At 44.0% G+C, this 60,948-nt stretch overlaps 1 protein-coding gene across 1 annotated transcript; it reads right to left on the bottom strand.

Annotated features, from left to right (window-relative positions):
- Positions 1-7,404: 7,404 nt before the first annotated feature.
- BEND4 (BEN domain containing 4) lies at positions 7,405-40,628 on the bottom strand. The gene is given in 6 exon segments (XM_043438881.1): positions 7,405-11,645; positions 15,234-15,474; positions 18,500-18,591; positions 31,859-31,972; positions 31,975-32,424; positions 39,995-40,628. Coding segments are annotated over 6 exon segments (1,599 nt in total). The 5' UTR covers positions 40,479-40,628; the 3' UTR covers positions 7,405-11,427.
- Positions 40,629-60,948: the final 20,320 nt, after the last annotated feature.

Genomic DNA, 60,948 nt, shown 5'->3' with positions numbered 1-60,948 from the left:
CTCTGGACAAGTTCCTCATTTTTCCTTATCGCCAGATTCAATTTGAATTATTGAAGTTTAGTTAATTTAAAAGTTGTATTAGTTTCCACTGTACAGCAAAGCAAGTCAGTTGCACATATACATATATCCACGCTTTTTTAGATTCTTTCCCGTACGGGGTGTTGGAGTATTGAGGCGCGTTCCCTGTGGTCTACAGTAGGTCCTTGCTGGTTCTTTTTTAGATTCTTTTCCCGTACAGGGCGTTGGGGTATTGAGGCGCGTTCCCTGTGGTCTGCAGTAGGTCCTTGCTGGTTTTCTATTTTATGTACTGGGTGTGTTTATGTCCATCTCAGCCTCCCAATTTACCCCTCCCTCCCTTCTTCTCCCTGATAACCGTGAGTTTGCTTTCTACACCTGTGACTCTATTTCTGTTTTGTAAATAAGTTCATCTGTAACCACTTTTTTTTTTTTTAGATTTCATATATAAAAGGTATCATATGATATTTGTCTTTCTCCGTCATCCACCAGATTCTTATCCTCATTGCAGACAAAGAGGGGAGAGAATCCTGGCAGGGAAGTGACCACAAGGGTTGAGAAGACAGATTCCAGACAGGTAAGTTGGGACAAGTAGTCTGAATTGTTTTTGTTAGTGTTGGGGAGGGGTGGATGGGGTAGGTGGCAGAAAGAGGTGCCTTTCTGGGGATTAGCTTTTGAAGGTGACAATATATATTCTGGGAAGCATTTTAATATACTTATCCTCCATACTTCCTCTATTTCCAGGTAAAAATAGCTCATAATAATAAAGCACTGTTACAATAAACTTTCAAAGATGAATGCAAAGATGAGAATAGAAAATGATGGCCAGAGGTGGTGGTTGAGAATAAGCAGACTGGAAAATGTGAGCTAAGGGAAGCTGCAGCTGGGCTATAACTTAACATTGGGCTTCCTGGCGGCCAAGGGGAAAAAGGGAAGAACCAACAAGAAAGGTGGACAAGTAGCTGTAAAAACTTTTGTGGTTCCAGGGCCCTAGAGTTTTGATATTCATGCAGGCAGTGCTAGCAAACAGCCACATGAACTTGAACAGGTTACTAGAATGTTCTGGGCCTCACTTTTCTACAAGTGATAGTAATTGCCTGCTGAATTAGACAGTATCTAAATTTGTTTTATTCATAACTTCTCAATTATTAATGACACTTCAAAGAAATGTCTTCCTTTATGCATTTCATCAGGGTTACTCACTTCTTCATTAAACATATGTTTATAGTTCACAGTAGATTCATGAGATTTTCCTCATTAAGCATCCTTAAAGAGAAATGTGACAGAATAATCTAACCTTTACTAATTTTAAAGCTAACATATATTTCACATGTCACGTGCCTAGTTTTTACTTTGACATTCTTCTGCAGTCACAGAAAAAAAAAAAAATACCCAAAATTACTTAAGAAATGAAAGGGTAATTATTTAGTACAATGTGTTAGTAGAAAACATAACAAGTCACAATCAAACACAATTATTATGTTTTAAAAATTGAATTGAAAATGCTTCTGCGTTGCCAGGAAGGAGAAAGCAATCATTGTCATTGGGACCAAGAAAGAGACAGACTAGAACACATTTCCCTACCCCAGTTCCTCACATCTTGCCAGGGCCTGCGTTTCTTTCTAGAATCTCGCAGATACTGAAGAATGTTTTAAATCTCACTTACTGCTGGGAAGTGGACCTTAGCCTTTAAAAACGGCCTATATTTACACATTTTCTGGTCTCTCTGTGTGTGTCCAACCACACAGTTTATTGTTCACGATATTTCATTAGTGATATTCTTATATATACTGTGCCTTGACAAATTTTTAGTTTCTAGTAGTAAAGAAGTTAAAAAAAAAAAAATCAAAACTAATCTGGTCCATGACATTTTTTTTTTTTGGCCATGTCATGCAACTTGTAGGATCTTGGTTTCCTGACCAAGGCTCGAACTCAGACCTTTGACAGTCAAAGCCTGGAATCATAACCACTGTGGTCCATAACATTTTTGTTAGGTGAGAATGAAAGTTGTATTTCAAGCCCACGTTTTAACCTAATTGATTAAAATTTGACAATGGATCAGAACAAGTTCAAGAGAGTCTATTTTGATGTTTCTCACTCTACCTTACCTATTGTGATCAATCATCTATTCACTCATTTATTTATAGAAGCAAACATGTGTTTTAAACATCAGGATCAGTGAATACAGAGGACTACTGATACAGGCATTAAGACTGCGTCTCTACGGATCTTCAGGACTGAATCAGAAACAAGACTCACCTGGGACCCAGGAATTGCACCAATATTCATTGGGGCATTTTTTGTTTTTAGGATTTTGAGCAGTTTTCTCAGGCCATATGAACAGGTGAATTATAACTTGATCAAAGCTGGGTAGACTTAAGAGGTAGTTGCGGGCTTCCCACGTGGCCCAGCTGGTAAAGAATCTGCTTGCAATGTGGGAGACCTGGGTTCGGTCCTTGGGTTGGGAAGATCCCCTGGAGAAGGGAAAGGCAACCCACTCCAGCATTCTGGGCTGGAGAATTCCATGGACCGCATGGTCCACGTGGTCGCAGAGTCAGACACGACTGAGTGACTTCCATGCCAGTTTTATCAGCGTTATTGTTGCAATTCTTTTTTCAGCCTCGAAGGTCTTCAGAGACCAGTTTTACTGGCATGGGTGAGGCCTGGGCTCCTCACCTGGAGCTGGATGCCTGGATGAGCATCTTGCCTTCAGCACGCCACCACCACCAGCTGCGACCCTGGGTCCATGTCGCTAAGCATTAGTTCCCTCATCTGCTGAACAAGGGATCCTATCGAGTTTTCCTCACAGGCCGTAAGAAGATGCACCGCGACAATGGTAGCAGAGCATTAAACTACTGGCTTGAGATGTTAACTCTTCAAATTATTAAGAACTAAAATGTCATTTCTGTAAAGAAGTCAACTCTCAGGATTTCAGTGAAGGGGGCCCAAACAGACCCTCTGGATTCTCCAACTCGTCCCTTATCAGCTGTGACTCACTTCTTCCCTTGACCCCGTCTCCACCTTTGCTCTGAGTCCCGGGGGGCTGACCTGTAAGGGCTTCCGTTCCGCTGCCCTTTGCTTTCCAGGCGCTTTGGGCCACAGGCGCGCCAGGAGACAGAGAGAGGGAGGTGAGCGTGCTGACTCTCCTGGCTCCTTCCTGCAGGCTTTGCGGAGTCCAGCCGTATCTCCTCTCATGGAGACCACATTTCCTAGCAGGGACTCCTGATTCCAGGGCCCCCACTGCTCACCTCTTCAGGCTGACGGCACCCTGCCGACGCAAGGTCTAGATACCACTCCCCACTGTAGTTTCAGGCTAACCTGCTCACGCCCTTGGACTGTGTTCTTATCAAATTCTTCTCAAATCGACTGTGCCCTCTATTTCCTGACAGACTGGCTGAAACACCAGGTCTGTATCACTAAGATGGTGTCTTATGTGAGGCCTGAAAGACAGCTTTAAGTGGAGCGGGGAATTACAAGAAAGAGAATGAATCAACCAGGGTTTGGGAGCACATCAAATTATACATGAATAATTCCCTGAACTGTGCTGGGAGCCAACACACGAGACCCTACCCACGACAAGGCCATGACGGAGAAAACCTGACGGGCAAGGCGGATCAAGTTTTCAGGGGTTTCGAAAAGGCCAGCTCACTGAGATCCCACCCATGACAAGGTCACGAGGAGAAAGCCTGAAGGCAAGGCAGATCAGGTTTTCAGGGATTCCGAAAGGCTGCCCCTGGCGCTCACCTTAAAGATGATATGTCTTTCTGATGCCTGCCTCAATAGACTACTCCCTAATTTCTGTGACACAGGCAGAAGGCCTTCCCCGATCTCTTCCCAAATAAGAATCAATTTAAAACTTTAATCAATGTTTCCCAGGTGGTGGTATTTTATGAGATTATCCAGGGTGAAAGGAGTGTTTTAATTTAAACTCCTTTGCTGGTAGTTTGTTAGCCAAATGCATTTATGCCCTTGGTATTAATATGCATGACTGCTCATAATACCCTAATCATAAAACAGCATAAAGAACCTGATCATATAAAGGCCCTAATAGACATAGAGCCTTTTTGGGGGGTGAAGGAGTCCTATTAGAAAACGTAAGAAAATTTATTCTAAAGGTGGTGATTGGGTTAACATTTGCTTGCTGTGTTTTTGCTCTTAATGTGCTAAGGTTGTGTTATAGAAACCATTGTTAATATAGTTAAAGATCTAGAGAAATAAGAGCTTAGCCCTACTGTGGTAACAATGAAATGGTTGTTAATTGTCAGCCAGGAGTGCTAGGCAGAAGCTGCCTCACCAAAGTCGCAGAGTCAGTGTGGGGTAAACTTCTTAGATAAACCCAACTGACAACTTCTGCAGAAGGATTAGTTTTTATGTTAACAAGGTTATACTCTACTCTGTACTGTTGCCCTATGAGACTGCTACCTTTCGGTTAAGGTCACCATAGAAATGGAAAATAGGTCTACATTCACCTGACCTGCATAAAATGTTAATAGCCCCAAGGCCAGAAGATCATGCGCTAAGAATTACTATAGAATTAGAAAGCAAAAAACATCCTGCTTTTCCTAAAACACAAAATGATGTAATACTAATCCTGTGTAATCATGAGTAAGCATCTTGTACCTTGAAAACGTTCTGAGAAAGGGTATAAAACCTGTTGTCAAAAACTAAAACACAGACTTGGCCCTATCAAGGCTGGTCTCACATGTCTTCTCTCTCTCGCCGACGCCGTTCACCCTGAGGGTACCCCCTGGATCCTGCCGAGACTGGACCCCGACAGAACTGGCATGTACTTTGGCTGAGATGTTCAGATTGAATTATCTTTGTATGACAGAGACAGACATGTATTTTCTCTTTTTATGACTGATGCAGTTTTTAAAAAATATATTGGGAGAACGAGTTGCTCAGTGGAACTTGGAATTTTCTCGTAATAGGTGTTGGTCCTTTTTCTCCTAATAAGTTACTTAGCCATCAGCTAAGTATTATTCCATTCTTGGGACACAGTACCTGATATGGTGCCAGGCGATCAGGCTCTCAGTAAATATATTGCATGAACGTATAATCAACTTAAAAGGGTTCATCCATGTAGTATGTATTTCATTCCTTTTTGATAACTGAACATCCCATTTTGTAGATGTATCACATTCTATTTGTCCATTTATCACCTGATGGATGTCAACTGACTTCACTTTTCGGTATCGTAAAGAAAGCTCTTATGAATATTTATGTACACGCTTTTGTGTAGACATATGTTTTCAATTCTCTTGGGTATATATGGAATTGATGTGGAATTGATGGGTCAAACTACGTTTAACTTTTTAAGGAACTGCCAAATTGTTTTTCAAAGTGACTAACACCATTTTACATTCTTACCAGCAGTGTATGGGTATTTCATCTTTCCATACCCCATCTGATACATTATCACATTACCTTTTCCACTGCAATTTCACTGTGGTTTAGTTTGCATTTTCCTAAATGACAAGTGGTGTTAACCATCTTTTCACGTGCTTACTGGCCATTTGTATGTATCTTCACTGGAGATATGTATATTCAGAACCCTTGCCCACTTTTAAGTAGGTTATTTGTGCTTTAATTAACTAGGTTGTCTTTATTATTGAGTTGTAAAAGATCTATATATTCTGGCTACAACTCTTTTATCAGATGTATAATTTGCAAGTATTTCCTATCATTCTGTGGGCTTTTTGTTGCTTTTGGAAACATAAGTTTTTAACTGATGAAGAAGTACAATTTATCTTTATCAGTTATACTTTCCAGTGTCATATTTAAAAAAACTATTGTTTAACCCAAGATTTACTCCTGTTTTCTTCCAAGAGTTTTGTAGTTTTAGCTCTTCCATTTATTTTGAATTACCTTTTGCACATGGTATAAAAGTGTGGGTCCAACTTCTTTCTTTTGGATGTGGATATCCTAGTGACTCAGAATAATTTGTCAAAAAGGCTATTCTTTCCTTATTATCTTAGCACCCTTGTTAAAAATCAACTGACCACAAATGTAAGCATTGTTTGCATTTCTATGAGAACTTTAGGATAAGGTTGTCAATTTCTGCAGAGGTCACCTGAGATTTGGTTAGGAATTGCAATGGACTCGTAGATCAATCTGGGAAGTATTGCCATCTTAACAACATTGATTCCTCCACTTCATTATCATGGAGTATCTATCTTCCCAGTTATTTAGTAGAACTTTTAAAATTTCTTCCACTAATGTATTGTAGTCTGCCGAGTACAAGTCTGGCACTTAGTTTTTAAAATTTATTCCTAAGGGTTTGTTTCTGATATGATTGAAAATAAAATTGTTTTTAAGTTTCAGAGTGTTGCTAGTGTGCAGAGTTGATTTTCATATACTGATCTTGTTTCCTGCAACCTTGCTGAATTTGTTCCTAACATTTGTTTGATTTGTAGCTTTTACTGTGTGACCTGCTACAAAATATTAAAAACCCAAGTTACTTAATCCTGTTTCAATGCTTTAGAATAGTAAAATAATTTAAATTTCATTTTAATTGATATCCCAATTCAAACTCAAATTATTTGGACTAAATTTCTTTTGCATCCCAAACTACTGTTTAGGACACTCACCTTGTAGTGCAAAAATAAAATTTTCCCTAAATGAAAAAATGTATTAGTTTTTACTTGGTCTAACTTATGAATGATACAGTCTCACTGCTCAATAATATTTGAGATGTCAGATTTATTTTATGTAATAACTAGTGGGAAGCCACCATGCCACCTCATTTAGCCACACTACTTTGCTTTTGGCTCAGATGGTAAAGCGTCTGCCTACAACGTGGGAGACCCGGGTTCGATCCCTGGGTCAGGAAGATCCCCTGGAGAAGGCAATGGCAACCCACTCCAGTACTCTTGCCTGGAGAATCCCATGGACGGAGGAGCCCGTCAGAGTCCACGGGGTCGTGAAGAGTCGGACACGACTGAGCGACTTCCCTTTTCATTTAGCTTTTGTAAGGAGGTCACTGTTCATAAACAATCAACATCTGTTCACTGTTAAAAGGTCAAGAGAAACTGTAGCGTTCCTCCTCTCCTTGAATGATGGAGCTATAGGAGCATGTATGTTTAAAGTGTGAATGTACAAAATGCTGGACAGAAACTTTGGATCACGTGTCACTTTTACTTCATCACTGGTTGTCCCTTTCATTCAACAGATCAAACGGATTTTTTGGATGAGTTCTGGTCAGTTCCCTGACATAACTATCTTTTACATGGGTATTACGCATGTAACATTTTCTTGGCATTCTGAGTCAAGCAGAAAAGCTCTAGTGTCAAGGCAAAAAAAAAAAAAAAAAGTTTTGTTAAAGAAAAAAATACCCAGAAAAGCGTCTTGAATAAACTGGAGAAAGATGCAAAAAGCAAGCTAAAACACTTAACAGAAACTTAACATTTATTGTGCAATTTTATCTCCAACAGAACATGTGGCATTCTAGAGGTATATGAGGTAATAAAATCAATACTCCAATTAGAACACCTGAAATAACTGGCTCTAGTAACAAATGTTTCTTATAATTAAAAATATTGAATGTTTAAAAAACTCTTGTAACATTTTAAGTTCCTAAAAGAAATGTGCCTAACACTTAAAAAACAACTTACTCTTCTATATAAATTGTTCACAAAAAATCTTGCTATCCTGTGTTACACTATGCATTGATAGTTTTATTAACGTATCTCTAGTGGGTATTAACTCTACACAGTACAATCAAATAGAAATTATTCATAGAGAATCAACGAGACTTCAACAATAAAAATATCAGGATCAATGGATTTGTCACAGTTTCTGCACACGTGTTCTTCATAGAAAAGAGAGTAAAGGCAAGTTGGCCCCAGTGTCAGGCTGCTACAGAAGTTCCAGAGAGGACACACACGCAAAGGCAATGCTTAATGGGGCGGGGTCGGACCGGAGCAGCCACCGCCAAGGTTTCAGGACCCCTCTCGTGGCCTGGCATGCCCTGTTCCCTAGACACAAAGCCAGGCTCTGATGGCCGAGGCAAGCTCTTGAAATTTAAAACACAGCCAGAGGTGTTAACAGCCACAACTACAGGAGAGTATCAACAGATTACTGTATTTTCCTACAAAATCTTCACGACAATTCTCACAGTGACATCATGGTTAAAACCCTCTCTTCCAAACCAGACTCATCAGATCTAAGGCTACGAATACAACAAACGTGAAAAGTGAATGAATGCTGGCTGACCGATGTCCAGTGCCACGTCTACCATCTATCTGTTCCCAAAGAACATCTCTTCAGTGAGTTCAAAGTTTTGCTTTTATATCCCTGCATTTTTGGACTGGGAACCTTATGATGGAAATGTGAACAAATTAAGTCATTTTAGTCACTACTTTGATTAAACAGATCTATCCCAAAGTGTTGATGGGTTTTGAGAACTGGAGAAAACGCAACGAGTCATTCCACTTTCTAAACCCAAAGATGTCCCCTTGCTAGCTGAGTAATAAGCTCAATAAAATGGGGTAACAAGAACAGCCGAGGGGGTGCCTGTGAGGATTAAAATGAGAGGAGGCATAAAGTGCTTAGCAATACACCTGGCACACAGGGCCTCTGAACTGGAACCTACAGCTATTGCCAGTGGTTCTGAGTGGGCCTGAATAGCTTCCCAACGCAGGGAAGACCCACCAGGCTACTTGTGCTGGGGCAATTCTGACCACGAGCACGCTTTTGAGTAAGCCATCTTGGCAGATGTGTTTTTTCCTGTAATCTGGGGAACTGTGATTCAGTGAAAGCCTAGTGCTTGTATTGCCAGTTGTGGACAGTCATGAGGAAATTTAATCTGGTTCTTTTACCACAAAGATACGGTAGTTTAGGGCTATCAGTAAGCCATACTGACCAAGCTGGTGATTAGATCAGTGAAGTCCTCTGAATGTTCTTTGCAACTGAATACACCATGGAGGGTAAAAGTGGTCTCTCACAGGTAAATATGCTCATTACAGTTTTGAATTTTAATAAGGACTCAAGTACTGGTGAGTTATTACCTTTGCACTTCATGTTGTCCAACATTAAACTCTTCACTGTCCTCTAACCACTGGCTGATAATTCAAGTAACTGCAGAGGGCCCTCGGCTGGGTGGCATTTTCCTACATTATTTCAAGTGAAGTGGTTATTTTTATCCAGTACTTACATGACTGAAAGAAGCCATCACTATGTTTACAAAAATATATCATAATGATACATACTGCTGTTTAGAGACATTTACACTAGCGTTCTGACTCAAGCATCCTATTTGACATGTTTTGCCAAGCAGTTTTGGCAAGTGTCACCACATTAAACACACACCAGCAAGACTTGCACCATATGTTGAAAATCACTATTACATTTTTAAAAACTGGTATAGAAGAGCTGTCAAAAATCACAAGCATCTGTATGGTGAAATGACATAGCACTGATTGAGCAAGGTTTAAATCTTTTCTAAAATGAAGCTATCCAAGAATGAGACTTTCTTAAAATGAATGAAATCTAAGAAAAACTAAGGAGGTAGTCTGTGGCATTAGGGTCAGGTTCCGGAGTACGTGTTGAATGACAGAATTCAAATGAGGGCAAGATTCATTCATTTTTCTGAAAACTGCACCTTTCCTACTCGATACTCCATCTGTTTTCTGGTCACACCAGGAGGTCAAGCCATTAAAAGTGCCAGGAAAATGCAGACATCATGAACTTGCAGATTCCCAAGTTTGTACTGTTGTCGAGACTTGGGGGAAAAAATCTGCCGTTACAAGAATTTACTGGACTTAACCATCCTATTGCTATCTGACACGTGGAGAAGCTGGGTCAAGTAATATATTAATATATCACCTTATAATTCTGATGAAGGCCAATGTGCTTATGACTGACAAGAGACTACACAGTCGATGTTTATGACTAAATGAAGGGCTAAGAAAGATCCAGAATATAAAATCACCCACGTGCTCTACAGCTGTGAAGTAGCCACATATATAACATCTCTCAATTTCCCTATCAAAAGAGATGATGACTTTTTTTTTTTTAACAAATGCTCTAATGTTATCCTCTCCATTCCCAGTGAAGCCTAAAACAGCAGCAGCCTTTAATAAAAGCTGCCCACTTAGCCCTAAGCTTTATGAAGAATACAGTTATCTGGACTAGGGTGATAAAGGAGGCCGCCCCTCCTACCCACGCTTGAAGCAGAAACAGATTCTATCATCTCTAGAGCATCTGCTGACACGAAACAGTTCCAAACATGACTACAAACTTGAGCTCAACAAAATAAACTGGGGAAAGTAGGCGGGAAAGGCCAGTGCTAACTCAGCCAAGGCCAGAGACTCAGGGGAACATGAGGGAAGCAAGTACAACCACCGGGTGAGACATCCCATCGGTGACAACGAGAAAGAAGATTTATGCGAACTCTGAAGGCCACTCAGCACAAACAGAGCCTCGGTCCCAGGGAACGGCAAGCCCGCGGCATGGCTGTCCGAATGGCCTTGAAGCTGTGTGTGCGCAGTTCCGGAACAAGTTCCGGGAACACCGTCAGCCTCACCGTTTGCTTGGTCCTCAGCGTGCCCAACGACTAGCTGGCTGAGATTCTCGTTGTTCAGCCCATCACTTTGGCATTGTGTCAACAGAGCCTGGTTTAAGGCTGTGGAAATTGTGCATCTATGAACCTACAACATCGAGCGCTTGAAAATGGTTTGGGATCTTTGGATGTTTCTTGATTGACACAGTGAAAACTTTTACTGTTTGTCAAACTCCAGAGATCATATAGTGCCTTCCTTATCAACACAGTAGAAATTGTATTTTTTGGTAAAAAGTAACAGAAACAGCTAGCTTCCAAGTCGTCGTTGTCTAGAGGTGACCTCTGATCTCTGGTTTCTGTTTGAGAAACAGGTTCTGTCAATGCAGACACAACATACAATGACACCTATCCTGCGCATTTGCTGAGAAGTAAATTCAAGTCTTTGGAAAAACATAAAGACAACTTATCTGAACTAAAACGAGAACGCCTCTTCCCTGTCCCTCGGGACAACGCTGTGTCTCCACCTTCTCCCATGAGCGCCAGACTGGTCTCCACGGGGACCAGCCCTGCTCGTGAAGCAGAGCTCACCGGAAGGGGTCAGACAGGCGACCAAGAATCCACCTATCTTTTTCCCACCTTCACCATCTAACTAGTCATCATTTGAAATCAAGTGTAGGTTTCTCTTTGTATAATATAGTATTCTGAAAATCTCTGCAGGCTTCATACACTTTCCAAACAACCCAAAAATGGGCTTGTATTGGGAACTGTTTGGCAGTAGGTCAAGAGACTTAAGGTTTAGGATGTGTAAAGTCTGACAGAGTGACATGCTTTGGATTCTAAAGTGATGGTAACAGAACATTCACCATTGGAACTCGAGAGGACCAGCTGCTCGTGTGGAAAGATTTTGTCCACTAGTCACCAGATCCATCCTGGGAATTTTTATTGAAGACTTCATCCTGGGAAGGCTGGTGATCGATCCCTTCATAAAAGGAGCCTCCGTTGTGCAGGAAAGTGCCCACGGCTCGCCCCTGCCGGGCGTGACCCACAGCATCGCTGAATACCTTGTTTATCTGCTCCTCTGAGGGCATCCACCAGTCGGGGTTGGAGGTACAGTGCATCCTAATGAATTCTGTGGGAATATACACAACAGTAAAAAAAACAAAAAAAAAAGAGAGAGAGAAACAGCTGGTTTTTGCAGTGGATGGCAGAAAGGATGCTTAAACTTTAAACAGCAGCTCTATAAGGAAAGCTTTACGGGACATCAGATGTAGTGCCATGATGACATCACTTATTAGACTTTAAAACTTACACCATCTACATTTTCTACTCATGTGCAAAAATAAAAATTATGTGGGTGATCCCTCTAAGACATGTTTGCTATGAAAGGTCAACCTGATCTGTGAGGCATGGTCTGCACCATGCTAGGTTCAAAACCCTGTTGTTACATGCCCACACTTTTAGAATGCTAACTCTTTCCAGAAGCACAGCGAGTATCATGAGCATGGGATTCTTTAACCAGCTACTAATCTGCAGATTAAGAGCAAGAAAATAAAATCTCAGTAAGAACCTGCGTAAGTTTTGGTTCAGAAGAGATTTCCACGTTATTACAGACTGTATTTCTATAATTGTGATATCTATACCTCTACTGACAAATATTTTTTAGATGAATTTTCCTCTAAATATTTAATTTCACCAGATAGCAATTAGGAAGAGATAGTGTATAAAGAGTAGCTAAGACTCCAATGAAACAATCTCAGCCTCCCTCCAGCTGAGTTCAAATCAATCTTTCCTGTTTTCTCAGAGAGTCAGGGGACATGCAGAGTTCCCAAACAGCTATTTCACTGACAACATGGGCATCTGAAAACTGAAGTGAGCATTCTGGAAAAAGTCCTAAGTTAAACTGTGTGTGTGTGTGTGTGTGTGTGTTTTTTTTTTGCACGGCTGATGGAAAGTTCAGGGTGACTGCTGTTTACACACCATTTCTTCTCCAGCACTGTTCCCCCTCTAAGACCATGGTTCTGGTCATAGGATTGGATTTGTCTGAGATTTATTTACGGAACCCTGATCCTATTTGCCCTTAGAAGCTGATGCTTTAAGAACTTGGACCAGAAAGATCTCATGAACTGAACTGTGTCTATCTTAGCAGATAAACAGGGGCATTCCCTTCAATTTCATGCCTGAGGTGAGAGACTCATTCATCTCGTCCAAGTCCCAGCTCCGGGGGCCTTCCCTGGGATGAGAACTGTGTTTATTCAGCATCTCATCCTGCAAAACTGTCAGGAGCCAGATGGCTGATGGTGGGGTGCAAGCCTAGGCAACACCGAAGGACGCCCACATCCTCAAACCCAGGTTACGGTCACCACAATGCTGAACAGAGAGAAAGCAAGTGGGACCACTAGGCCTCACGTGTCTAGATCTCTCCCTATTACCTTCCTTGTGTCTAGATCTCTCCCTATTACCTTCCTTGTGATCACACTTACTTACAACTGTGACCATCCTCAGATCACCTCCAGCTAGGCTGTGGGCTCCGGAAGTCAGGGACTATCTTCTGCTCCTCTCTGCTTCTCTTGGGTTTCCCACCTCAAGTATTCATAAGTATTCCCTAACTGTCTAAGCAGGCTCCTGACCTCTGTCCAGATGCCCCACTCTCACAGGAACATAAAGAAATGAAAGAAAGGTGCGCATGAGCAGAAATCAAGGCTAAGTGTTGAGGGCCACCCTGAGAATGTGCTGCTCTGGGACACCTGCACTGCGCCTCCTTGGCACCCACTGCTGTGACAGGACTTTCCCCAACACTGTGCCAGACGGTTACAAGCTCACACAGGTCGGAAGCACTGTCACGTCACTGACCCCCTCTTCCTGCTGGGGTCACACCACCCCAGGGAACAGGCCAGCCTAGAATTTGACTTCACTTCCTGAAGCACCCCGCTCTCCATCCCTCAAGTGTCCAAATGTCTGCAACTTCCTCGGCCTTCCCACGCTCGCTGACTACAAGGACGTCACCCTGGGAGTCATCACACCTGAGCCTTCAGGAAGGGAATCCCGTTTAGGTCAAAGGCCCGCCCCAAGATTTCAGCCTCTGGGACACACACAAGGGCTCTAACCAGCTGCCCTGACACGCCAGCAGTTCCTGCCTATGCCTTCTCCACCCAAGGGCAGGGGAGGCCTGTGCGTCCTGCCCAGCTGTCCCGTGCTGGAGAGCACACGCTGACTGGGCAGCCTGGCCAGCATCGCTGTCCCAGCGGGCCTGGCGGCATTCCCAGGGCAGCGACACTAGCGCTTTGGGATCTAAGTTAATCCCTCAGTTTCACAGACATGCTCATTAAAATGTAAAGTGTTTAAAAGGATTTATGGAAGGGGACAGTGAGCCCCCTTATCCCGATTCTTCATAAGCCTCAGGGCAAATTCCTGAATACAAACTGAGCACGCTCTCAGCAGACCCCCACCCGGCCACCACTGCTAAGCTTACCACCACTCTGGTACCTCTGTCTGCTCTGATGATATTGGGGAATAAAGGAACCTATGGCTAGTTTGCTAAGACAGACACTGGAAATTTCCATCATCCAGACACTCTAAATGGAATTTTTAGACTGGCCAACAGGGGGTGCTAGCGCACCAGTGCCAAGTTATATTATTAATACTGGTATCTTCATTCCAGGTGGCTTTGTCAAGTACGGGCCACCATCACCTGGGGTGGTCACTATGCCTCCCCTGTCCTCACCCCAGACCCGCTGAATCAGAAGTTCAGGGTGGGTCTGGGAATCTCTGCTGCTAATAATACTGTGCATGCACCTCAGTCACTGTGGGCATCAGGAGGGGGTGTGGGAGTGAGTGTCTTTCTGATGATGAAGGCCTTATCAGTGACAAGGTTTTTCCACTGTGACTTCTTCACCAGGAAATATTTTGATTCCTATCAGGAGTAAATCATTACTAAGTCTTTCCAACCAATTAAATCACTCAAACTATACAGGTTAAGTCTTTCCAACCAATAAAGTTACTCTTGAACCATATGCACGTTAATGTTTTGACATGGACTTTTCAGGTGCGAGTGGAGCGCATGTTGGAGCCGTGATGTTTCCACTGGTCTGTGTTGACTTGCACCCACCCAGTCAGTCATACACATCTGGCTTCCTCCTCCTCACCCTCTGCCTGGCCTATCCGCTGTGCGGATCAGCTTCAGAGTAATCAGCTGTTAATACCGATGAAATGGTGTTATCTGAGCAGTATTTTTTAAATATGGAAACTTAAAAAAACTGGAACAGAATCTGACTGGGCAAGAAATACTTTAGGCCTACGGAAAATTAACTAAATAAATTTAAGGAGCAGGGGCATGTACTCTTGACAAGGGCAGCTAGACTGGGGGAGGGTGCCATAGGCTTCACATGAAAATGGGGTGAATTTTAGAATCCCTTCTTTCCCTCTGTGCTTTGCCCAGTGTTCCAGTTTTCCTGGAGGTGGCCTTCCCAGGCAGCAAAGAAAATCTGAACTTAAAGCGTGAAACATGAGGTGCTATGCAGCGCTTACGTGCCACCAAGTGCCAAAGCAAACAAGGAATTTTTAAAGAACTTCTCGATACCAAAGAGATGGGCTACATGAAGCCTATAAAGTCTGAGCGGAAAAAACCAAAATACAGTCAAGGCTGAACACTTGCACGGGGAGCCACAGCCAATGCGGTGAAATGAGATCACAGATGGACACTGAGCGGAAGATGCGGTACCTCGGAGGCATGTTACTTTAACTGGATCCAGAGGGCGTCTTTCAGGACCTGTCTCTCCTGACTGCACTGACCTTTTCCTTTTTCCAAGGCCGCATGAGTACTTAAGCTCATCGGTAGTGAAAACAAATCTGATGAGGTATCGAAGGAGCCGCCTCCCATCTTTCTTGGAAGAATTTACAGCCTCATCCCACTGTTTGCTCGTTATGTAGACAGGATAGTTGTTCAACAGCTGCTTGCTTCCCTGGAAAAGCGAAACATTTTCTCATTACCTACTGAGCTGGCCAGCCGGCAGCCCGGGCGATCTCCATTTCAAAGGCAAACATGCTTTTTAACCAAGTGGCTATGCTGACAATGAACCGGGTACTGACGAGCACAAGTAATTGCTCACTCTCAAAACGGGCACTTTTCAAATTACATTTGCATTTTCTATAACAAGAGCCAATGAGGTTTAATGAACACCTTTGAAAGAGGAGCTATTTATAACTTGCATTTTAACAGGTAGGTTAAAACGTGTCAAGATCCAATGACAGGAAACACTATTTAAATATAACCTGTAACTTTCCTTTTCAATCTATTAAAATATGCAAAAATGACTTTGAAGAGGGTTATCAAACAGGTCTCCTCATCCTTTGGTTGGCGGTTAAGTACTTTTAGAAATGACGCTGGTGGGTTATTTCCATAAGGTATTTTTTTTGTGTGTTTAAGGTACTTAATATCTGATAGCTGCTGCATTTCAGTGAAACAATATTAAAAAATGAATTTTAAAAAAGTGGAATTGTGGAAACAGAAAAAAAAATAATCACTAATAATAATGCAAAACAAGTTTCCTCAAATTATAGCTTCTGCAAATGCCGCTATTTTATCAACTCAAAATTTTCCTTACTTTTCACCTTTATAATTTATGTCTGCTATAAAATTCCCAGGCTAAATAGCTGCAATGGGACTAATTATAGGAATTTCTGTAACATTTATAAGCCATGTTTAGTCAATTGCACCTACACAACCATTATTTTACTTCTGGTTGTCCATAAAATTCTACAGTCCAGGACAAATTAATTAACCCATGATCTCAGTTTTAATGTACTTCTTCCCCAGTAATTAAGGTGTACAAAATAAAGAAGGGAAACTCATTCAGTTTTACAACTTTGAAAGTTTACTGTAGGTTATAAATTGGCACTGTTTGGGTCTCACGGGTTTTTATTTTAAAAAGTGCTCTTTTCACTTAAGGTCTGAGAAGGGCAAACAGTATAGGAGCCGACAGGAAAGGAAGAGGCCGCAGACACAGCTGTGAATCTGTCACTGAATCACAGCCACAGAAACTCATCACCGCAGCCTCACACTCCCGTGAAGCAGGGGTGTGACTGAGTGTCCTTTTTATAGGAAGCAACTGAGGGACGTAGTTTGAGGTTTGAATTTAGTCAGTTTGGGTTTGAACTGAATCTTAGTTCTGCGTCTTACTTGGTGCTTCTTGAGCAAGTTACTTCAACTGAGAGGAAGAACTAAATTATCCTAGGTTTAAACTATGAGTGTTTGGGAGCATAAACCAGCCCTTGGCTGTGTCCTACATGTGATGAAAAGATGGGCGGGAGCGCAGAGGTTCCGAAGGGCCCCGTGGCCCAGACTGCTGCTTCACGGCAAGCGCGGCGCGACAGAGGGCTGGCTGGCACGTGCGGCAGCGCAGACAGAAAAGCGAGGGTGAAAGACAGAACCACGGGGTCAGGCAACCACCCCGTGAGCTGGCTACGGGGACCGCGGCGTGGCTGATTCCCAGCTGAAACAAGGCGTCCTCCACAAAGGTAAGGCACAGAGGGTCAGGCTGGGGGAGGGAGGAGGCAGATACTAGTGAGGAACGGTGTCTGTCACACAGTGGGCGCAATGGACGCCTGCTGAATCACTCCTGCTGGGACTCCCCTGGAGGTCCAGGGGTGCAGACTGTGCTCCCAGTGCAGGGGACACAGGTTCGACCCCCGGCCCGGGAAGATTCCACACACTGCAGAGCAGCTAAAGCCGTGAGCCACCCTACTGGGCCCGCACTCTAGAGCCTGGGAGCTGCAACGAGAAGCCGCCACAATGAGCCCACATGCCCGAACGAAGAGCCGACCCTGCTCGCCTCAACTGGAGAAAGCCCATGCACAGCAGTGAAGACCGGCCCAGTCAAAGATAACATAGAGAAAAAGGAAGGAAGGAATGGGGAACCAGAAGAGTCCTGACACAAAGGCCCAGAGAGGAGAGCAGGGGCAGGAGGGAGCGGAGGCGAGGCTCTGGGGATGAGGAGGGCTGGGAAAATGGGCCCTGGACGGGACAACTGGGAGAGGAGCCTGCGGTGGGCGGGGGGCTCTCTCGCAGCGGTCTCATAAGGAGAGGAGGTGCGGCCAGGCCGCAGACAGGGCAGGGTGGGCGCAGAGCGAACGGAAGGAAGAGTGGAGAAGTGAATACAGACCAGACCTGTCTCTCAAGGGTTTGATCACCAAGGTTACCATTCAGCAGGTGCCTTCAACAACGGGCAATGGGACTGACCCCTGAACCTACCCTTCAAGGAGCAGCGGGCTGTGGTGTTAGGATGAAAGTGCCGCAGGGTGCTGTGGGGGATGGAGGGAGAAAGAAAAGATGACCGCTGAGGGAGGAAGGGGGCATCAAAGACGGGAGGATTTTCAGAGTGGGAAGACTTGCAACAAACACCGTCTCTGCCTGAGGGAATGACAGGTGCTGCTGCTGCTAAGTAGCTGCGGTCACGTCCGACTCTGTGCGACCGCATAGACGGCAGCCCACCAGGCTCCCCACCAGGCTCCCCTGTCCCTGGGCTTCTCCAGGCAAGAACACTGCAGTGGGTTGCCATTTCCCTCTCCAGTGCATGCATGCACGCTAAGTTGCTCAGTCGTGTCTGACTCTGTGAGACCCTATGGTCAGCAGCCGACCAGGCTCCTCTGTCCACTGGATTCTCTAGGCAAGAACACTGGAGTGGGTTGCCATTTCCTTCTCCAAATGACAGGTGGGTTCTCCCATTTCGGGTCCCTCTGAGCCAAAAGAATGGCGGGAGACTTGCCCACGGAATTAAACTTCTGTTTCTCCCCCTCAGAGTACATAGGCGAATGTACTTCATGATGCATGACCTTTCTCCACAGGATATATACTCATTCATAAACCTCAGAGTCTACCGTGTCTTCTGTTAGCCCATCTGTCCTGGGGTACAGATGGCTGAAGTACCGGATGCTTCACCTTAAGGACACTCCACGCGGCGCACCGTCTCCCTTGCCATGGAGACCTACCTCGGCCGGCTGGTCGGCGGGCTGCGGGGCCGCCAGCTGGTTATGATGCTGCAGCACCGTCTTCAGGTAATCTAACACGGCCTGGCAGGGCACTGGATGGAAGAGATCGCAACAACTGCACGTGAGCCGAACTGTGCTGGGAAAATAGAAAGCTTCAAAGGTTTAAAAAGATTTTTGATGTAAACATCTTAAAAAAAAAAAAAAAAAACGACTCATTTTCTAAAGGAAATAGAAATCTTCTTTCATTTGACATCCGCAGTTATTTCAGTTAGTAAACATGGAACAGATGCTACAGTTTGGGGAGAAATTTTGGGTTCAGCACAATTTAAGTCAAACTGACTCTAAGATGAATTTGGGTCAATAATAATGATGTCACATTGAACAACTCACAGAACAGACATGTGGTCTTTGATTCAAGTTGTAACCTGAGCACCCAATGGTGCTTTTGAAAACTAAGGTACTGAAGACTATAATGCTTCACTCATTTTAAATTGATGATACAATGCTCCTTATTAGTGCCATTCATCCCTAGTTCTTCAGGAAAGCAGTAAGTCATGCACTTTAGACCTGCTTCCTGACATGGACATGCCTTACCATGTAGCTCATCCCCACTCCAGACACTCACCTGATCTGGTCCAATTCCGATTCAGTTAGTATGTATATCATTAACTGTTGTACTATATTTTTTGAGGCATAGTTTTATAGAACTATTGAATAATTACAATAAAACTGAACATACGAGCCCAATATAGAGCCTGACATATTTTTGTACCACTGCAGAAATAATTCTTACATCTTAAGATTTATATTAGAGCCCTTTCTGGAGTATTAACTAATTGCTTTTAAAGGTCTCAGTATCTTAGTTAATAACCTAATTGACATGGATCATTGGCATTCTCTGTCCTGGCTATGTGTTTTCTTAGGATGTTTTTGTCACGTTAGAGAAAATAGTAAATATTTAACCTAAACCCTAATTTTAAAGTATTATCACTGAGCTTTCTTCACTTTTTTTCTCACATTTTTTTTTAAAGAGAGCAAATCGAAGTTATCATCTTTATCCCCTGCTAATAGCTCTGGGTTTTTTAAGGTGACATTACACTGCAACATAAGAAATTAAGCACACTTATAAAAAAAAAAGAAAAACAGAAATCAAACACTGTATCAACATCCTTTGGGAGAATTTGAATGATAAGTACAAGTAGGTTAGGAAATTTTTCTTCTTGACAAGAAATATCTTCTTAAATAACATCCTTACAGATTTGTCTTACACATCGGTGTCACAGGTCACTCTTGCGTAGTCATCTGAATATATTCTTTAAATTAAAGAAGCATTTTGGGGACAACCACAAAAGTCAACAAAGAGAAGGCATATGTGTTTCAGTTTGAAGCAGGACTTTTACTAAGCCAAAGTTTAATAAAACGGGTCAAGTATCTCTAATTTTACCACTCTATTAAAAAGCCTAACTCACTTTATAAAGTCCATCCTGATGTAACTAAATCCTGTGATTTATAATTCTGCCAGATCCCACCCAAACTCCTCTTAAGGGGTGCACTTACAGGATAACAGTTCCATGTTCTGACAGACACTTTTACCCTGGACATGGCTGAGTAGAGAGGCTGAGTCACTGAGAGCTAGAAAATCCACTTTCTAAACCATTTCTGCTCGGGTACGCAAAGTTCATGGAAGAGTCTGAGCAAGTTAACGGAACGACAAACAGCAATTTCCCACATTACTAGAGTTCCATAAACAAACTGTCCAACCCACTTGCTGATGCCACGGTGAGTGAGAATGAATCTTCTGGCAATGGGAACTGATGACAGGAAAAGAGTAGGAGACTTGAGAAGCTAATGGAGACAGGAAACAAGCTTGCTACAGAGTTCTGGCTTTTCACTAACTGTGTGGCCTTTGGGACTCCATTTAACTTCTGTGTTTAAGGGTTTCAGTAGCAGCAATGCAACTATATCTATGTCACCGCATTGCCAAGCGACCTGTGTGAGGTATTATCCTGGATTTAGTTTGGAAGTTCTAGTAAAATTTTAAGTACTCACTGACTGATTAGGATTTGAATGAAATTCCTTTTACTACTTTGTCCACATTTTACATATGTTTATAGAAAATACATTTAAGAACAAAATGCTTATAAAAACTGAATATTCAGTGTGACCTCAACCCTGCTAAAAATAATTATGTGCAAAGAGAAGAGACTGGACAGGAGCTAAGATGGCAGAGGAATAGGATGGGGAGACCACTTTATCCCCTACAAATTCATCGAAAGAACATCTGAACGCTGAGCAAACTTCACAAAACAACTTCTGATCGCTAGCAGAGGACATCAGGCACCCAGAAAAGCAGCCCATCAACTTCGAAAGGAGGTAGGACAAAATATAAAAGATAAAAAGAGAGACAAAAGAGCTGGGGACGGAGACCCGTCCCGGGAAGGGAGTCATAATAGAGGAAGTTTCCAGACACCAGGAAACCCTCTCACTGGCGGGTCTGGGGGACGTTTCCCAATCTCGGAGGGCAACCTAACTGGGAGGAAAAATACATAAGGAAGAGACTGGAAAGAAATAAACCAAAGTGTCAATAATTAAAAATGATTTTAAAATTATTTTTAAAAATTAATTTAAAAAATTAATTCAAAACAATTAAAAACTTTATCCTTTACCATCCTTGTAAAGACCAATTTAAAAAAATTTCTACAGTGGGCATGAACCATAATAACTTCAAAGTTGTTTAAAGAATGTCTACATAGCTGTTATCTCCCTTTCCTATGCCATCTATGACCTTCGGTGTTGCCTGTACAGGCTTGGAGGCACACTCTCCCATCTCTACACCCCCAATATTCAGGCAGCAGTGCTAACCTCTGAGCAACAGCAGCTGACCCTAACATTCTGGAAGAAAATGGAATTTCACCTGCATTTACCGGCCATGGGGCTCTACTGAAGGCAGGTGGGTCCTGTGGGCTGATACCTGGGCACAGGGCTGAAGCCAGGAACACTGAGGACAAGGCTCAGGTCTAGTTACTTAAATCGACTCTGCAGAGCTGGCTGTTGTATTGTCTGAAAGACTTGTTAAGTAAGGTTCTTCCACGGAAAACTGCTGTTTTTGCCCTTGTTAAGAGTGCTTGGGTGTCAAGTACCTATTTTCCTGGCAGATCATTGCATTAACATCTTGATCAGCTTCTCTTGTTCATTCAGCATTTATTTAATCTACTCTGCTATATAATTGCTTTTAAAGACTCAAAAAATTTACTCCAAATACAGCACATACTATTTTATAGGGAGACAAATTATTTACCATCCTCTGATAAGCGTGCCATCTGCGTGCTGTATCACCTTGAAGTGTCTGTCCTGCAGAGTATAAGTTCCTGTGTTGTGAACGTCTAGAAATAAAGTGAGCTCTAAATATTACTCAGCCTACAGACACATGGCTATTCTCTTGATACTGAAAATGTTCTGATTAATTTAACTGATGTGTATAGATGCTATAACAGAACATGCCTGAAACTGGGCTGGAAATCAGGGATACAAGGATGACTGACTTAAGTCTCTGCCCTCAAGAACCTTACATGGCCTGCCTCTCCTTGTACCAAGACACCAGGAGAGAGAGCAAAAACTTGCCCTGCTACTGACTTCAACAGAAGCAAGCATGATGTGCTATAGAAAGCGGTTCATTTTGCCTGAAACTGGGGTACTGAAGGATGAGCGGGAGTTCCTCGAGTGGGGAAAAGGGAGGGTATGTCCTTAGACTGGAGGGACAGCAGGAGTCAAGGGAAGACCAGAAGCAAGTGGTAGTGGATCTGCCTGCCAGTGCAGGAGACCTGGGTTCGATCCCTGGTTCAGGAAGATTCCCTGGAGTAGGAAATGGCAACCCACCTCAGCATTCTTGCCTGGAAAATTCCACGGACAGAGGAGCCTGGCAGGCTACAGTCCACAGCATTGCAGAGTCAGACACGACTGAGTGAGCATGCAGAAGCAAGTGCATGGAGGTTCAGGAATCACACATTGTCCAGAGGGGGTGGAGCACTCGGGGAATGGTGGGAACTGAGAGGCGAGCCTCCAAAGAAGAACAGAAAGATTTAGGGAGCGAAGGACATCATGTCGTGCCGCAACTAAGGGTGCTGGAATTTACTCATGCACCACGCGAAGCCAAGAGGCACTCAGCAGAGGGTGATGAGGGCGTTTTCAACCGGGAGAGCCCGGGATTGAAGAGATACTGCAAGAAGCCCTGTTTTGAGTCAGGCATGGATGAAAGCCGGCGGGGAGAGAGGAGGACTCCGCACCGACGGGCACATACAAGTGGAATCAAAGGACAGAAGATGGACATGAAACAGGAACAGAGACACCTATGAATGGAGCCGAAGTTCCCCACCGGGCTAACTAACTGAACGCCGACCTGTCACAAGGTTAAGACCACCACCACCAACCTAAGAGAGCCACCAAGATTTCTGTATCCTCAGGCACAGGACAGGGTCCCTCTAGGTCTCCTGAGGTTGCTCTGCGGGGAGTGTCTCCCAGAAGATCTAGCAGGCCCTTCGTTGTCACTTGATGAACTCAACACTTCAGCATTCCAGTGTTACTGACCTCATGTTACAGAGAACAGAAACTGAGGCTCAGAAGGGCTAAGTGACTTGCCCAAACCACCGCCAGCAAGTAGCAGGAGCAGGAATCCAAACCCAGGCTTGACGCTAAAGCCATTTTCCTCAGCTCATGCTCTTTTGGGTCCCAGTCTCACAGCGAGAGTCGTGTCACTGTTACCAAATTCTAAGTCAAAGAACTCAATTGTTTACTCCCCTGTTCCTATCACTTGCTCTAATCTTTTTTCACTCAGAACATATTTGTGTCTCTTGACTCTCCCTAAAACACCCGCATTAAATATGATGGCTGTGTTTCTCAGGACCGGAAGTCGACCTGAGCCTCTCCCACAGGACCGGAAGTCGACCTGAGCCTTCTCCCACAGGACCGGAAGTCGACCTGAGCCTTCTCCCACAGGACCGGAAGTCGACCTGAGCCTCTCCCACAGGCACTTCCGGCACGTGTGAGCTGGAGCACAGCGCCAGCATGGCAGGCACCGGCAGAGACACTGCAGCCACGCCAGGGCTTTCTGTTCTCGCAAAACTAGCTATCCAGAAACGGACACTGAGAATATCCTTACTTAAGATCAGACTGCATAATTCAAGGTTAGTTCTCTAGCGTGTAGCCTGTGAGTTAGTGCAACTGATCCTCATTATTTGCAGACTCTGTACATTTGCCCACTCACTAATGGACTTCCCAGGTGGTGCTAGTGGTAAAGAACCTAGCTGCCAACGCAGGAGACATGAGAGACTTGGGTCCGATCCCTGGGTCGGGAAGATCCCCTGGAGGAAGGCTTGGCAACCCACTCCGGTACCCTCGCCTGGAGAATCCCATGGACAGAGGAGCCTGGTGGGCTACAGTCCATGGGGTCGCAGACAGCCGGACACGACTGAAGTGACTCGGCACACACACGTGACTCACTGATATGGATCTGTAATGGGCAAATTCGAATCTGAGGAGCTCCTGCTGGCACTGGTGGACTCTGGCAGGTCACCGAGAAACCCGAGTGGCTGGAATCACACACACCCGGCTGGGGCTGGACAAGGACACCGTCTGCCTGCTCGTTTCAGCCCAGTGTGGTAGTGAGGGTTCTCTCCATGGTCTGTTCAGTGCCCTGTTTTTCTCATTTTTGTGCCTCTCCTGCGTGGTGATTTTGCGGTTTCACAGGGGTCCCAAACGCAGAGCTGAAGCCCTGTCTAGTGTTCCTGAGCACAGGCTGTGATGCACTTCAAGGGGAAGATGTGTATTAGATGATTTTTGTTCTGATGTGAGTCACAGGCTGTGAATTCAGTGTCAACCGGCCAGCACTATACATTAAACAAGGCCTCTTTAAACAAAAACACACTTAAAATGAGGCTATGAATTGACTGGTTGACAAAAACATTGCGACCTGAGGCTACACAGAACTACAGTGAATAACAAGAATCGACTATATTTTAAGGGTGGAAGAGGGTAGCAAACTACCTCTGTAAAATGTGAACATTAATTTTTGTTTGGAGTTATAAAGGTAAATTGAGATGATCAAAAATGTACATTTAAAAAAGCAGAATATTCTTTAATAATATCAACAGTTAAGTGTACCTTCCCTATATCTGCACTTAGAAAATTTCAAGGTTTTTTTTAATGTCACAGTTATTTTACTTTGGAAGTTATCATTATTTTTATATAAGTTGATTAACAATATCATGTTAGTTCCAGGTGTACAACACAGTGATTCAGTTATATATGCATGAAAGTGAAAGTCACTCAGTCATGTCCGACTCTTGTGGCCCCATGGACTGTAGCCTGCTAGGCTCCTCTGTCCATGGGATTCTCCAGATAAGAATATGGAGTGGGTTGCCACACCCTCCTCTAGCAGATCTTCCTGACCCAGGGATCAAACCTGCATTTTTATGTCCTACACTGGCAGGCAGGTTCCTTACCACAAGCGCCACCTGGGAAGCCCTCAGTTACATATAAATATGTGTGTGTATACATATATATATATTTTTTTCTCCCAGATTCTTTTCCCATATAGGTTATTACATAATATCGAGCACAGTTCCTGGTTCTACATAGCAGATCCTTGTTGGTTATCCATTTTGCATAGAGTACTGCTGGAAGTGGTTTTTTAATTACCATATTTTATGTTTTTAATACTGACATTTTATATTTTAAAATCTCTAAACTTGGTGTTCAAAGGCCATTATAAAGGGCAATTAAGATTTGAAGTGTTTTTTCTTCTTAATGGAACATAAACTACTGGTGTGTCTTACATTCAATGAGGGTTGAAATTAGATGAAATATGGTATTTTATACCCATCTCCCTTATGAGTTCCCTTGAACCAGTGCTGACTGCAAGCTTTCTAAATAAAAGTGACTACTGTAACCTGACACCTTCTCCATTGAGAAGTCTGCCCATCATTTTTCTTCTTTTAATAACCTCTCAACTCTTTGTATCCCTGACCCAGTATCTTCCTTTTGTGACTTTTTTCTTTTAACCTATTTCCTTTAAAAAATTTAAACTTCTAAAGACTTTGTAATTTCTAGTGTGATGTAGTGTCTAGTGTAATGTCTAGTGTAACTTCTAATACAAAAGAAAATGTGCCATGCTACCTCCTGGGATAAAATACTTAGTTACCTACATCTGCAAATAACTCTGGAAAGTAAGTCAAAGAGTACCTTCTAGAAGGCCCTCGCCTGCATGAAGCTGATAATCAATACAACTTTGCTGGATGTTTCACAAATAATACAATAAACAAAGGCTGTCTCAGGTGGTGCTGGAAGGAACACCTCTTCCCAGTCTCCTTCCTTGAGGTGAGGGCTGTCGCCTCCCTGTCCCCCTTTAAAAGCTGAAAGTACTTTTCCCCGTTAGACTAAATAGACTCATTTCTATTTCAAGAACTACTCCCAGGTATGAACGCCTCACTTCAGGGAAAAAGAAAGAAACCAGAATCTCAGAGCTGCTCAACAGCGTGACTCTGGAGAGAGGGAAGCGCCCGAGAACTCCGCCCCTACTCCAGCCCACGACAGGCGCCCATCATCTCCTGCACCTGATTCCCCTGCTCACTGCTGCATGCCCCTCTCCTCTTCGTACTCATCCATCCGGCTTGGCTGTAAGAGGAGCGATCCTATCCTACGAAAAGAAAGCCCCAGGTCCTTCCATGGAAACATACTGGCCTCTAGGATAACAAAGGCCCACTGTGATCATTGGACGGCATGGACACTGCTTAGGGAAAACTGATCCCAAATCTCACAGGAAAGCTGCTGCTTGCAAAATACTCTTGTTATGTGCAAAACCAGACATTACTTGCCACACTTTTCTTCATAAGGGTAAAAAATAACAGACTCCCCTGACCCCCAACACCAAAGGGACAGCTAGCACAGAATGCGAGACTGGTTTCTTGGGTGACATCCACAGTCTGGTTTGTGTTTCGCCAAAGATGGAGCTTGGGGGGGTGACGGCAAGAGGTCAATGATGTCCTTTTGATTCAAGTTTTCATATTAAGTGGCACTTTCAACCTGACGCCCAACACTCATGTCCCTGGGCAATGAATCATGAGTCAAGTAATCAAAAATAGCTTGTCTTTCCTGCATTTCACACTGTTTGTTGCTATACATAATTGACAAAGTGATTTTTACCTACATAGTTGAGTTTCAGTCTGGACTAAACTCAGCTAAACTCATTGATATTTAGGAAATCAGTGAACTAAAATGAACCTGAATGGGCAAATTTAATTCAGATGACCATTATACCTACTACTGTGGGCAAGAATCCCTTAGAAGAAATGGAGTAGCCTTCAGTCAACAAGAGTCTGAAATGCAGTAGTACTTGGGTGCAATCTCAAGAATGACAGAATGATCTCTGTTCATTTTTAAGACAAGCCATTCAATATCACAGTAAACCAAGTCTGTGCCCCAACCACTAACACAGAAGCAGCTGAACGTTTATGAAGACTTACAAAAGAACTTACACCAAAAAAGATGCCCTTTACATCATAGGGGACTGGAATGCAAAAGTAGGAAGTCAAGAGATACCAGGAATAACAGGCAAATTTGGCCTAGGAGAACAAAATGAAGCAGGGCAAAGGCTAATAGAGTTTTGCCAAGAGAACACACTGGTCATAGCAAACACCCTCTTCCAACAACACAAGAGATGACTCTACACATGGACATCACCAGATGGTCAATACTGAAATCAGACTGATTATATTTTTTGCAGCCAAAGATGGAGAAGCTCCATACAGTCAGCAAAAACAAGACAGGGAGCTGACTGTGGCTCAGATCATGAACTCCTTATTACAAAATTCAGACTTAAATGGAAGAAAGTAAGGAAAACCACTAGGCCATTAAAGGTATCAGATCAATTCAGTTCAGTCACTCGGTTCTGACTCTTTGAGACCCCATGAACCGCAGCACGCCAGGCCTCACTGTCCATCACCAACTCCCAGAGTTTACTCAAACTCATGTCCATAGAGTCGGTGATGCCATCCAGCCATCTCATCCTCTGTCGTCCCCTTCTCCTCCTGCCCTCAATCTTTCCCAGCATCAGGGTCTTTTCCAGTGAGTCAGTTCTTTGCATCAGGTGGCCAAAGTACTGGAGTTTCAACTTCAGCATCAGTCCTTCCAATGAATATTCCGGACTGATTTCCTTTCGTATGACCTAAATCAAATCCCTTATGATTATACAGTGGAAGTGACAAATAGATTCAAGGGACTGGATCTGATAGACAGAGCGCCTGATGAACTAAGGATGGAGGTGTGTCACATTATACAGGAGACGGTGATCAAAACCATCCCCAAGAAACAGAAATGCAAAAACCAAGAAAAACACGGCTGTCTTTAGGAGGCCTTACAAGTAGCTGAGAAAAGGAGAGAACTGAAAGGCAAAGGAAAAAGGGAAACATAGACCCAACTGAATGCAGAGTTCCAAAGAACAGCAAGGAGAGATAAGGAAGCCTTCCTCAGTGAACAATGCAAAGAAATAGAGGAAAACAATAGAATAGGAAAGACTAGAGATCTCTTCAAGAAAATCAGAGATACCAAGGGAACATTTCATGCAAACATAGGCTCAATAAAGGACAGAAATAGTATGGACCTAACAGAAGCAGAAGATATTAAGAAGAGGTGGCAAGAATACACAGAACTATATGGAAAAGACCTTAATGACCCAGATAACCACGATGGTATGCTCACTCACCTAAAGCCAGACATCCTGGAGTGTGAAGTCAAGTGGGCCTTAGGTAGCATCATTATGAACAAAGTTAGTGCAGGTGATGGAATTCCTGCTGAGCTATTTCAAATCCTAAAACATGATGTTGTGAAAGTGCTGCATTCAATGTGCCAGCAAATATGGAAAACTCAGCAGTGACCACAGGACTGGAAAAGGTCAGTTTTCATTCCAAACCCAAAGAAGGGCAATGCTAGAGAATGTTCAAACTACCATACAATTGTACTCATTCCACATGCCAGCAAAGTAATGCTCAAAATTCTCCAAGCCCAACTTCACCATTATATGAACTGAGAACTTCCAGATGTTCAAGATGGAGTTTAGAAAAGGCAGAGGAACCAGAGATCAAATTGCAGAGAATTCCAGAAAAACATCTACTTCTGCTTCACTGACTATGCTAAAGCCTTTGACTGTGGAAAATTCTGAAAGAGACAGGAATACCAGACCACCTTACCTGTCTCCTGAGTAACCTGTATGCAGGTCAAGAAGCAACAGTTAGAACCAGACCTGTAACAATGGACTGGTTTAAAATGGGGAAAGGAGTACGTCAAGGCTGTATATTGTTACCCTGCTTATTTAACTTATAGCAGAGTACATCATGCAAAATGCTGGGCTGGATGAAGCACAAGCTGGAATCAAGATTGCTTCAGTAATATCAACAACCTCAGATATGCAGAAGACACCACCCTAATGGCAGAAAGCAAAGAGGAACTAAAGAGTCTCTTGATGAAGGTCAAAGAGGAGAGTGAAAAGGCTGGCTTAAAATTCAACATTCAAAAAACAAAGATCATTGCATGTAGTCCCATCACTTCACAGCAAATAGATGGGGAAACAATAGAAAATAGTGACGAATTTTATTTTCTTGGGCTTCAAAATCACTGCAAGATGGTGACTGCAGGCACAAAATTAAAAGACAATTGCTCCTCGGAAGAAAAGCTATGACTAACCTAGACAGCATATTAAAAAGCAGAGACTTTGCCAACAAAGGTCTGTCTAGTCAAAGCTATGGTTTTCCCAGTAGTCATGTATGGATGTGAGAGTTGGACCACAAAGCAAGCTGAGCGCCGAAAAAGTGATGCTTTTGAACTATGGTGTTGGAGAAGACTCGAAGAATCCCTTGGACTGCAAGGAGATCAAACCAGTCAAAGCTAAAAGAAATCAAACCTGAATATTCATTGGAAGGACTGATGCTGCAACTGAAGGCCACCTGATAGGAAGAGCCGACTCATTACAAAGACTCTGATGCTGGGGGAAATTCTGAAGGCAGGAGAAGGGGACGACAGAGGATGAGATGGTTGCATGTCATCACTGACTCAATGGACGAGTTTAAACAAGCTCCGGGAGACGGTCAAGGACAGGGAAGCCTGGGGTCCTGCAGTTTATGGGGTCGCAGAGAGTCAGACAGAACTGAGTGAGTGAACAACAAATGGACTAATTAAAGCAATCAAGGTTCTCTATGTAGAATGGCTGTTCATTTGAGTTCATGGAGGTGACAGTTTATAGTAACAGTGGTGGGTGTTTACACCAACAGCGGTGATCACTAGCCTACTTTCAACAAGAGTCACTCAACGTCTGACCATCAAGAGGACTCAAGAAATTGCAGCATTTTTGTTTTTCTGGGCAGTAGAAAAGGACAATGATTAGCGGCAGGCCAACAATGATTTACTCCTGACACAGACATTTCACCTGTACAGATTCAGCAAAGAGCAGGTGGAGTGAACCCCAAATTTGCTCAGTAAGTTTATCAAGGACAGCTGGCTTGCCAAACATTCAGGATGACGAAATGGGTAACAATACTCTGCATGTGTATCACACGTCCTTGTACTGTGAAACCCTTACCCACGGTTCTGAACGGCTCATTTAAGAATCTGCCGTTGGCTGACCCCCAGGACACCATGCTCTCCCCTAATGAAACAGCATGGGGGGTAAGATGCAACATACCCTTTTGGCATTAAAACCCATAGTTAATGGATCATAATTCACACAATTGTGAAAGTGGTAAAATTCCAGTCTGTCAGCTGCACCCCTCTCTCTCTGACCGGGAGAAACCAACAGCGCTCTGGTTCTACCGCATTCTTCTGGGTCCCGCCAGTCTCTCCCGCAGTCAGTCTGCCTGCAGGAACAAGGCCAAGGCCTTGCGTCTAACTCCAGGGCTCAAGCGCAACAGCCGAGAATGCATTTACCTCACCTCTCGCTTGTCTCCCACAGGACAAACTGCACGCAGTCTAACTCCAAGATATTCTGAGCCAAACCGCAGCACGATCCGGGAAATGTTTTAAATGAAAGGACAGAAGAAAGTAAACTTTTGGTTTGGCACTTCTAACAAACAAGTGGGTAACTTTCACCAACATTTCCGTCTTTCTACATAAGCTACCAAATTGGGTGATGCAAAGACATTGAATAAGGAAAAGAACATAATTTCTATTTATGGATCAGCCTTAAAAATTTTAAATGTATTATGTATGCTTTACTTCAAACATTATATATTAGTATAGTAGTACGTGCATGTAAATAATCAGTGGACGTGTACACTGGTGGATACATGCTCAAAATTTTTTTATCAATGGGCTGCATGATTAAAAAGGTTTTAGTTCCTAGACAAGGGATTGAACCCAAATCCTTGGCAGTGAAAATGCAGCGTCCTAACCACTGGACAGCCAGAGAATTCCTACTAAAAAGGTTTTACTGTCTTTTATTTATTTAGCATTGCTATATATTCTTTTTTTCAATTTTTTTAAAAAAAATTGAAATACAGTTGATTTACAATATCGTGTCAGTCTCTCTGCAAAGCCACAGACATGTAAGCAATGAACTCAAAGCTACACACAATATCAGAACCTTCTCAAATAAGGAAAAAATGGCTTTGCAACCCACAGAAGATCTTCCCATAAAGATGACTTTACTACTCTGCAAATCTAGTGTCTCTGAAAGACAGCGAATGCCTCATGTTTAGCCAGGAGCACAACTAGTTTGGGACTAGCCTATCTTTGAGCTATTCCTTTTAGTTCACAGCTGCCTGTTAACTTTAAGGGGAGTTTGCATGCTAAAGAAACCACACCTGTTGCAACTTAACAAGAAAGGCGAGAGGTTAATGGAACAGAAGAGACAATTTGTTCTCTGAGTGCTGCCTTTGTAGGTGTCATTTCATTTCAGTTTCTATCACAGACTGATAAAACACATATATCAAAATCTTTACAGATACAAAAGCTATTTAGGAAACAGGATCACTTTTTGAAGAAAACTCAAGCCCACAGCACACGGCCTATTTCCGTCTCATCGCACTACATCTTGGAAGCACGTTTGTATCAATGGAGACATCTTTTAATAGGACTGCAGCCTTCAGGTCTATAACCTAGAGAATGGTGACTTAAACACAGGACAAGACTAGCTCAGTCTGAAATCTGGCTCTGGCAGACTAAAATTGCGCATGCCTGTTGTTTCAACTTTTCTACATCACTGGTTCCAACAGACAACAAAAAAAACCACGCATATATATACACACGCACGCACACACACAAATGGGGCAACGGAAAGAAATGAGTGGCAAGTGGCTGTTAAGTAACAGGGCTGGGTACCTGGGATGCTCTCTAACTTTCTTCTGAGCTCTTCATTTTCTTGTTGCAGTGAGATCACCTCCTGCTCCAGCTCTTGGCATCGGGGACAGTAGCCTTCCTCTTCCTCCTCTTCTCCTCCTCAGGCAGCGTAGAAGATGACGGGTGGCCATGGGATTCAGAGGTTGCTGGGGAGGTCCAGCCACCTAGCGTGTGCACGGGGGATGCCGACAGGGGGTCCACGTCCGCCAGGTGGCCGTACTCGCCGACCGAGGAGGTGTTTGGAGTTGGAAAGCTCCCTGAGAGCAGGTAATTTTGCAGGGAGTCAGTGAAAACTCTCAGAAATGCAGAAGTTTGTTGTTTCCTTTGCATATATTGCATCTCAATGTCTAAATTGTCTGAGGTCTGACTGTGGACCCCTTTGCCAACAGGACATGGTTCCTGTCTTTCAGTATAACTTGAGCCTTCCTGCTTCACACAAGATATCATGGATTGAGAATGGTTGGAGTCTAGAAGTTTGCCTCCACAATTTAAGAGGCTAAGGACTCGGCTGCATTGTTGAGCAAAAGCGTCCAAGATCATACGACTCTCTGAAACAGAGGAGAAGACACGTCAGAGCCTGACAGCCAAGACACGGGACAAACAGGGTCCTCGACTTGGAGCTCAACGTTCAGAAATGTCAGGAACACGGACCTCTGCTCTCTGCCGCACACCCGTGTGACACAGTGAATCCACACGGACCTGGATGCACAGCTTCCTGCTGCTCCCGATGAGCCGCTCCAACTCGATTCTGGGGAGCGGCTGGATGGGACCAGGGCGCCAAGTAGAGACCCCCTGTCCATGGCACGGACTGGCCTGCACAGCTCTGAACTTACACCTCTGGCTTCACTGATATCCTCACTCTAATGAATCAAGCCAGCCCTGCAGACTCAACTCCGCACTGACAGGGGCGCTCACGGCAATCGTCACTGCTGTTTCCGGAGCGCCCTCACGCCCTTGCTATCAATCAGCTGATACAATCCCCACGGAGGGGACGCTGCTCCCAGATGCGAAGTGCTCACTAAACATCCAAGATAAAAGAAGGAGTGGGCCCATGAGGCAGATGAGGAGGAGCCCCAAAGTGAGACTGTGTCATCCGACGTCTGGGTTCGCACTCTTTCTTTTCCTTTATCTGATAACTTAGGCTGACCTACAGCAGCAGCATCCGCAAAGCAACAGCGCCCTTCTTAGGGCTTCTCCCACCAGATCTCTTAACTGGCACGTACACAGAGGGCCACTTAGTTTCCACAAACGTATTCTAAAGCGTATGAACTGTAAATCAGTGGAAAGCAAAAAACTCATAGAAAGCATCAGTTCACCTCCAAAAGAAAAAATACAGAAAAGCCATCCCCCCACCCCGCCCTGGTCGATATTGTGAAAATGTGACTCAAGGTTGTCAGTCTAAGGGTTTTGAAAATTCACCCTAAACGTAAATGCTACAAGAACATTCTCTTCTTTGTAGACCACCACCCAGAACGGGCAATTTATAAATACCCAGAGAGAGGTACTTTTTTAGGGTTTATGTTTGGCAACGAGGGTGTCTCTTATTTCCTCTCCCCTCTATGTAAAATACTGGCAACAAACAAAACACTGTAGATTCTAGATGCCAACATCTATTGTTTATTATAGAAACATAACTAGTCACTGAAGGACTGATGCTGAAGCTCCAATACTTGGGCCACCTGATGCAAAGAGCCTGCGCATTAGAAAAGACCCTGACGCTGGGCAAGATTGAAAGCAGGGCAAGAAGGGGACAACAGGATGAGATGGCCGGATGGCATCACTGACTCAGCGGACACGAGTTTGAGCAAGCTCCGGGAGATGGTGAAGGACGGGGAGGCCTGGCGTGCTGCAGCCCACGGGGTCTCAAAGAGTCGGACACGACTGATGTCCGAACAACAACTAGTCACCTGCCGTCCCTGGAACTTTAAAACTGAAAAACGGTGAGATGCTCAAGGGTTTCTCTGGGGACAAAGAACCAGAATAATTGTGATTTAAGAAAATTGGTTTCTCTAGAAAACCCAGGTTAATGACCAGCAAAACCAACCTTCAGAAACCTCCATGCAGTACTTCACGCTCTTCGTCGTTTTCCCTTACTAGTCTCCCTAAGTCACTAAGATACGAGGGGAGTGGGAACAAGGCTCCTTTTCTCACTATTTAACAATTCACCTAAGGCCCAGAGCATCAGGAAGCACCCCTCACATCTCCCAAGTCTATAAAATGCTACCATTCCTAAATCCCCCAGGAAAAATGACAAGTCACAGAGGCCTGCACCCTTCAGCTCAGCAGAGACCTCAGAGACCGCATATTCCATGAGTGGACTGGAGCTCCAGGGCCAACACAGTATCTCAAGAAATACTGAATACACGCGGGGACTCTTGTAGATAAAATAGTATCTTCGTTTACAGCATTTGTATTCTTATCCTGAATCCCATAAATATGAGGCACAGGCCTGTTTTTTTTTAACCACAATTACTTTTGAGTGCTGAAGAAAGAACTACTTGCCAGGTATAGCTTTAGGCCAGAGCTGACTGACGGGCCGGGAACTTGACCCAAGTAGCAGCCAAGGTAAAGCCGGCTTCCTACTTTGGAGAAAAAGGGATGGGCGTATGGGAACTATCTTTCCTACACCAAACACTGCAAGTCACGATGACTCTGCCCCCAGCCAGGTGGAAAGGAAGAAATGAGCTCATGGTCTGAACTGAGAGGTAATGGAGAAAGACTTCAAATATTCTATTTTACAATGGCCAAAACCGAATAAATCAGAAAGTAAACAGCTGAACCATAAAAGTGGAGAGGTTTAACATGTTGCATTTTCATTTCTTACTCCCGGGTTTTTGTTCTTTTATTAGTAAAATCAAAGAACAATATTGATTGGGGATTCTCAATTCTGGCACATTAGCAGTTTTCATTCATTTAATCCTATAATCCCATTCCAGACCTGAAGTTGTATTTGCTGTTTGCATTTTAATCAGAATAGTCCCAATTGATTCACAGCCTATACACCTTTAATATAACCTTGATGAAAGAAACAAAATATGAAAGACTAAAACAGAATTGCTTAGAAAGAACAGCTTGAATGTATTTGTCCAGTGTCCTAAAAGGAGTTCAGCTGTCTGAATATTGATAAATCACATTATGGTATAGATTTTAAGGGGAAAAAAATCTGATGTATAGACAAGCATGATTTGCTTTCTTAAGTGAAGGATAAACTCGTAATATGTTGAGAAAGTCATTATGTATTATGCTATATCATGAAGATAATGTATTAAAGTGCATTCAGAACATCAGAGAATAGTTGTAGCCATAAAACAGTTCTTGCCTGCAGTTTTTCCAAATGTTTTATTCAGAATTTGTTCTCAGAACTGATATATGTAAACATAGCCACTGAAGCCATTAAAAGGCTGAATTTTCTTCTTTTCAGTACCTTATAATATTTGAATAGTATTTTATGTCAATATATTGAAGAGTGCAATGAAAAATGTTACTATCATACTATCATAATCTTTCCACTTAACACATATTGCAGTGAGCAATACTTCACCTTTCCAGACAGAATCTAATTAGAAATGCAGCTACTGTGTGATGCCCGTTACTGCTAAGAAATGGGGAAAAGTTCTGTTTTCATATGAACACAGTTGTATGGCACACTGATCCATGATTCTTTTTTTTTTTTTTGATCCATGATTCTTAATTGAGCAAAGTGTGAATGTGTATTTTAAATTTTTGAACTCCCCGCCCCCCACTAGTGACAGAATGTTCCACTCAAGTGATAGCATTGTTCCACTATGCTATAACATTCTATGGATAGAATGTTCCACTCAAGTGAAGTCAATAGATTACAGAGAGGCTTTAACACAACCTACTTTATCTCCAACTTCTCTAAAATGGAATATCACAAAATATTATTTAAAAATCATAATCATAAAGCACTCTAAAATGACCACGTTTCTCAAATTTATTTTGCTTTGTGAAACCTGTCGGGAGATAACATCATGTTGCAAACTGTGCCTAGTCTGATTTCAGAATCTGAACGGATGATTGTTTTTGTAATTCAAAAAGTCATTTCTAGAAATTCTTCAGAATTTAAGAGGTTTAATCCATCCTAAATCTGGTAAGGGAAGAGAGATGGGAACTCAGCAATGAAACACAGGCTCCCTACTTTAACATCCTTCTTTGTAAGTAAAGCCTTGAATGGAATTTGCCCATCACAGCAGATCCCCAAGAGTATTCTGTTTCTATGAAGGAGATCACAGTAGTCAAGATTAGTGTTAACCTTTTGATTTTAGCCCAGTGAAGGGTGAAATATATTAATATTAAAAATGCAGAAGCAGAAAAAAATTTCTGTGACCTATACTACCACGTATCCATATATTTATTATAATCTATCAAAAGGATTTCCAACTAGCTCAAAATACATGATTTTCTTAAAACATTATCATAACTTCTTTCTATGAGAGGACTTTGTGGCAGAGAAAATAGAAGTTACAAAATGAAAGCATCTCTGGAAGCATCACCCTGTTCTCAAATCAATGAACTACTCTATGTCTTAAAAAAAAAAAAAATGCCATCGGTTTTTTTTCCCTAATGGCAAACATCAACACAGCAAAACAGGATGCAATTTTTCTAAATAAATAAATCAATGATGTGTCAAAAATTAACAGATGAGTTAATATACTCGGTGCTATCAAAACCAGATGGTGCTTCCTAATATTCATCCTGCTCAGTCAATCCCTGAATATTTTCTGGACCATCGGTATATAAAATAGGATGCTGCTATTTGTGATGGCAAACAAAAGCAATCATGCCTGCCAAGCACACACTGTAACAGGCAGCATTTCAGCTCTGCTAGACAGAAAGTAATTAGAATGCTTTTAATGTCCAAAAGAATGATGCTGATAGGCTGGCACAGATGTGTAGATTTATGAATATTTATATGGTGGTTTATAGCTGACACTTTTATCAGTTGAAGAAGATAAAATATCTGCCTGACTCAAAAGCTTGACAGTCAGGTTAATAAAATCTCATTAAAGAGAATGACCTATGCAATTATATAGGATTTATTGTAATTCATTTTTGATTGTACTCTGCTTAAAGATGCAATTTCCCATTTCCTGATGCCAAATTTAGGCTGCATATCAAGATCTACGTGGGTTTTAACTCTAAGCCTCCCACAGAGGAAAAATATGCTTTTAGAACCATGGTATATTACCCCTTTTAAGGAAAATTATTCTCTTCAGGAGATTTTATAAGAACACTGAAAAATCTATTTTAAATCATGTGTCTCCTCTCAATGGTTTATGGCCCTTAATGGCAAATAAGGTTCACTTCAACCCTTTCATCTTTTCACAGCCTTTACTCTGGACGCTCAGTTATCTCTCTTCCATCCTTCACTCATTTCATCTCACTGATGTTTTGATTATTTTCAGTTTACCAGGTGGCCTGAGACACTGTAATAACACTGCAGTAACACTGTAGTGAGGGTGCAACAAGCGAACCCCACCCTCTACTTCTACTCCACCAAGTATGCTTACATGGCTGTCTGGGCACACACGCTTACTGGTTCAAAGTGGAACCACTAGATCCTCAATGAGCCAATCATCTCTTCAGCTGCCTGTCCTTCTGAGGGCCACTCACATCACTGTGCCCATTAAGAGATGGCTTTGTCCCCAGTGATTAATATTATGACCACAATTCATGATGTCTAGCACTAAGGTCCTTTTTTTTGCCCCTGACCATTTGCCAAGAACTGACTCACTGGAAAAGACCCTGACACTGGGCAAGACTGAAGACAGGAGAAGGGGACGACAGAGGATGAGGTGGTTGGATGTGGTCACCGACTCGATGGACATGAGTTTGAGCAAGCTCTGGGAGTTGGTGATGGACAGGCAGGCCTGGTGTGCTGCAGTCCATGGGGTCACAAAGAGTCAGACAGGACTGAGCCACTGAACTGAACTGATTTTCCTTACTGCTAGGAAGAAACCTACAACCCAATTCCCATCGTTCCAACACGCACATGGCATCCTATCCTTGGGGCTATCAAGCTTATCACTCCATGAGCTCTCTTAAAAAAAAAATAAGACAAAAAAAAAAAAAAAAGAAGAAACGTTGAAAATAAAGGGAAATAAGAAATACAGGGAATCTAAGGAGCGTCAGCAAGCTCCTTTTCACTCTTTTAGATTCAGTGACATGATTTCCACCTGGGGACAGAGACATACTAAACAGGACAACAGAGTAGACACGGAGAGAGGACATTCAGAACAAGGTAAGAAGGAAAAACCAACAACAGAAACTCTTCATGGATGAGACTGGGGAAACTGCAGGGAAGAAGGGACCCTGGAAAGGAGAGCAAGTAACTGGTGCAGAAAACAGAATACAGGAAAAACAGCAGGAAAGAGCAAGGTTAAAACTATGGATGAACGTGGAAATGAAAGGGGGCAGGGTAAAGGACTGAAAGACAGTCAGCGAAGTCTGAAAGGAGAAAGCAAGATGAGCTTAAAGACCCAAGTGCACAGATGAAGAGGGGGAAACCCCCAGTGAACATGGCGGCTTGGAGGTTGTGCAAAGCAGTAAGCGAAGTCCAGAATATGGGGAAAAGACCCAAACTTCTGAACAGCAAGAAAGCAGAGCCAGGAAATGAACAAGCAATGACCATAAACTAGTTTATGAGAAAATCAGAACCCAAACCCAGAAAGCGCACAAACCTCACTAAGCAAGAGGGCAAACACTAGAAAAATGAGGAAAATGAAAGCAGGATAGCCTATCAACGAATACAAAAGCACAACAGACTACAAATACAGGGGAAAAAAAAAAACACCTCTTGCAAACAATGAGGACATCCACACAAGAACCCCTCCAAATCAGTGAGGGATGTGACAGGACAAGTCTTCACTATAACCTGTAATTAGATTTTCTTTCTCAAAACCAATCCTTCATGTGTCAAAATATTGACAAACAGCAGAACAAGAGATTAGGCTTCTATAACTCATTTCAAGACAATGCTCCTATTTTCATTAGGAGGAAAAAAAAAAAAGGCTTTGGATTCACTCATATGCAGGATTCGGAGGGCTCCGAAGTGCCGTCAAAGGCCTGAGCAGGAACTTTTTCAGCTCCGAGGAGCGGGATAAACGGGGCTGCGCGTCCCCAGGAAGCAGAGAGCACCCCTGGGGCCTGCGGCCTCTCCCATCCATCAGCCCGCCTCCCTCCCCGCAGCTGGGCGGGAGGGCCGGCTTCTACCAGAAGTCTCGTACCCGAGGGGGAGTGCTCCCGGAACGGGGCCGGGGCCCAGACAGCTCGAGAGGCGCGGGATCCGCCGTGCAGTGGCGCCCACCCGGCGGGCGGCGGGCCCAGCAGCGCCCGGGTTCCGTCCCTGAAGTCGCGGCCGCCCGCCCCGCCCGCGGGACCCGGGCAGGGGGAGCCCCGCGTCTCACAGCGCCCGCCGGGACCCCGGGGGCGGGGGTGGGAACAGGGGCAGGCAGAGAGCGCGCGCTCGCACAGAAAAAAAAAAAAAAAGAAACCTCCCTGGGGCCCGCGGAGGGTCCGCGACTGAGCGAGGGAGAGCGAGCCAGAGAGCAAATGCGAAGGAAGAGGGAAAGAAATGGAGAGGGGGGAGAGAGAGAGGCAGGGGAGAAGTAGAAGGGAAAAGTGGAGCCGCAGAGAGGAACGGGAGAGTGTCGCCGGGGAGCGCCAGCCTCTCCCGGGGCGGCCGCCGCTGCCCCCCGAGGGTGTCCGGCCCCCACTCCCAGCCCGCGCGCGGCCCCCGCAGCCCCCCGCCAGCCAGGCCGCCCGTCGCCACCGCCGCCCTCCCCGGGCGCCAAGCGGCGGAGACACCTGTTAAGAGGCGCGCGCGCGCCGTCGGAAGCCCGGGACGCGGCGGCGGGGAAGCGCCCGAAATTGCCGCCCGCGCGTGGAGGCCGCCGGGGTGCGCTCGGACGTCCGGGTCCTCCCGCAGCCGGTGCGCGCGCCCCCTGCCCACCCGCGCTCTCCCCCGCGCGGCCCTCCCGCCGGGCCCAGCGCGCGGCAGGCTCTCCGCGGTGCCCGGGCTTCTCCTTCCCGCGGCCCCGCCCTGCCCTCCCCACCCCGGCCGCGGCGGGACGGAAAGTTGCGCCCGAGAGTTGGTACCTGCGCTGAGCTCCAGGCTGGCGCCGTCGCCGCCCGTGCTGCTGCTGCTGCCCGCGGCGGCCGCCGGGCTCGACCCGTACCTGACGACGGCGGCGAAAGAGGAGGATGATGACGCGGCGGGGGCCGCGGGCGGCGGCGCCGTAGTCCTCAGGTGGCCCTGGGACGCGGCGGGCGTGCCGGACGGAGACGACGACGACGCGGCGGCGTTGGCCCGGCCGGGCCCGGGGGGGAAAGATCCCTGCGCCTGGAACTGCTGCTGCGGCGGCGGCGGCTCGCTGCTGCTGATGGAGACCGCGGCGTGCGGGGCGAAGGGCGGCGGGGGCGGCCGCACGTGTGGCAGCTCCACCAGGGTGGGTCGCTCGTAGCGCTTGGCCAGCGCGGGCCTCTTGCCGGGGAACGTCTTGAGGACGCTGTAGGGGCCGCGCTGCTTGTAGATTTTGGGGACGCTGGGCCCCTCCTCTGCCGGCTGCATCTCCTCCTCCATCCTGCGCCTCCGGGTCGCTTCCCGGCTGCACGCCCCCTCGGCGCCCGGCGCCGGGCTCCGAGGATGCCTCTGCCGCCCGCCCGCCGGCTGTGCCCGGGTGCGCGCGAGTGGGAGGGTGGGTGTCTGTGCCGCGGCCGCCGTCACCGCCGCCGCCTGTCGCGAAGCCTGGCATCGCCGAACCCCTGCGCGGGGGGCTGCCGCCCGAGCGCTGATTGACAGGCTGCCTCGCCAATGCCTGGAGGGAGAAAGGAGGTAAAGAGCAAGTGTTTAGGGTAATATCTGCTAATGATAATGGGGGCGGGGGCGGAGCCTGGTGCCGCCGCTGCCGCCCGCGTGGTGGCCGAGCCCGGCGTGCGCCTCCGACGCGGGACGGAAGGAAAGAGCCGGGACCCCGAGGGCGTCCTGGTAACAGCGCGAGGTTCCGGCCGGGACGAGACTTCGGAGCCCCGCGCACTTGAGGCGCCTGCTGTTATGGGCGGGGCCCAGTTTTAGGCCGGCGCTCTCGGCGCCCCCTGCACGACCCCAAACTCTCGGGTTGCACCCAGCTGGGAGTAGTTGGGGCGGGGCGGGGCGGGGTAGTTGGAGTGCGTGTGTACCTCGGGAAGATGATACACCGCGCTCTTCTGCCTATGGGAAATTGCTCCGCCAGCCTTCTGAAAAGAACATCTTGAAGGCTTGACCCAGGTTGCTGCGAGTTGTTTGCGCGCCCGCGCGCTTTTGTCTATATCCAGCTCGTGGCCTTCGAGTTCATGCTGTCAAAAGAGCACATAAAGCATCAGACTTTACATTATTTCATTAGATTCCTATGAGAGGGCATAAAAGAATCCTGTTTCCCCATTCTACAGATGAGAAAACTGAGGCTCTTTGAGGAAATTGCCCAAAGTCAGATACTCAAGTGTGTGGCTGAGTTGCACAAATGTACCCAGATATGCAAATTCTCACTTCTTGTAGCAAGTAGACTGCAATTTAGGGGAAAAAAATACGACCTGATACCCCCTTTGGGGATGGTGGTTAGATACTCTCAACAATGTCATTTGAGGTGTGTGTGTGTGTGTGTGTTGGACCAAGATTGCCCAAAAGTTCTGGCTCTCCGCGTTGCGCAGGCAGCTCCTCACTGCGTCTGAGGCCACCAGGGCAGGGTTTCTGGACGACACACAATGTCATTAGTTGAATGAGGGAAGCGCCTCTGTCGTTCAGAGAAGGATCCCCTGGGCTAGAAATGCCTTCACATCTAGAGGACTGTCCTGGCTTCTCCCAGCCACTTTGGGAACAAATCACCCCTCCCCTAGGTCAACTCCCTCCCAGGTTTGCTTTCTAGCCTTCAGTCTTCACTCTCCAGGTTGGAATTCTGGGTCCGTCTCCTCCTTGATGTGTGCCTGTCATCTCTTCACTGTGAAGTTAGTTTCCTTTTCAGAGCTTTCCTCTTAGTCTTGGAGAAGTGACCTATTTTCTTCTTCTGAGGACTTTGGTCTCTCCTTCGCCAGACTTCCCTGGAAACCTTTCTCTTAGCAGGATCAGCTTCCGCGTTCCTCCACCCTCCACAGTCTCCCTCTCTCCTGCGGCCTCCTCAGATCCTGCTGCGGTTTTCTCCCCTCCATTTATTAGAGATGAAATAAATAATGCCATAAATAAAAGTATTTGGGAGTCCAGGAACTGTCAGGGCTGATTAGGGCATAGAGGACATTTTCTTTCTCATTATGCAAAAGCATTTCATGGGGAAATAAAAGAGGTTTCATTGTAACTCATGCATGTCATATTTCAAGGAATTCAAGATATTAATCATATTTAACATTATTTGCAACGTTTCTCCCTGGCTTCTGAAAACTGCTAAATGAGGACACGTGGATCGGTAAGAAAAAGGAAGACAAGCATGAGAGGGACAGTTAAGAAATAATGAAATGCTGGTGAAAGACAGGAAAAGAGAATGAGATGCCAGGGAGATGTTTCTTAGGCACATAAGTGAAAAATGGGGGAGCTTCTTCTCAGAGGTGAGACAGCTGAAATTGAATGATACACTGCAGGAAATAAATGATAACAAACCTCCCCACACTTTTCTTTCTATAAAGCAGTTCTGAATTTTGCTTGAAATGTTTTCCTCCCACTTTACTCCCAGATAATTTGCCAATAAGTCCTGGCTTTTGAAAAGAAATTGGGTGGTGCCAGTGTGAGTAGGTGGGGGGGTGGGTAGCGGGGGGGAAATTCATCGGTTCTACTACTGAAGAAATAATTTCCTATACCTGGGAGCTTTTTCTTCTCATGTATTTTTAATTTGTATCAGCCTCACCACTTAAGCACCTTAAGAGACTGGGAACAGTACTTCTGTTGTTATAGTTTACCAATGAAAAGGATCTGCCATTCTGTATGTTGAAAAGTGGATGTTTCTATAAAACTGAATGGTAAAATTAGTGGTTTAACTAAAAAAATAAAAAGAAACCCTAGAGGAAAAATATTAGAATTTTTTAAATGACCAGCTTTTAGATCCTAATGCTAGCAGTCACCTATGTCTGGATCCATAGAAAAATGAAGTGCTTAATAATCACGTTTTAGAAAATGAAATGGGCATTTACTCCCAAATGTGGAGTTGAACTCAATTTTAAAATTGTAAGTGACCACTGTTCCCTGCCTGGGGTTGTACATACCTGAGTATTGTATATAAATGTAATATACTGAAGTGTTTATGAGATCACTCGCAGCACTTTTGTAAGCATCTTGCTGTAAATTTTAGTCCAAATTATCAGTGATTTTGCTGATATCCTCTCTTTAGGGTCTCAGGGGCTGACAGGATGGTAATTACACCTATGATTTAAATCTTTTTATGTATTTACTCTTAAAAAAAAAGAGTGAACTTTTAAAAAGCCAAGTGGCTATTTATGGATAGGGTGATTTTTTGACTGGCAGCATGTCAATTCCTTGAGCCATCCAGAATATAGCTTTTAAATAATAAGTCAGCCATGGGAAATGCTTTTTATTGCACCAATTTCAATGATATTTAATGAGCTTCTGATTGACTGTTTGATCTCCCAATGTTTTGTGCTACTTTTAATTCATTTCATATAATAGGAAAAAAAAGTAATTGGAATAAAATTTTGTGACAAGATAATGACCTTCCACTTTGAAATTAAATGTCTGATTAGCTTCAACATTTTAATGCTGAGATGATATTGCAGCAGGAACAGGGGTGTGCGAACTATCACTCGGTGGGAAATGACTGAGGAATACTCCTTTGCTTTTCTCATTTGCATAATAGAAAGGGCACGGTAGCCACTGAATCATCAGCTCACAGTCCTAGAGGGACCAAAATGGTCTTTTATTCTTGTGATTGCGCCTATGCCCATAGCTTTCCTAAGACCCTGTCAAGCGGTTGTATAAACCATGCTTAAATACCTCCAGTGATGAGGACTTCACTACTTGTAGGAGCATCATGCACCCAGGGATTTATTCAACAAATATTTATTGAGTGCCTACTATGTGCCTGGGATCTTCCTAGGCAGTGGACAATACGCATGCTAAGTGGCTTCGGTTGAAACCACATGGACTGTAGGCCACCAGGCTCCTCTGTCCATGGGATTTCCCAGGCAAGAATACTGGAGTGGGTTGCCTTTCCCTTCTCTAGGGGATCTTCCTGACCCAGGGATCGAACTCACATGTCTTAAGTCTCCTGAGTTTGCTGGCAGGTTCTTTACCAATAGCACCACCTGGGAAGCTCTGGATATAGTGGAGCCAAATATCAAGATCCTATTATGATAGAATTGGGGTGGGCAGGTAATAAATAATCAAGTAGCTAGCTGAATGATATTAATATATTTATATAACAAATATATATTTATAAAAAGTATAATAAATTATTATGCTTATATGTTATGATATTTAAAATGTTAAATAATATATAATACATAATAACACTATTATTATTACTTCAGATAGAAATAATTATGATTAAAAAACAGCATGGGGATGTTACTTTTGATAGAGTGATTGAGAAGAGTTTTTTGAGGTGGAACCATCCAGTTGAGAGTAAATCCTAAGAAAGAGCCATCCATCAGAAGAGTCTAAAGGAAATCAGTCCTGAATATTCATTGGAAGGACTGATGCTGAAGCTGAAACTCCAATACTTTGGCCACCTGATGCGAAGAACTGACTCATTTGAAAAGCCCCTGATGCTGGGAAAGATTGAAGGTGGGAGGAGAAGGGGACGACAGAGCATGAGATGGTTGGATGGCTTCACTGACTCGGTGGACATGAGTTTGCGTAAACTCTGAGAGTTGGTGATGGACAGGGAGGCCTGGCGTGCTGCGATTCATGGGGTTGCAAAGAGTCAGACACGACTGAGCGACTGAACTGAAGTGAACTGCTGAGGAGAGCGGTTTAGGCTGAGGGACAGTAGTTGTAGGAGCCACAGGGTGGGAACAGGCTTGAGGTTCTCAGGGAGCTGAAAAAGGCCAGTAGTCCCGGAGTCCTGGCAAAGGGCAGAGTGAGGAGATGAGGTCCAAGGGGCAGGCTGGGCCCTGGCCGGGCAGGGGCTTATCCATCTGAGGAAATGTTTGGGATTCATCCTAAAAGCAGTTGGGAAGCTTGGAGGCAGTTAAGCTGGGGAGTAACATGACCAGATTTATGTTTTTAAAAGATAATTTTCAGAAAAGGTAAAATCATGACTCCCATACATAAAAATGAACAGATGTTAAAGCTTTTCTTTAACTTGCTCAATGCCATCACAGTATTCAAAGGACAATTTGATGTGGAAAAAGGAATGTTGAATTGAATGCATAAATATTTTGTATATGTTAGTTGGTTTTCCCACGAGGAATGTGGCTGACAGCTTGAAGGGAACCTCTACCATGAAGGATGGTTTGCATATCTATCAGTTATCTACACTTTCAAAATTGTAAAAATAGTTCAAAGACAATGAAAGAGTACAGATAACTGGGGGAGGTGGGCTGTATGTAGACAGTGCAGTTTTCCAATGAAATACAGTTTACTTCCTGCAACACTTTTTTTAAAAAAACCTTTTAATTTCGACAGTTATAGATTCTAAACTTTTCATTTTAGAATAAGCTTATTAATAAGCTTATTATTTTTAAATAATTACAGATTCACAAGAAGTTGCAAAGATGGTGCAGTGAGGTCCCAGGTGCCCTTCATCCATTTCCTCCAAAGGCTGGAGTCATGCAATCTGTGATCTTTTGAGATTTTTCGCGTACTTTAATGCCCTTGAGATCCATCCATGTTGTTGTATCAATAGTTTGATCCTCTTCGTCGCTGACTAGTACTCCACAGTGAATATCCCACAATTTGTTAAACCCTTCACCTGTTGTAGGATATTTTGGTTGTTTTCAGTTTGGGACTATTTCAAATAAAGCTGCTCTGAATAGTCCAGTACAGGTTTTAGTGTAGATGCAAGTTTTGTTTCTCTGAGTCTCTCTACAGTATTTAAAAAGGTTCCTTCTGCTTTGTGGACAATGGACTGTAGAGGATCAGACTGGCAGCAGGGAGACATTTATTTTCTAAACAGTGACTGAGTAACCCTTTCAAAATATAATCATGTGTTTGCACTGCCCTCCATTGTCTTCCCCCTCCATAGAGTAAACTCCAGAGTGTGCCATTGCCTGCTAAAGTCTCCTTAGGAGCTACAACCACCCCTTGCCTCTCAGGCCTCATTCCTTCTGTCCCTCCCCCCACCCCCACTCCACTGCAGCCTTAATGGTCTTTCAGTTCAGTTCAGCTCAGTCGCTCAGTCATGTCCAACTCTTTGCGACCCCACAAATTGCAGCACGCCAGGCCTCCCTGTCCATCACCAACTCCCGGAATTTACCCAAACTCATGTCCATCAAGTCGGTGATGCCATCCAGCCATCTCATCCTCTGTCATCCCCTTCTCCTCCTGCCCCCAATCCCTCCCAGCATCAGGGTCTTTTCCAATGACTCAGCTCTTCGCATCAGGTGGCCAAAGTATTGGAGTTTCAGCTTCAGCATCAGTCCTTCCAATGAACACCCAGGACTGATCTCCTCCAGGATGGACTCGTTGGATCTCCTTGCAGTCCAAGGGACTCTCAAGAGTCTTCTCCAACACCACAGTTCAAAAGCATCAATTCTTCAGTGCTCAGCTTTCTTCACAGTCCAACTCTCACATCCATACATGACCACTGGAAAAACCATAGCCTTGACTAGATGGACCTTTGTTGGCAAAGTAATGTCTCTGCTTTTTAATATGCTGTCTAGGTTGGTCATAACTTTCCTTCCAAGGAGTAAGTGTCTTTAATTTCATGGCTGCAGTCACCATCTGCAGTGATTTTGGAGCCCCCCAAAATAAAGTCTGACACTGTTTCCACTGTCTCCCCATCTATTTCCCATGAAGTGATGGGACCAGATGCCATGATCTTAGTCTTCTGAATGTTGAGCTTTAAGCCAACTTTTTCACTCTCCTCTTTCACTTTCATCAAGAGGCTCTTTAGTTCCTCTTCACTTTCTGCCATAAGGGTGGTGTCATCTGCATATCTGACGTTATTGATATTTCTCCCAGCAATCTTGATTCCAGCTTGTGCTTCTTCCGCCCAGGTTTTCATGAGTACTCTGCATATAAGTTAAATAAGCAGGGGTGGACATTACGCTTTGACGTTCCTTTTCCTATTGGATACCAGTCTGTTGTTCCATTGTCCGTTCTAACTGTTGCTTCCTGACCTGCATACAGGTTTCTCAAGAGGCAGGTCAGGTGGTCTGGTATTCCCATCTCTTGAAGAATTTTCCATAGTTTATTGTGATCCACACAGTCAAAGGCTTTGGCATAGTCAGAAGTAGAACTAGATGTTTTTCTGGAACTCTCTTGCTTTTTCGATGATCCAGTGGATGTTGACAGTTTGATCTCTGGTTCCTCTGCCTTTTCTAAAACCAGATGGCCTTTACCAGGTTCCAAATATCCTGTGTCAAGATTCTTACCTTTAATGTTTCTTCTGCTTAAAATGTTTCTTTCTCCAGATGTCTGCATAACTCCCTACCTTATCTCATTCCAGTCTTTGCACTAGTATCTTTTTCAATGAGCCCTTCACTAGTCACTCTATTTACAACTGAGGCCCTGCCTCCCTCCCCCCATACTCCCCATCTCTTTTTCTATCCAGCACCTACCACCATCTGTCATGCTATACAGACTATCTGCTGTGTAACATCATGTATGTTACATGGTCAGCCCTGCATATCCTTGCCTTCCCCATCTGTGATTTCAACCAACCAAGGACTGAATTTCAAAGTTTGATATACTGATACCTAGAGCTGACTGTACCACTGCCATTTTATGGAGGGGACTTGAGCAGCCATTTTATGGAGGGACTTGAGTAGCCATTTTATGCAAGGGGTCTGAGCAGCCATTTTATGTAGGGTCTTGAACAGCCATTTTGTATATGGGCCTTGTGCAGCCATTTTATGTATGGAATTTGTGTAGCTATTTTATGTAGAGACTTGAGCAGTCATTTTATGTAGGGGCTTGTGCAGCTACTTTACTTAGAGATGAGCAGCCATTTTATCTAGGGAATTGTGCAGCCATTTTATGTAGGGTCTTGAACAGCCATTTTGTAAATGGGACTTGTGCAGCCATTTTATGTATGGGATTTGTGTGGCCATTTTTTTTTTTTTTTAATAATTTTTATTTATTTGGCTGCACTAGGTCTTAGTTGTAGCATGTGGGAGCTAGTTCCCTGACCAGGGATGGCACCCAAGCCCCTTGTATTGGGAGTGCCGAGTCTTAGCCACTGGACCACCAGGGAAGTCCCTTGTGTAGCCATTTTATGTAGAGACTTGAGCAGCGATTTTACGTAGAGATGAGCGGCCATTTTATGTAGGGAATTGTGCAGCCGTTTTATGTAACCTACTTGAGCACTGGAGGATCTTGGTATCTTCAGGGGATCCTGGGACCAATACTGAGGAATGAATTACTTATTTTTTGCTTCTAGTGAGTAGAATGCACATTCCTTAAGGGCAGGAGTTCTGTTTTTGTTCTGTTCCTTGAGTCTGAAGCATCTAGATTAGAACCTAGCACAGAGTTGAGGCTCAGGAAAGGTTTGTTGGATGAATGGGTGACTTTAGGAGGCTCTGGCAATAGTCCAAATGAGAACTTAGACTGCTTGGACCAGTGCAGTTGTGGTTTCAATGAAAGGAAATAAATAAATGCCAAATATATTCAAGAGGCAGTTGTTTCTTTTTATGTAGCTTTGGAAAGTGGAAAGTTTATGCTTATGTCAAGCCCAAATTTGCTTCTTTTAACTGTTGGCTGTTGGGGATATTCAGAAGAAGTTTAATCCTCTCCCTAACTTGAATTTAGAATGAAATCTTACAACATTTTTTCTTTCCTTCCTGTGGTGGTTCCTAGGACCTTATTGAAATGAATCCATCCTTTTAAACAGTATATGAGGATAGTCATCTTTGGTCTAATTACTATTTTTCTCACTAATAAGATTCTGTGTTCATTAGGACTCTTTCAGTAGCCTGTGGCAGAAACCCAACACAAATGAATTATGCATAAAGATGCGTATGGCTGTCGTAACCCTGAAGACCAGAGGCAGGGCGTGTGGATAGCAGGTACATATGCTCATATAGTAGTAGTAGGACTCTACCTCTCCCCATTGCTTGCCTTCAGTTTTCTTTCTGTTGATTCATCCTCTGACAGGCTCATCCTTTGTGGTGTTCATCTGGCCACCAGCAGTTATCACCTGTGTGAAAAGAGAGCACCTTTTCCCCATCAGCTCCAGGGAAATACCAGAATTAACTTTCATTGTTTTGTTGTGTCTTGATTAGTTTACTTGTTCCTTGATCTTTCCAATGTTGTGATGTTGGGGCTGTTTCCCTTAAGAAGAAAAGAACTAGAGAACAAGGAATTGAAGGAATTTCCCCAAAGTCAAAAAGTGAATTAATTGAAGAGTTTAACTCAAGTGAAGATTCTTATGTTTAATCAGAGTAGCAAATATAACCTGAGAAATATATGAAAATCAAGTTGGATATTAAAGCCTGGAGAGCAAAAGGAGGAACAAGTTATTAAGAGAAAGTCAAGGAGATGTAGTAATAGTAAATTGAACTGTGGGAGATTCAGTTTTTAAGAAGAATTTGCAGTCTTCACCAGCAAGGTCAGTTTCCATTTTGCCCTCTATTTCTTTAATTAATTTATTTTAAAACTGTTTGGCCATGTGGCATCTGGGATCTTAGTTCCTTGATCAGGGATCAAACCTGCACCCCTTGCATTGGAAGCACAGAGTCAGGGAAGTCCCTCTTAATTTTTTTTATATGAGTATTATATCACAATAGGAAATGATCAGTTCCTAATGTTAATTAGTATTTAAACCAGAATTTTAGTACATAGTACCACCAGAGGACCAACTTCCATTCAGAAGGTTCTGAAATGAGCCAGTGAAATGCAATATAAAGTATTTGGCAGTTAAATATTGAGGTTTTGTGACATCACACATTGTATGCTTTACCGGAATTTTTACAAATTAATGCACGCTATATCCCCAATCAAGAAAGTGATTTTTCTGTTGTCCTGGCTGCTTGGAGTATTTCATGGTTTGCTAACAGAGCTTCTTTGTTTTATTTATTTACTTTAAAAAATTTTTAAATTTTAAATCAACTATATTAAAGTATAGTTGATTTACACTGTTGTGTTAGTTTCTGACATACAGCAAAGTGGTTCAGTTACACACACATATATATATATGAAGTTTTGAATTTTCTAATCCCAAACTGTCAATCCCCTGCCCCCCACCCTTGGGAACTACAATTGTGAACTCTATGTCTGTGAGTCTGTGTCTGTTTCATAGACATCTGCATAGATATCTGCAGACATAGATGTCTGCATCACATTTTATATTCCACACATAAGTGATACCATGTAGTATTTGTCTTTCTCTGTCTGGCTTACTTAATATGATAATCTCTAGGTCCATCCACATTGTTACGAGTGACATTATTTCATTCTTTTTATGGCTGAGTAATATTCCATTATATATTTGTATACCACATCTTTTTTATTCATCCATGTACTGATGGTCAATTTAAGTTGCCTCCATGTCTTAGCTGTTGTAAGCAGTGTTAGGAACATAGGGGTGCATGTGTCATTTTGAGTTAGAGTCTCATCTGGATGCGTGCCCGTGAGTGAGAACGCTGGGTCTGTGGTCTTCTCATTTTAGTTTTTTGAGGCAACTCCGTACTGTTTTCCATGGTGGCTGCACTGACTTACATTCCAACAGTGGGAGGGTTCCCTTTCCTCCACACCCTCTGAGGATTTGTTATTTGCTGACTTTTTAATGATGGCCATTCTGACTGGTATGAACAGATACCTCATTGTCATTTTGATTTGCATTTCTCTAATAATTAGTGATATTGAGAATTTTTTAATGTGTTTTTGGCCATCTGTCTTCTCTGGAGAAATGTATATTTGGGCCTTCTGCCCATTTTTTGATTGGGTATGTTTTTGTTGTTGTTATTGAATCATATGAGGTGTTTGTATATTTTGGAAATTAAGCCCTTAATGAGGCTTCTTTAAATACTCATTTTTGAAAATCAAGAGAAATGTGTTTTCCTGCAAAAATTATGATAATTTTCTAGCTGAATTCTATAATGTCCAGGCAGCTGGGCTTTTGGTATCTGTTTTCTAGGCTATAAAACAGGAAAGTTTTATTTTTTCCCCCTGTGCTTTTGTCTTCAAAAAGCAACTGGTAATAAACGTCATGTGTTGCATGAATATTAATGATAACACTTTGGCCTTGTTTTCAGGTTAGTCAGACTCCTAGGTTCCCCACCCCCTAATAGCTTCAAAGATGACTGATTATAGAATCATAGACTTTGCTTTTCAATAAGAGATGGTATTAGTTTCCTAGGGCTGTTGTAATAAAGTAGCACAAATTAAGTGGCTTTAATCACAGAAATTCTCTCAGTTTTGGAGGCTGGAAATATGAAATCAAGGTGTCAGCCAGGCTGGTTTCCTTTTGAGGACTATAAGAAGAACCTGGTTCATACTCTCGCCTGACTTCTGATGGTTGGCTTGCTGGCTGTCTCTGGCGTTCCTAGGCTTGTAGAAGCATCACCCCAACTCTGCCTTCATATTCCTGTGGCATTCTCCTTGTGTGCCTGTCTCTGTGTTCAAATTTCAGTTTCTATACTTTCTTGCCTCAGCCCTAGCAAACTAATACACATACTGTTTAAGGCAGATTATATGATAATCTCTAGTAACAAAGATGAATTATGGCAGAAAGGTCAAATGTTTGATTTTTTTAAAAAAGCAAGACTACCAGAATTTGTATGATTTAAAATACATTGATAGAAGACTTATTTGCACACAATAGATATGCACAATTGGGCATAAACAGTGGCTTCCCACCAGGCTACGGCTCACAGGGCCAATTGTAAGTGATGTTATGAGCAGGGACCTTTGACTATTCCCATCATGCCCCTTGAATTTAATGAATTCAAGCACATCCCTGAAAATGCTGAACTAGAGTTACACAGGGCTAATACCTCCATGCCTTCTCCAACCCCACCCCGAAAGCTATGGTCAGAGAACAAGTTGAGTCACACATAAAACTTATTAAAAGCATGTATAAATATATATTTAGTCAGCCAGTCTTAATGTTGGCTGACTTAACTTTGCTGGGAGGATTTTCAAACCTACTGTTGCCTAGATCTTTCCTCAGACCAGTCAAAACAGAATGTCTGGGGTGGGGCCTCGGCATTGGTGGTTTAAGAATCTCTTTGGATGATTTCAATATACAGCTATCTTTAGACTCACCTATTGAAGCAACAGCAGTGTCAGTAGAATACAGACATCATTGTATCAAGGTAGCCATGTGGAAGCCTAGTATACATTGGGATGCTTGAGCTTTTTGCCGTTAATGAGCGAACAACATATCTCCCTGTTGCCCCAAAGATAAACTGAACGACTACAGGGAGAGAGCAATCATCTTGGCCTGGAGTCTGAGCTAAGCAGGGCTGAGACATAGGAAGAAATGGACTGAATGCAGAAGAGATTGAGACTAGCCAGGCAACAGGTTTACTGGGTATGAAAGAAACTCAGTCCTTTGCAAGAGGAGAAAATATAGTCAGATCAAACAGGCATCTTCATGAGAGGTCAAGGCAGTGATTTAAACTTTGAGACTTTAATGTTATAACTCTTTTGGTTGCAAGAGACAGAAATCCAACTCAAACCAGATTAGCAAAAAGGGAAGTTTATTGACTCATTCAACTCAGAAAGATTTCTAAGATACCTCATAGGAAAGGTGAAAGGACTGCAAGAATTAGTCTTTGAGATTAGAAAAAGGCACTCCCTGACGGTAGAATTTTCTCTCTCTCCATCTAACTCTCATCTCTCCACGTTGCATGAGAGATGGCCTCCAGTGTTGTCTTACCAGCTTAAAATCCACAACAGAAAGATGGCTGTCTCATGCCATCCTTGGTTCAGTCTTCACTGTTTTGGCAAGAGGGTTCTGTTATGGGCTCGGCCGGGGTACTGCACATAGGAAAGTGATTCCTTGAGGAAGGGATGTGTAGACAAAAACAGCTGCTCTCTACCCCATCTTGAGAGTAAATTAATAGCTCTTCTTTCAGCCTTCCAAAAAAAAAAAACATTTTTATGGAATTCAAATGCTACCAAAATCAAGGAAAAAGCCTTCTTTGGAAATGTAAGGGAAAAATGAAATGACAACAGAAGACAAGCTTGAATATCAAGAGTGAGAATCAAATGGTTTTAGGCTTAACTGTCTCTCTTTTCTAGTTGGTGAAATTTAGGACTGTTCTGGACTTGTTTGTTCAAGGACAGGTAAACCTGTGCAAACAAGGACTTGGCTTACTCTTGACATACTCTGCTCTCTAAGCCAGGCACAGCATTTTCTGTAACGTGCGTGACAGCAGTTCAGTCAGGTCAGTCCAGTTCAGTCCAGTTCAGTCCAGTTCAGTTCAGTGCAGTCACTCAGTCGTGTCTGACCCTTTGCGACCCCATGAATCGCAGCACGCCAGGCCTCCCTGTCCATCACAACTCCCGGAGTTTACTCAAACTCATGTCCATCGAGTCGGTGATGCCATCCAGCCATCTCATCCTCTGTCATCCCCTTCTCCTCCTGCCCCCAATCCCTCCCATCATCAGGGTCTTTTCCAGTGAGTCAACTCTTCGCATGAAGTGGCCAAAGTATTGGAGTTTCAGCTTCAGCATCAGTCCTTCCAGTGAACACCCAGGACTGATTTCCCTTAGGATGGACTGGTTGGATCTCCTTGCAGTCCAAGGGACTCTCAAGAGTCTTCTCCAACACCACAGTTCAAAAGCATCAATTCTTCAGCGCTCAGCTTTCTTTAGGTCCAACTCTCTCATCCACACATGACCACTGGAAAAACCATAGCCTTGACTAGACGGACCTTTGTTGGCAAAGTAATGTCTCTGCTTTTTAATGTGCTATCTAGGTTGGTCATAACTTTCCTTCCAAGGAGTAAGTGTCTTTTAATTTCATGGCTGCAGTCACCATCTGCTGTGATTTTGGAGCCCCCCAAAATAAAGTCTGACACTGTTTCCACTGTTTCCCTATCTATTTGCCATGAAGTGATGGGACCAGATGCCATGATCTTAGTTTTCTGAATGTTGAGCTTTAAGCCAACTTTTTCACTCTCCTCCTTCACTTTCATCAAGAGGCTTTTTAGTTCTTCTTCACTTTCTGCCATAAGGGTGGTGTCATCTGCATATCTGAGGTTATTGATATTTCTCCCAGCAATCTTGATTCCAGCTTGTGCTTCTTCCAGCCCAGTGTTTCTCATGATGTACTCTGCATATAAGTTAAATAAGCAGGGTGACAATATACAGCCTTGACATACTCCTTTTCCTATTTGGAACCAGTCTGTTGTTCCATGTCCAGTTCTAACTGTTGCTTCCTGACCCGCATACAGGTTTCTTAAGAGGCAGGTCAGGTGGTCTGGTATTCCCATCTCTTTCAGAATTTTCCACAGTTTATTGTGATCCACACAGTCAAAGGCTTTGGCATAGTCAATAAAGCAGAACTAGATGTTTTTCTGGAACTCTCTTGCTTTTTTGATGATCCAGCAGATGTTGGCAATTTGATTTCTGGTTCCTTTGCCTTTTCTAAAACCAGCTTGAACATCTGGAAGTTCATAGTTCACATATTGCTGAAGCCTGGCTTGGAGAATTTTGAGCATTACTTCACTAGCGTGTGAGATGAGTGCAGTTGTGCGGTAGTTTGAGCATCCTTTGGCATTGCCTTTCTGTGGGATTGGAATGAATACCTGTAATGATACAGCCTAGTGGTTTTGTTTTGCTTTTCTCTCCCAGTGGAACTCCAGGCTTCCCAAGAAAGGTCATCCATGAATTTGGAAGATAAGAACAGACCCATGGATGTGACACCCACCCGGGGAGTCTTGAACTTGGGGCATGTGTTTTCAGCCTGTTGAAACTATCATAGATGTTTCCAATTTCCAAGAACACAGATATGGTTTCAAGTGTATAGATTTGTTTTTCTATGAGGTAAAGTTGAAAGAGATCTCATTTTGTTGTAAGCCACTCCATATCCCAGGTGCCTCATTTTTGCTAGTAGAAGGATAGCATGAGTAGAAGTGTGGGTGGTGTGATGGACACTTACAAAGTTGTGGCTGGGCTCACCATTCATTATCCCTGTGTCGTAGTAGGAAACAGAATAGAAGTTCGGGATATGGGCTCTGGAGCCAGTGCCTTGGGTTTTACGTTGGCTCTCCTGCTTACCAGCTACATGTTGTTGCACCAGTTACTTGACCCTTAGTGCCTTGGTTCGTCCATCTTTAAAATGGGCATAATAATAGTGCCAGCTTGGCAGCATTGTCCTGAAGTTGAAAGGAATGTGGCATATAAGCAGAGCCTGGCACACAGAAAACATTTGGTAAAGATTAGCTTTTATCATTGTCTGTATCATTAGATACAATCAAGTGAAGTCTTTTGGGTGTATCTTAATCCCAAAGGACCAGCTGCCCCAGAGAGGGATCTATGAAGCTTATGCTTCTCTGCTGGCCTCTTCCCAAGCCCCATAAAGAGCACAGACCTTGGTCCCAACAGCCCTGGGCCCAAATTTAGGCTCCACCACTCTTTGAAATATGGGCAAGTCTTGTGACTTCAGGCAGATTAGGCGTGCCTGTGGATCCCATTGTCCTCGGTCACGTAGCCAGGATGGCCATGGTACACTCATGGCTTTACTGGGGGGGCAGGTCAGTGAGACAGCCCTTGGCGGCTGCCCCAGGCCTGAGGCCAGCAGTGGTGAGTGGCCGGCAGCTCAGATGCACTCCACAGTCTCCTTCCTCCCTCCTCCAACACTGGTGATGTTTCAGTAGACGAAGACACCTACAGTGCTCTTGTTTTTAACAGTCTCCCATTTTGTCTCTGTCTTGCTCTCAAGTTTTTGCTATTCTGGATTTCAGAAAATAGTTCAGTTGCCAAAATTGGTTGAATGAGCTACTTTTAAAATTAGTCAAGTGATACGAAATATTGCTTTGCGGAGCAGTTCTAGCAATTTCCCTTCACAGAACCATCCTCTAAGAGGGTGTTTTGACAAAAGGGGAGGATTTACAAAATTCACTTTATTAGAAACATCCACACCCAGGGAAATTCATGTCGTAGAAATCTCTTCCCTTCCCTAACTATGATAAATCAAGACATGGATCATCATCCAAAGATAGACATTTAAAATTTATTATTGTTATTCACTTCAGCGTGAGGTCCTTCTTGGGCTACTGGTTTAGTCCTATCTGGATGGCCTCAGGTTCTAACCTCAGCTATTTAATTTCAGCTCAGTTCAGTAGCTCATGTTTATGGATAAATGAGCAAAACAGTAAAGATCAAAAGCAAAAAATAAAATTACTATGGAATTCAATATTTCAGAAGCTGGAGCCCAGTAAACGTTAGTGAAGTGTGGCGTTCAGAACGCAAGGCCCGTACTTATGATAATAGGCCTAACGAGGAAATGAGATTGACCCAGCAATTCTCTGTCTCTGTTGTCCCCGGAGGTTAGAGATTATGCAGAGCGGGTTTCTGTTTTTAGCTCGTTGGTAATTCCTGCGGTGAGAGTCTACAGTCTGCATATTTGTCCAGGTTGCACTCCTGCGAGGCGCTGGGTCTTTGAGGTAGCGCAGGAAGCGCGGTTCTCCTCTGAGCCGTGAACCCCATCCCTCCTCACCCCGGGCACCCCGTGATCCAGGGGCCCCCTCCCGGGACGGATTTCTTTATTTATGCTCAGTTGCCAGGGAACTCCACAGAGGAAGCGTGAGTCTATCTTACCCGCAGTGGTTGCTGTGAGAAGTGTTGAAATGGGTGTCCAAGTGACAAAATGTTTATGTTCTTTATTTGATACCTCATTGTAACTGTGAGGCCTTTTAACCCCAACTGAAGGGAGCCTAAGAATAGGAAACCGTGGAACATCAGTGTGGATTTGAATGAAAAATAAACTAGTTTGGCTTCTTTTGTGACAAAAATTTGGGTTTGGGTCTGGTGCCTCTTTGATAATAGTTATTCTGACCAAGTCCTTGGGTTGCAGTGCCATCAATACACTCAACTCAGGCCAGTTGAAGGCGCTTAGGGCTGTGTCCGTTGATGTGGCTGGGAGGGATGTGGGGTAACAGATTTGCTGCAGCAATCAAGGGTGTACGCTGGCATCAAGGGGTCAGTGCTGGCAGGGCCCCTCCCTCCCCACCCACTCCTTATCCCCGCTTGCGTATTTTGTTAAAAAATATATGTGTTTATTTGTCTGTACTGAATTTTAGTTGCGACAGGTAGAATCTTTTAGTTGTGGCATGCGAACTCTTAGTTGTGGCATGTGGAACCTAGTTCTCTGACCAGGGTTTGAACCTGCGCCCCCTGCACTGGGGATATGGGGTCCCAGCCACTGGACCCCCAGGGAAGTCCCCCTGCTTGTCTTGCTTCTGTGTGAGTCATCCTCACTCTCTCCTGTCCGCACGGCAGAGCACGCAGCCTCAGCCTCAGCTTAGTTCCCGGGTGAAGAGAGTTCCTTTTGGCCAGTGTGTGCTCAGTCACTCAAGTCGTGTCTGACTCTTTGCAGCCCCGTGGGCTGCAGCCCACCAGGCTCCTCTGTCCATGGAATTCTCCAGGCAAGAAGACTGGAGTGGGTTGCCATTTCCTACTCTAGGGAATCTTCCATACTCAGGGATCAAACCTGAGTCTGCTACATGGGCAGGTGGATTCTTTACCACTGAGCCACCCGGGAACCCTTCCAATGTTTGTATGTAGATCCCAGGTGAGGAAGCAGGTTTGCTCTACTTTGGAACATATGCCCACTCCTTGGACCAGTCAGTCTCTGTGGATGGATATTATGATTGGTGGACCTGGGCCTGATACTTCCTACTATAGCCAGGGCAGAGAGTGATTCCCAGGAGAAGAGGCAATCCAATAGTTGTTATTTGAGTCCAGGACAGTCCACCCCTTGTCTGTCTGATGAGCACATTGTGCAATCACTAGAATGCATTCACTGATCATAACTGTGCCATGTTCAGCCAAAACACACTCACATACTCCCTCTGAGAGAAACAACCTAATGTCACATCTGGTTACTACACCTAGCTGCAATGCGTGGCTCTTTATGATCCAGCAACCTGTGACTAACCATTTCCAAAATACCCAATGAATATCACTGGGTATATCACAATGGAGGCAAAAGAAGATAAATACATAAAAACTCCTAGTTAGAAAAAAGGGAAAATGGAGAGCAAATTGTATCAATGGCCGGTCCTTAGCCTTTTCCATATGCTGCTAGATAGACAGGGATAGGAAGCAGTCCTTCCCCTAGCAGCGAAACCCTTCCAAAGATCCAGTGACTTGAAGTGGTTTTACTGGCAAGCTTATAATTAAGCAATAGGCTGGGTATGGCACATTCACTTTAGGAGATGTGGAAGACATACTCTGATCCCCAACATCCATGCCAGTCTGTTTATGGGCTGGATTACATGCCAGTCCTATATTCCAAAACCCAAACCCAGTTTCCTGATCAGTGATTCAGGATTTAGATAACAAAACATTAGCTTTCACAGACTTGCTTTTTTATCTGAACCATTTGTATTGGAACCTTCTACAATATAATGCATACTTTCCTGCCTCTTAAAAAAAAGTGAGCAATCCGTGTTCATTGTGAAAAAGGAAAAAATACAAATGAACAACAAAAATATTACCCGTAACATCACTATCCAGAAAGCGACTGTAAACACTTGACTTACATTCTTCTGGATGTTCTTTGTTGGTATGTGCATGTGTGTTGATGTGTATGTTTAGCAAAAATGAAATCATAGCGTACAACTTGTTTAAAGCCTGCTTTTCAATCCTTCTGCCATTCTAAAAAGCGATAGGATAACTCAGGAGAGAGGGAAGAGAATTGGTCTTTTTAAGCGCCTGGGTGTATGCACATTATCTCATTTAATCAGAACTGTGAACCTAGGAACACGGGAATAAATAGTGGTTCCAGCCTAGGGCTTAACCACTGTGCCCTGTTAAATCTCCTCTGTCCACTTCCTCCTCAATCCTGAGTTAGTTTTCCTTGAAAGAATCTCTCTTCCTCCAGCCTTCCATTCTCTTTCCTCTCTCTGTGACAGACAGCCCTGATGCTTTCTGTTCGCATCTTTGTGGGAAGTTCTTTAGGTTCATTTAAATGATTCATGGGGCCAGTGGCATACAAGCTATGAAACCGTGACTGTCCTGGGATTTCTAGAACTAGAGGTCACCATCCAGCATCAGAGTAAGTGCCGAGTTCCTGGTAGAGAGGGCATGCTGCCGTCTGGGGCAGTAATCCTTGGTTCTGTCATCAAGACGGAATTTTAGGATTTGGGTCAGGTGCAGTCTTTTTGTTTTTTTCCTTTCTTCTCCCCTCAGGTTCCTCTTAGCCACTGTACCTGCAAATGTTTCCCTGGACCAAAACTGAGCTCTGAGTGTGGTCCAGAGGCTGTAGACTTGGATGCACATGGAGCCTGGCTTCCTGTGGAGGGGCAGCTCTGTACCCACCGTGATTTTACACATCAGGTGTAAAATGCCAGAATGGCTGTTTTCTGCATCTTTGCCAAGTGACCTCTCAGTCCAGTTTTGAAAATCTCAGTGGGAATATTAAAGTTGAATTGGTGGATGGGTACGAACTCTGGGAGCTGATCTTCATCTTTTTGGGGAACTTCAGGTCAATGTATCCGGCGCCTATACTGCTGCCCCAGAGGATGCTTTTTAAGGGGAAGTTGGGTCATCACTGCTTTGCTCAGATCCCCAGTGGTTTCCACTCTCACTCAAACCAAAGCCCACACAATGCCTGCCAAGGCCCTTACTATCCACCCCTCTTTTTTTGTTTAATGTATTTATTTATTTTAATTGGAGATAATTACTTTACAAAATTGTGATGGTTTTTGCTATACGTCAGTATGAATTGGCCGTAGGCATACATGTGTCCCCTTCTTCCACTTCCCTCCTGACCCCATCCCTCCAGGTTATCACGAGCACTGACCTCGGGTGCCCTGCATCATACATCAAACTCCCACTGGTTTTGTATTTTACATATGGCAATGTGTATGTTTCAGTGCTTTTCTCTCAAATTATCCCACCCTCTCCTTCTCCCACTGAGTCCAAAAGTCTGTTCTTTACGTCTGTGTCTCCTTTGCTGCCCTGCACATAGATGGTTGGTATCATCTTTCTAGATTCCGTATATGTGCATAAATATCCCGTATTTGTCTTTCTCTTTCTGACTTACTTCAATCTGTAGAAACAGGCTCTGCGTTCATCTGCCTCGTTAGAACTGACTCAAATGTGTTCCTTTTTTAGCTGAGTAATATTCCACTGTGTGTATGCACCACAGCCTCCTTATCCATCCACCTAGCTTGTCCCCTGTGTCTGTCCTCACCCTTTTGTGCTCCCCCCACCCCATCCACACCAGCCCTGCTGCTTCTGGGGGTCACTCGAGGGGCTGCCATTTCAGTGCTGGATGTTCCCGCTGCCTGAATTCTCTTCCCCACACATCCACACCACTTGCTCCTTCAGTAGCTGCTGCTGCTTCTTTTTTTTTTTGGCCACACCATAGCATGCGGGATCTTAGTTCCCCAACCAGGGATTGAACCCACGTCACCTGCAGTGGAAGCTAGGAGTTTTAACCATTGGACTGCCAGGGAGGTCCTTCCTTCTTTAAGTCTTTGGTCAAATTCTCCGTTTAAGTAAAGCAGTCCCTGAGTAAGAGAGCAGACCCTCAGTTCTCACTGAGATCGTCTCTGCTCCCTGACCTGCTGACCACTTCCTGTCCAGAGTTGATCACTTCTTCTTTCTGCTCGCCTCCTGCATTTGCACTGTACCGCCCCTCACAAAAAGGAAGCTCCTTGGAGATGGTGTTGTTCTCTGCAGTATCCCTAGCATCTGTAACACTGCCTGGCTTGATAAATATTTGTTGAATTAATGAATTGATGGCAGTTTCTTCAGAGGCTAAATGATCATTACCTAGAAACCCCCTTGCCTC

Source organism: Cervus canadensis, chromosome 19 (assembly GCF_019320065.1).
Source record: "Cervus canadensis isolate Bull #8, Minnesota chromosome 19, ASM1932006v1, whole genome shotgun sequence".
Lineage (NCBI taxonomy): Eukaryota > Metazoa > Chordata > Mammalia > Artiodactyla > Cervidae > Cervus > Cervus canadensis.
The sequence above is the reverse complement of the archived record's forward strand: the minus strand, read 5'-3'. Positions and strand labels throughout refer to the sequence as shown.